Raw genomic sequence first — 60948 nt, 5'->3', positions numbered from 1 at the left:
CATTAGGCATCACTATAAGCACTCCACTTAAATGGCCTGGTCGTGTTATATTGCGTAATGCCACATTTGGCGTTATTTCACACTTTTAGATTGGCTAATCTCAAAACACTAAGCTTTCCCTAACATAACCAGACTTAACCTAACCTAGTGTAACGTTATCTAGCCAACAGAACCGACCATTTAAAATGCTTAAATCTAAATGCTAACCTAAACCAAAAAAATAATTATCACAAAAAGTGCTTAGGTGTCCTTGCAACTTTCAAATATACCAAACTAGTTTCAACTGGCAATGATTGAACGCGAGTAAGCATGTGCTCCATCACATAAAAACTGTACGCTCAGAATCTTTTCAGGACAACACTGCCAGCAGTACTGCTCCAAAACCCCACTCCAGATTTAGATCCTACAAATGCTTGGAAACCGCCTCCTTCAAATAAGCACCAAGCTTTTTCGAGAGATGTCAAACAGATTGAGCTGAAGCTCCACCTCTTGATATTTTCATAACAGCATTATTCAAGCTGAACCAACCACCTTAGAATGTGCAGCCAACCCTCCACTGAAAATAGGAACTTCGATGTATAGACTGTTTACAACTTAGCCATACGATCCATCACACCATCAACAGTGCGACTGCCTTCCATATTGCTCGCCTTTTACTGCCTGCTTGAATGCCAGCATGGCATACTTCTCTGCAATATATTTTTAAGCTCCTATAGTTTGGAATACTTGTACTGGCCAATGACAGAGATGCCAGGACAATGCACAAGTTTGTTTCCACGTACACCTAGAATTCACACTGTCTTGTGCGTTGCACTTTCCTGCTCATGAACACAGTCAAGTTATTTACCTTTTCTCACTTAGCTGTCTTGAGCCCTGCAATCCTAAGCAGACAAGGCTGTTCAAATCTCTTCTAACACCAGGAAGTTTATTTTGTAGAGTCGGCTCCATCAATGCAAAAACTCCGTACTAATAAATCATAAATGATGCTACCACACAGCCAAACAATGCGTGAATGTCTGATTATGCTTACAGGTAGAGCCAGTGGTGTGGTCATTAATAGATTAACGCCAGAAGCATCTCTCAGATACTGAAGTATTTATGGTCCGCATCTTCACCCCGGCGAATCCAATTATTTGCTCGCAAAAATGTTGAGTCTGAGTGCGAATCTGATGTTAACATTCACCAATGGAGTAAAGTGCAATAAAGAATTTATATTATGCGCACAGGTATGTTGCGCACATATGTAGCGCAAGGCTGCATCGCCAAATGGGCTTGGTGCAGCTCTCGCGATTTCAAGAGTGCTGAGCACAAGTGGGATGCAACTTCGAAGTGGCCACATATCACAAGGGCGACACCAAGTCTGTTCGGATGGGGATGCAAATGCAGGCCACATGTGCGTACATCTGTGTTTGTCTAAGCCACCCCGAAAGAATACTGTACATTTTCTCACAAGCCTTCTTTGTAATGTTTCCAGCATTCAGTAGGTACCATATTTTCTATATTCTCATACCCCATTTTTAAGGCAAAAACCTCATGCGGCCCGTTTTGCGAAAATTAGGCACTTGGTGTGCCTATGATGTTAATAAATATCTCCTTGGCTGAGACGGCAACACACCCGCCCACAATTTTCAGATACCCACTCCAGGCGATTGGCCAGAGACAGCTGCCATCAGAGGATCATGGCCGATTCACCGATTCGTTTGGCTGTGACGTCACCACATCACTACCACAGGGGTACATTGTTTCCCGCGTTCCACATTACATTAGTGTGTGACGGACTCTGAAGCGTCTACCCCAGCGGTACCTGGGAAACGCGGACAGCCAATGAAGTATGCCTCGCAATATCTGAGGGAACGAAAGAACGTTGCACGACGAGCAAAGATGACTTTTAAGCCCACAACCACCACCACTAGCACGTTGTAGTGGTAAGTCCAAACCACGCTGAAGTCCAAAATGTGCAAAAGGAAAGGCAGACCAACAATTAAGATGACGAGATGTTGAGGCTAACAGTTACCAGAAACAAGTCTGCTTATAAAACACGCAAGACGTCTCAGTGTCTCTCTAAATTCTTTTTTTTTTTTTTTTCAAAACCCATGATTTTTACAGGGGCCATAAAGATAGAATACAAGTTTGTTGTATTAGGAAGATTTGGGGTTTCATAGTGCCCTCAGTGCTTGTCCGGCAGCAAATGGTGCTTTCTTCACTGAGAAAGCAAACATTTTAGGCCAAAATTTTCATTTCCCCCTAAATACTGTGTTTCGTGATGTCAGTGGAGACATATTCGGGGGAGATGCCCAAAAGGAACATTTGCAGCTTCGGCCAAAATAGTGCATGCTGTACGCACTAATGATTCTATGTTCACATGGTCATTCGTAACTTTCTTTGCATGCCCCACCATTCTCACTGCTATAAAAAAAAATGTGCACTAAGTTCAAACGCAAATAGCTCGCTCTGCAAGCCTATAATCAGTTTATATGTGTTGGGTTTTGCTGGCCCCAGCCAATCGTAACGAGCTGCCATAATAGATCAGTGCGGAAAAGCAGCTATGGTGTCGCATGCCCATTCGTTGTTTCCCTCATTATACAGCCTAGTCGTGTGAAGTTTTCATCAAAAGTGGTGTCAGTGTTATTCTAACGAGGCAATATTTCAAATCAACCAAACTTGCATTTTGTCTCTATGGACCCTTTAAAGTGGAGAAGGGTGCTACATTAAACCACATCCTCGTTAAAATGTCAACTTCTTTGAACATTCTCATCAAGAGGGGGTGCGTAGAATGCCAAAAGTAAACTATACTACTCAAAAGAATGTAAAGGCTTGGCCATTTTTTTTATAAATTCCCAGCAATTTAGTCTCGTTAGATAAGCTGGACTTTCACAATACTCGTTTAGTACCCCTGTGTGCAAGTAGATTTTTGAGATCGTTTCCTTATTCAGACCATTTTTCTATCCACTCCAGGCTTAAAAAATATCAGATCCTGTAGTGCTTTGGGAAACCTGAACTACACTACAACCGTGGATATCTGTGTTCAGGCCAATATTGAACTACAACAGTGTCAACTGCTTCCAGATTCAGCTGTGTTTGAAAGTAGGCAAAGCACAAACATGTCACACCATGCATAGACTACCAATTTTCTCCATTGTTTTTTTTTTGAACTTGGAAATAACCATCCCTCTGGGGATGCTCAAAAATTCGGATTATGGGATGCAATGTGCCAGAGCTACATCTGGGCTACGAGACGCTTTGTAGTGGAGGGCTCCGGATGAATTTTGACCACCTGGGGATCTTTCAACGTGCCCTGAAATCTCGACATGCAGGCGTTTCCGCTTTTTGCCCACCCGAAAAGCAGCCGCAATGCCAGGATCGAACCTGCATCCTTGGGCTCAGCAGTGCAACGCTATTTCAAAGAGTGCAAAATGAAATTAAAAATACTAAAGCTCTTCTGCCACTGCCTAAGATGTATATACCTAAATAAACCAACAAACAAAGGTCAAGTTTCAGTGGTCGTGGCTCATTCATCATGTATAGGTAAAATTGCTTTCTAAAAAAGGATGCAAACATCGCCTGTTTGCGTCCTCCCCTTCAGTGTTCTTCGTCCAGTTTTTGCACTGTTATTCATCATGAGTCAGTACCAATTAGCCCAGCTTACAACATTGAGGTAATATTAGCCTGAATTAGACCAGGGGCATGGCCAGGGGGGGCATTTCAATGTCAGAACACGCTCCGAAATTCATGCATGCATAAAAATGACATTGTTTGGACATCCGGGTATATTATTTGGACATCCGGCGTAATCTCTTTTTATTTTGTTTATTTTCTTGGTGGCATACAACACCCCTGAAATTTATTTCTGGCTCTGCAACTGTACTAGACACAGCTGATGTATGCTCGAAACAAAAAGCTGCCGCATATGACGTACCTTTAGACGTACCGAAAGAACATACTGTAGGAGGCCATGTCAGCTGTACCCAGTAATTTTTAGGCCCGATATATCATTAAAAAAATTGTGAACACCATGTGTGCCATGTCCTTAGACTTTTTTTACATTGAAGCAGGCCACTCCATTCAGGCGCAAGGACACACACGCTGGCCAAATAGTAGTCTGCTCATTCTAGCCCCCAAGCCACACTTACATGTCTTTCTTCGTGCAGCAGCATTCTAAGGCCTAAAGGTGACCTTGTCCAGCTCTCAGTATCAAAGGCAAGCTGTTTGAAGCATCACGCCCCAAATGCAATGAGCTTTTTTTTTGTAATTGTGCGCAAGTTTTACAAATAAATTGTTCTTTGCCATTACGCTGTTCTCAGTTTCAGATACCAAGAATGAAACGTAATAACTCTGTCCATTGAAGATAAATTTGTTGATATCAGGCAACTACTGCAGCCTACTAACATGGCTTACACACAAAGCCAAGAATATAAAGGCGATATTACATGCTTAATGATGGCGCTATACGTGCTCAGCTACTTGAGCTGCATGCATAAACAGTCTATGGCAAATACAACAGAACAAATAACGAGTTACAGTATTTCCGATTGATACAATGGTAAGAAAACGGTTGCAAAAGCTGCACAAATATTTATTTCACGCGGACGTTGGCAACATCCAATGTGCGCAAGGTATATTACACATGTTCATGAATGCCCAGGACACAACTTTCTCCCGAGGGGCCAGCATGCACTGTGCCACCTGAGCGGCACCAGTTAAGGCAAGCTGTAAGGCAAGCTGTGAGAAGTATCCCATGCGGACCCACCAAAGCGACAAGAAGAAAGCTTGGCAATGCCGGGATCGAGGCTGGCAGCTGCTTGGAATGTGCCTTGTAATGCCTGCTACATTGTCTCGAAAAGAGGTGCCACACTTTCAGCGACCCCGGATGGCTTCGCTCAAGGTAGCGAGGGCAGCATGCTGAAAGCGCCCCGCTGCCTGGCTAGAGCAGGGCGACCCCAGCCAGTCATACGTGCCTACCGCGCACCTGGCCTCAATGTGAGGAGGTGCTCCCACAGGATCCCGAAAGTAATAAATACAAACCAAACCTATGGCTAGAAGGGACTGAACAAGCCAGCTTTAAAAAAGTGAGGACAGACGTAGTCTCTGTTATTACAAGGGTGGCACGCACAGCTCTCAGAAAGTTTTACGATGCACAGCCCGCATGCCCTCCTCTTCGTACTCGCGCTTGGAAACCCACATGCGCTTGAAGGTGTCTAGGGAGGCCAGGATGGAGCCCCCGATCCAGGTGGAGTAGAGCCGCTCCTGCGGGGCCGATATCTGCAACCAGGGCCCGCCCCCGGTCAGCCACCCCGTCCACCCCAGCGGCAGCCAAAGGCTTTCCTTACCCGTATCTTGATGCCCTTGGGGGAGATCTTCTTCACCTCGCCCAGCAACCGGTCGCCAAAGCCTGCAGAAGCAAGAGGGGACCGACGTGAGCGGCCGGCTTTCCAGCCGAACCCCGCTTACCCTTGAAGAGTGTAGAGCCCCCAGAGAGGACAATGTTCTGGTAGAGGACCCTGCGCAGATCCATGTCACACTTGTGGATGGCAAAGACCAGCACTTGATGCAGGCCTTCAAATTCCTCGCCAATCAGGTCCGGCCGGAAAAGAACCTCAGGGGCCCGGAAGCGTGCCGGTCCAATCTCCAGGGTGGTTCCGTCGGGTAGCGAGTAATGAGCTTTTTCCGTGTCCATGGTCTCTTCCCGCTGAGGGTTGTTGGCCAAGTAGCAAGCCTTCTCCTTCACCGTCTTGACAATCTCAAACTCGGCAGTGGTGTGGAAGTTAGTGCCCTCCTTCCTTAGCAGGTGACGCAGGTAGCCCGTCACATCCCTGCCTGCCACATCCACTCGCATGATGCTGTGGGGTATGGCAAAACCTTCATAGATGGGCACCGCATGAGTGACCCCGTCACCGGAGTCAAGCACTACACCGGTCGTTCGACCAGTTGCGTACCTGGGGAGAGGGAGGAGGAAAAAAAGCTCAGCGGGTGCTTGCGTGCTCACTGCTCTCCAAGAGAGAGAAAGAGACACTTACAGGCTCAAGACGGCTTGCATAGACACAAACAGGGCTGGAACATTGAAGGTCTCGAAAAAGATCTCTGCTGAACGTTCCCGATTCCGTAATGGGTTTATCGGGGCTTCAGTGAGAAGGACAGGGTGCTGCAGTAATGCACAGTAGATAAGCACACACCACTCCAGAACCTGGGCTGTGCACGTACCTCTTCGGCAAATGTTTGTAGCTGGTCTTTTGAATAGATGTACTGCCATATCCGCTCCATGTCATTCCAGTCTGTGACTATGCCATGTTCCATGGGATAGCGAATGCTCAGGAGGCCTCTGTGTTCCTACAAAAAGGGAACAGCTCGTTGCAGTGACAAGCTCTGCCCTTACAAGAATGCGATCTTGCAAAACAAGGTGCTCATCGTGTGATCTGTTCACACCCTACACAAATGTCCTCACGCCTTAAACCTTCATCATGACTTTTTCTTCCCATGTTCCCGATTGTCACAGCCTAGCATTATCTGTACGCCAACTGTGAAGACAAAACCTGCAGCAGACACCTGATACAAGATCTGTCTCTTGCCTACACCATCACTGCTGGCACCTGTGTACCACAGCAAATGAAGCCACTCAATTCTACACTTAGTACCAACCTTGGGCTTGGGTGAGGATGAGGTGGGGCAAGTGCTCCTGATTAAACCACACCTACTCCCCTGAGACAGACTGGTCACGAACAGGGCAAGTGCCCAGTCTCCGAGCGGGGAAAAGCCCCCTCTCTAGTTTGCCTAGCGCCGCAAATTTCAAACGAGTGCTACACAGTGATCTGGTTACAGTTAAGGCAACCCAAGTTACTGTGCCAAACATTTAGAAAATGTATTTATAGTAAAAAAAAATACTTGTACAAACTGAATTCCCATTGTTCCCAGGGCCTCGAACTGGCATTCTATGCCTCCAAAACCTGGTTAGGGCACGAAGCCATAGGTTCCACACCAGCAGGAAAAAAAAGTGCCACAAACTGCAGCAACAAGTTTTCGTGAAAGCAGTGACCCATTTACTCTTCCCCCTAGCAAAGCAATTCTTCACAATTTAACTTGCACTGAAGCAGCACAATCTTAATGCATGAGAACTCAAAACATGTGGCTGTGCTTACCAGTAGTGATGATAGGACACCGAAAACATTATGACGAGTGTCTTAGGGGGCACAAAGTAGGCCTAATCATGTCATGCATTTGTATCTATTTTTACAGAGCTCATTTTGTAATTGTTAAGTGCGAGTTAAATTTACACTGACATGACATTATTTCACATTCGGTCTTCTGCGAACCCATGAATGGTAGCTATATAGCAGAGCACTTTTGTTTTCTCAATTTTTCCTCCTTAAAGGAACCCTGCAACACTTTTTCCAACTTTTTTTGAAATCCGCTTGCAGAATGTAGTCACCCAACACACCCAGTACTTAGACTAGGAAGTTGCAAAGTACCTCAGCCATAAATTACTGCTCTATGCTCATCAGATAACTTGTAAACTCACTCAAAAGATTTTTCTCTCATTCCCGGTCTTGACGTTCTTCGACGGCTCGAATTACGCCACTAAGGCCATGTAGCGGCTGTTGGCTGGTTTTCCTTCAGTTGCATCAATGAACACTTTTTGATAACAACTTTAAAAATAACGCGTCAAAAACAAAGCAGAAACGGAAGGCGTATCTGGTGCGGCAAGCAAACCACGCAGTGCCACCTTTTGCAGTGGTTCCAAACACGAAGGAAAGAGTGAAAGCGCTTATCGAAAGTGTTGCAGGGTCCCTTTAACCTTTTCTATTTACAAAATGTTCACAAAAAAAAAAGAAAAAAAAAAAAGAAAAGAAAATCCAGCCAATTTCTGCTATTCGAATACAGTAGTCTCTTAAGTTGCCCCTCAACACTGGCAAAAAAATGATCATTCTAGTGTTTTGTATCTGCAACAATGAAACAATGGCAAAAATCATTTTTGAGACAGCTTGCTCCAATGAACAAGGATGTGCTTTATACAACCCTTGTATGTTTCTGCCCACGCAGGTCTTGCTACAGCCAAGTACAGCGTTGGGGGTTCGATGTATTGGTGCAGCCGCTAAATGCAGGCCGCAAATGTGGTGCAAAGGATTACCACTGTGGAAGGCATACCTCGGCTTTTGGTCCCACAAAAATGTCTCCCTCCAGGGCCCCTGCCATGACCCTCTTGTGCTTTGGTCGCCCAATGCTGCAGCAATCAAACCAAGGGCATGGTGAGTGCACGGTGAAAAAATGCCACATTCAAAGCAGCAAGACAAAGTGATCACTTACAAGTTTGGGAAGTGGCATTTTGGAACCTGGTCTCCAGCAAAGCCTGCTTTTATGACACCAGAACCCTAGACACATGGAAGCAATTCAAAACACAAAAAAACCCTGTTAAACAGCGCTGCCACATTACGTAGGCCTACCCAAAAAATTCACAGTTATATGTGCACACTGTAGTCAAAAGACGCCAAAAGCAGGTTTAAAAAAAAAAAAAAAAAAAAAAAAAAAAAAAAAAAAAAACTCCCCTCCCAACAACAAACTGCTGCTTGCTATAGCCTAGGCACAGGCAACTTCAGATTTCACTGCCTCCCCTTCCTGGCCGCATTGAAAGGTTTGCACAAAGGTTGGCGAGTTTCTGTAACAACTATTGATGCACACCGTAGCTGGACCACATTAAGCCTGCTGCAAAAGCTAACAACCTTACAGAATGGTCTAAACGCCAATTATTTGAGGCAAGAAAGACATGCACACCCTTGGCGTCTGAAAAGTTCGCAGTATCACACATAAGCTACAGGTGAAAACCATTCACAAACCACAAAATAAAAAACTGCACCCAAGAGGAGCCAGCAGTGAAGCTTAGAAAATATAGCTTCCATGTCACACATTCATTTGTGCGCACCCAACAGCTTATGGCAGCGATGGCCCAAGTCAAGGCTATTTTGCGAAACCGTAATATGCAGCTGCAAACTGCCCTGTCCAGGCAGGTTCATGCTACCCTTGTTCTTTTGTGTCAATTCATGCTCATGTGCCTGATCATTCACACACGTACTGATAAATTAATATTTCTTATCACTGTTAACCAAAAATAACACGCCAAGGTGAAGCACTCAAAGAAGTTCCACAGAAAAAAAAAAAAACTGACTCATTTGGTATTACGACACCCCTAAGAGAGTTCCTAAACACTCCCTAGGTACTTAACAGTCGACAATTGAATTTTCAGACTGTTCAGTCATTCACACGTTTTTGCTGGAATGGTCTGCCAATTTTTCACTCGGCTTGATTTCTGACATCTTTACTGTCCCCATAGGAACCAAGTCGTGTGTACTAGGTTAAACTTCTTGAACGTGCAGTTTGTTTGTTTGCCAGACCTTGAATATAATCAAACCTAACAAATAGGTGGACATAAAAAATTTTGAAACCAGAGTAGCATCAAAGCACATTGTACGCAAACCACTAGCCATGTTTACATGAATGTGACAAGTGGCGCATCGCATCGCATCAACTTTTTAGCACATCCCACCATGTAGGCGGGGCTAATGCACTAGGAGGCTGCGTCACATTAATGCGCCATACAGGGGTGGATTTAGCTATGCAAGTTGACTTTTGAAGTGCATGTCATTGCAAGCGCATCACATTAGGAATTATGTCGACAACAGCAATAAGGCATGCAAACACAGCTTTGCATTTAAAAACATCTTAATAGGGTGTGAGATGCGAAACAATGCGATTCGAGGAAAAAAAAAAAGACGACAACCAGCTGCGCCAGAAGCACCGGAAGTGCCAGAAATGCTGCTGTGCCTTCGACGTGCAACACCGTACGGTGCCAACATGGCACCAAGGGTAATGCACTACATGTAAACGCTAGCACATCGCATTACCTGCGATGCACTAGGAAATGTGACGTGCTACTGTCGCATTCATGTAAACGCGGCTATTGTAATATCACAGCGGTAATTCGCAAGGCAGACACAAGTGGCGCTGTCTATTTATCCTATATTTTCTTGTGCGTATCAATAAAAGTTCCAGACTACCACTGAATAGCTAAAAAATGCACATTTCCACAAGTTCACTGCAAAACGCAGCTGCAAACGACCATAAAACGAATAAAGATCCACAAGGAGGTACCGGGAAGGAAAATGGCCCGGGTCCAAGTCCACTTGTTTAAGTTTAAAGAGCTCTGCACTCTGCTTTCTTCTACAGCCAAAGTGGGCCATGCAGGCCCATCGAATTTAGCAGTATATGGCTGCACGTCCACACTGAATGTTCACTAGAATTGACCTCAGGGCACACTTTTGCGAGTTAAGGCCCGTTCACACTTGACACGAAAGCGAGCAAATGCGACGGAATTTTTGTCACTTTGTCACCCGGCCATCATTTTTGTCGTTTGGTCCGGACCAAATTTTGTTGCCACGACAGAAATCGCGTCGCTTCGTCACAAGTGTGAATGGGCTCTTAGCCTGATAAGGCCTGTTCATTAAAAATGGGGTGCGCGAGCTCCTGATACTGCAACCCAATTTGGACCAGCTACACTTTGGCATGTGTACTGCATAAAGGTAAGCGTCAAGTTAAGGTTTGAATGAGTACATATCACTGCTTATGGCATTCTTTTATTGCTGTAATAAGGCTGTTTAAAAGCAAATGATCAAGTGAGAACATTTCGATGTACATTTTTCCCTTATTCAGACTGACGTTTAAAGGGGCCATGCAGACAAAACACAAGTTTGGTTCATTTGAAAGATTGCCTCGTTAGAATCAAACTGACAGCACTTTTAACATGCAAATCGCTCAAATCAGCTATATAATTAGGAAAAAAGGGAATGGTCATGCGACCTCACAGCTCATTTCCCACAACAGAACCTATGATGTCACATGCCTAGCTGTGCGATTTGCTGAGGCCGGCAAAAGCAAACGCAAATTAGGCAGGGTTTATTAGCTTTCCGAACAAAATATTTGCGGTTAAATGTAATGCATATTCATTTTACAGCAGTCAGAATGTGGGGTAAACAATGAAAGTTACGAACACCTACATAAACATAGAAGTACCGATGCACACTGCTGTTCTGCACATCTGCACATGCGTTAGTGTGTGGTTACACTTGTCATAGTCAAGCATGTGATTCTGGCCAAAAAAGTTGAACTGCGTTTCCAAAAAGGCTTGAAATAACCGAAGTATTACCATTTGCAGGCCATGTGTGCTCGCTAGCCCTGATAGTCATTACCATACAAATATATTTCCAATGTTGCAGTTTGGGTGAATTGTAAAGCTTCATGAATGAATTCAGCACACAAGGATTGATGGGGACACCAGCGAAAACCCTGTGCTCACTTGTGCGCTCCATTCTTCTATTAATCAATGTCCAGAGGGAACATACTTCTGACCTCTCAAAACTGCTGAAATGCTTTGAAGCTCTAAGCACCTCTGCATGCTTATTTCCCCACTCATTAGTAAAGTGAGGCAGGCCAGACCAAATGTAATGCGTTCATCAAGGCACCTGCAAGTAAAACTGCAGTGCAAGTGTACAATCTGCCTTTCATGCGCAGTGCTACATGATGGCATGTGGTCGAAACGGTTTCGCTAGGCCTTAGAACAGCCCACTTAGGTCGTTTTCTGTTCCCTGTTTGAGTTTGCATATAGAAAACCCAGATTTGGATTGTAATACTGCAATAAAAAAAATGTTGATCAGCGCAGCTTCTGCTCCTGCGTTTTCGCATGTTCGCCAAGCTTTTTTCTAGATTTAACAGCACCCGGAATACTGACAACACCCTACACTTTGCATCACCAGTGCAAATTTACAAGCTCTACAGAGATGTTTTTCTAGCACTCCAGAGAACTTGTTCAGATGACGCGTGTACATAATATAGTCCACTTCAGCACCACATCATTGCATTAACGAGAAAGCGAAACAGGGCTGACAGCGTTTCACTCATCTAAGGCATAATGAAGGAGGTCATAAGGCTCTGCAAACATGTAAAACCTCCTTGATCCCAACCACCGCACCACCGTCTTCCTTGCCACAGCATCTAAACTTAGCCGGCGCCGCACTACAATTCTTGCCGCTTGCTCGCATACACACAGCCTGACATGATCAAGTAAAGTAACCCTTGCGCGAAGTGAACAGTCAAGCGCATTACAACTGTGCACTATACTGGCAGTAACTGTATTAGTTTCTTTGACAAAAAAAAATGCAAATAACGAATACAAACGCCCACGCACTGACTACACACGAAACTACTTGATAGTATATGATAGTTGTCTTCATAGAAGAGATCAGCATTAAATAAGAAATGGAAAACGAAGAAATACTGCGTTACGCAGACAGGCGCCTTTATGTAGAATGACAGCTTGAGCTTTAAGCACCGTCAAAATGAGCGCGGAACTGGGAAAAGAGCCAGCTGCAATGCTGACGATTAGAACGTGTTCCGCCCTGCCCATCTGTCAATACCATCTCTGTCATCAGATCCGCATGCGACCACTGATTCGTTGGCGCTTACGCGGCCAGCCCAATTCGCTCACATGTTTACTGCAACATAGTCAAGCACATACTCGCGAATTTAAACGATTTTTACAGCGTGTGACTCATTCAATACGAACATGGCGGACGGTTTACATGAGAGCTGAATGAACAGTTTTTTTACAAGATCTACTGCTTCGTGTCGGAACAGAAAAGATGCACTTACGTTGTCTATAACTACTGGTTGATTAACTATAACGTCATAAGTTTCCATAATCTATCACAGACGCTCTTGGAAACACCAGATATTCGAGGCGGCTTCGCTCAAACGTCCTACCCACAGTGTACAGCCGCAACACCGTGGTTTTCTCGGTTTTCTCACCGCACTTTACTGAATGTATTATCGCATTGTCAACCTTTAAAAATAAGTGAAAATATTTATCCATCAATAATACAAACGACATTTCAACATTAGTACTTTTATGGTAAAATATTTTTTTTTTACTTCAGATCTGAAAGCTGCGATGCGGCTATGCCTGAACTGCCTGAACTGCAGACGAGAGAACAGGAATTTTCAACATGGAAGCAAAAGCAGGGGTCAGCGCATCCAGCTTCCCTGTGGTCGGCTTTCCTCAAATCCCGCCTGGTCTGGAAGCGCTCTATTCAGCATGTTTGCAAATTTACAGCGACCAGCCAAATCCTCTACAGGTTGCAGCAGTCCTGAAATACTGGTGAGGCTCAAAATCCGAAACCTGTAGTGTGCCAATGGTGCCTTTTGTGCTCCGAAAGAACTTGCTGGTAGGATAATTGTTTACATGGGGGATTTTGCAAACAGGCGAGCGCATGAAGAGACGCGGTTTGCATTTCTGTGACCTGCGGCTTCTGAATGTTTGGCACACTGCACGAAGTATGCTCGTCTTGTGCGCTCGTTCAGCTTTCGCGCACTACCTTCGATACATTTTTCGCTGTCTAAAAGTACGTCCGACGCACTGTCCAAGAAATTTGTGAAAGGTACGTCGGGCGTACTCGCGCTCCTTGTGCAGAACGTACGATGGCGATGTCTTCGGTCAGTTTTCTTGGCGTGAGGCGCGCGTCTGTCAAAACGAATACGGAGCCATCGTTGCTGTGGGATCGTTGAAAAGATTGACAGTTAGTGAATAAATTGTTGAGCGAGTTGGTGGGTGTTCATATTGCAACGTTACAGTGCAAAACGCACGAATGATAGAAGAAGGAAGCACAAGGGCGTTGACTCTTCCCCAGTCCTTCGTCCGTTTTGCGCCGTAACATTTCAACATACGCTAAAGGCAGCGGCTGCGCCTTGTAATTCTGCTGACTTGAGTGCGCTACTTAGGCGCAGGAAGTGCTTTTCCAGTGTGTTAACGCCAATGGTTTAAACGATCCCAACTAACGGTGCGGTTTCCGTGAAGATAACTCCGACGTAAGCGCACGTTTCAAGGATACACCTGATGGATGTACTGAAATTGCTGGTTGACACAAAAATACATCGTTATTCTCAACATGGTCATGCGCATTCCTCAAGCAGTAGTGTGAACCAACATAAAAGCATCGTTCATCCAACAGTGGTACAGCCATCTGCGATGATGCAAGCATGCACCACAGGTGCTGAAATTCTCAGGTGCAGTGGTTTTGTGAATATGACAGAAATGAATAGCGAAAGCAACTGTATAGCTCTGCTGTAGCCCTGCAGTTGGCACCCATTAGTGACAGTGAATGCAGAAATGTTTCTAGCTGCTTCACTGCCTTCAAACATTCCATAGAAGAGATACGATGAGAACACTAGTACACCCGCCCAATTTTTGATCAATTTCACGTAAAAACCGTTTGGCCGATCCGCACCATATGACGGAGCGACATGGCAAACTTGACGAGAGTTGCCGCATGTACAAAGCATAGGCTGTGGGGGCGTCGTCTGCTAGGCTGTTCCAAGAGTAGAGCGCCGCTCCCGATTTTCAGCCTGGCTAGCAGCACTAAGAGGGCAAGTGAAAGTGACTTATAGCAGCAACCTAAGCGTTCCACGACAAAATTTCGAAATGTGCCTTTCTAGCGATTTCTGAAGTGTTGGCGCCACGTGCCTTCAAAGTCGGCAAGCACGCAAAGCAGTGTGATAAGCGAAGGAAAGAATTGGGGCTGTGCTCAGCTCCTAGAAAAGCCTAGCAGATGACGGCAACCACAGCCTGTGCGTGGTGCGCGTGCAGCAACTCTCGCAGCGTTTGCTGTGTCACTGTCATACTATTCAATTGTCACTGCTATTCAACCGAACGGTCGACGCCCACGTGATATTGATAAAAAATTGGGCGGGTGTACATACGCATGCGTGAAAAGTTGCAGCTCTATGGGTGATGTGGTACGTTGACATGGCGAGCCACAATATTTTCTCGATTTCAAGCACTGCTTTTTTACAAACACTTGCAGTGCAGCCATACAGCTATAAAGGAAAGCTCTACAGATTTCTCAAAAATGTTGCAGTTGAAAAAAAAAGATCCTCTTGATCCCGGGCCAGGGTGAACTTTTTTAAACTGCAAAATGTCTGAAAAAGCTGCAGAGCTTTCCTTTTTTCCTTTCATACCTACATTTCAGGTTTTTAAACTGCAAAATTCCTGAGAAAACTGCAGAGCTTTCCTTTTTTCTTTTCATACATACATTTCAGGAGGGTTTCAAATTTTACCTTCACGGAGCTGAAATCTGTTTTATTTTAGATCTGGCCTGTAGCAGCTATTAGGAACTGGGCTTAAAGAGGCCATGGAGACAAGATACAAGTTTGGCTCATCACAGAGACTGCTTCGTCCCCACAACAATGATGCCAATCTTATCACGAACTTCAAACAAATAATGGAGATATTAAATGAAATAGATACAGTAGTGGCAATTCCCCAGCCACTTCCTTGCAATTTTTTCTATGATGTCACTGTTTGTTGCTTTGTGTTGTTTGTGCGATTGGCGGCCGGTGGCCAAAACTGCTGCCAAGAAATGTGGCTGGGCGAATGTAGTGGGGATTCTACTTCCATTTATCAGATCGCTTGAATGTTAACATGCAGTTAACATACGGAGAACTATGTTCTTAGTGCTCACCCATATTACGTTACTGTAGTGTGGGATTCAAAAGTTTTTGATATTTCTGGCATTTTTCCGGTTACGAATTGTCTTTCGTGGCTGAAATCTTGCTGAGTGAGTAGATTAAACAAAGTTGTATTTTGTCTTTGCGGCTCCTTTAAAATGCGTCATTTCCTTGAGTTGCAGCAAGGAGACATTATTTTGAGCACAGACTTGGCAACATAGCACTGTTGTTTTACTGTTTTGATGACTGGCAACGGGGACCTCGACCAGGGTCCTTGTTGTCAGTGAACCGTGCAGAAAAAAACTTCCTCACCCTGTCCTTTGGTAACATAAGGAGTGGTGGGGGACATACATTGAAGCTGGAATCCGTCAAGGTCGACATCATTATGGACAGAATACAAAACTCCCTCCTCCTTAGTCTGACAGCATTGGCAGAGAGGTTGTGACCCTTCTTGTCAAGAGGGGAGGAGGAATGATGTGAGTGAGGAGAAGGGTGACCATTTGCCCACAAGTCTTGTTATTCGGCGGTCAAACAAAGGCCAGCTTTGCTGGACCATGATATAATCGGAGGTCAGTGTGGGCATTTTTTTCTTGTGATCGAACACATAGCATTAAAAAAATACAAACCATAGGCGTGAACATGGGTTTGCAGAGGGAAAACATATTCCTGAGAATGCAAAATAGTTTTGAGCTTGATTCACTGAACTCAACAGGCCTTTCACTTTCAAAGGTGTGGTCACTCGCATCATGCTGTCATATCTATAGTGGCAAACTCCACTCGCTGACCTAAAGCCAGATTTTATTATCAACAGCAGGTTGTCTGTGTTTCGCTAGTCGTTTAAGATCGGTGCACTCCACTGCAAAGCCGCATCTTGGTGCAGTGAGAAACCCTGGATTTGCTGGCCACCGTGTTTTGCTGGGAGATACCGTATTTTCTTGTGTATAACCCACGCCAAAAATATGAAAATTTCAGGAGTGAGGTAAAGGTGCAGATTATATGGGAGGTACTTCCTACAGTGCAGCTTCACCGCAACATGCGTTGTGCCGTGAGGCCTCCAAGCAGCAATAGCTGCTTAACCACTCCTATCCCTCTGGTAGTACTCATTTTTCACACACAGCTCTACAATATAACAAACTGAGCAAAAATATTGGGCAGTGCAGCTAGTTTTCTGCAAAGGAAAAGCGTCATTCAAGAGTAAAAAGTGCGAGTGCCAGTATTCAAAAACTCCGTAAACTTGCATACTATGATGATGATACGTACGAGTTGAATGTTGTTTGAAATGAGACTATGGCTTTCGCTGTCACACTGGTCTATTTTTGGGTGCTTAATTGAATGTAGTGAACTGTTTCTAACATTTACCGTTTTTGCTGTATAATGATGGTATTCTGCATTCACACAAGAATGGTCGGTGGTGACGCCTCGATGATTCATTGAATATGCTATTCAAAGTACTGTAAAAATTTTAGTTCACCACAATTCAAAGTACACGTCAAACGTCTGTACACCGATTATAGATGGCTGAAGGTTTCTCTGACTTAACGCCGACTGGTTGCGTTTGTAGGCCCGATGTTGCGCTTTTTTGTAATTGGATCGTCAAGGCATGGAAGGCAATTCCAGGTGAGACGGTTCGCAAGAGCTTTAAGGAATGCTGCACCTGCCGCGGTGGCTCAGTAGCTGAGGCGTTGTGCTGCTGAGCACAAAGTCGCGGGTTCGATTCCCGGCCACGGTGGCCGCATTTCTGGTGGAGGCGAAAAGCAGAAACGCCCGTGTGTGCGAGATTTCGGTGCACGTGAAAGATGCCCAAGTGATCAAAATTAACCCGGAGCCCTCCACTACGGCGCGCCTCATCGCCTGCGTTGCGTCGGCGCGTTAAACCCTACAACCAATCAAAATGAAATCAATTTAAGAAATGCTGCGTTACAAACAGCATAGACAGGACTGAACATGATATTGTGTGACAGTGACGCTGTGGCTTAAGTGATAGCTCTAGAGAGAGCAGCGACAATGAATGATTGTGGCTTAGGCCATGCAGAGAATGTATTCAATATGCAAAATATAGGTAAGTTTTTTTGCGTACACAAATGTGCCATGCTGCTTTAATAGGTTTGATCCACCCTTTCCTGTATAAAATGTACGGGCAATATGCGGGGATATTATTTTTTTTTTATTCGTGTTTTGAAAGTGGGGGTACACGTTACATGCAGGGGAGGGTTATACGCGTGGAAATACGGTACAAATCTGATTGCTATTCTGTATCGACTTGCGGAACTCGTGTAAACAATTTGTACAGTTATACTGAGTGGGCCTTAAGACATTGTGGATCTTCAACAAAGAAGCTTTTGAATGGCACGCACGTCGACTGGAATGGTTACACGTCTGTCTTTTATACAGAAAGCAGGGAAGAAGAAAAAAAAATTAGCCCAGCTTCGAACGCTGATGTTAATAACAGCGAAGCTGCCTGGCGTTTCCTAATTGTAAGGCTAAGCTTCATCGAACTTCTCAAAGACAGCACATCTGATCCCCGTTCGCGCCAATTCAGTTTTGCCGTGTTCCACTGCCTGCGCCATGTATTGGAACCTTTTGTTACTTTTGAACTTGGAACACTACCACGGCGGGGTGCCATGAGCACTTTTTGCATTTTCACAGCGTATCTTTCTTGCTTTCTATCGCAAAAATCAAGCAGCCATGTATTTTTAATTAAAATTTTAGAAAAATGCAGATATCACTTATGTATTGTGTTTTGCTTCAAATATGCTTAAAGGCCCCATGCAACACGCTAAAGGTAGTGCAAATAAACCTGTGCGGCGTTTAAATTACATCGCCTGGAATACCTGGAGTGAAGCAGGTGAGGTCGCAAATCTCTGTGAAAGATGTGGAAAAAACCAGCCGCACTCTTCAAATTCTTCATTATGCACCACTTTAATAACGTAATTACAGCGGCGGCTGTCCTATTGGTTGTTGCTGGTCAACGTCACGGTTTATTTCTCGCATTTCCGGTGACAATCCGTCGTCGTCGGCGCTGTGCACCAACCTGTTCTATGCCTGAACTTTACGTAGTTTTGGCATCTTTTTGTGTTTCGAGTGCATGCACACAGGGTGAGTGACAAACGTAATAATTCACTCTCAACCAGATCATTCGGCAACAAGAGTTTATTGCTTCAAAAACACCTTACCAGCCTGTGCGCGTGCTTGCGAGTGGGAACCAATGTCTGCTTTGGAGGGGGGGGGTCACTAAACTGTAAATAGACTACTCCATATTGCGGTGAAAAAGACAAAACTCCCTGGCCTGTGATATATTGAAGACCACCAAAAAGAACGTCACAAATCACCCCCTTCTGCGGGAGAGCGCGCGCAGCCTTCACCACGTAATCCAGGGTCGAGTTGAGAGGGAATGATTATGCGAGATTTTTAGGCTCGCGTAGCTCCGGTGGCACTGAAGAGAATTTTATAGTTCTTGTGGAACGAGATTGCTGGGATAATGTTAGACATGCCAAAATGCATTCCAAATGGTCTGTGGTAGTTTTCCTTTTGCTCTGCAATGTTGACAAATCGAAACATTGCCACCAGATTTAGTAGTGTAGAAAAGCTTTGCCTATAGAAACGTCTTGTTCAAGCATTATTTTTTTTTCTTGCTGCGTGTGTGCTTGGCACTTGCTGGGTAAAAGTGCCTGTCCAGATTGAGGCGACATCACTACAGCTTCGGTGTTGAATCATTTGTTCTAAGATCTGTGTGCACATTGTTTCATGTTTTGTTGTTTGGTGCGTACACGCTGACTGTTGATCTGCTTCACAGGCTGGGGGGGCCAGACCCACTGGACTACATCAGCATGTACTCCAACCAAGGGGATGAAAGTAAAGAGATTCCGCCACACTGGCACTACGTCAGCTTTGGCCTCTCGGATCTTCACGGAGATGGCAGGGTGCACGAGTAAGGGCACTTCTTACCTTTGTGGAGTGGCTGCCTGGATGGGCATGCAGTCAGGGGAACCTTGCAGGGTCTCCAACGGGGACACACCGAGCGGCTTCGGTTTCGAGCTGACGTTTCGGCTGCGCAAAGAGCCCGACGAGACGGGCCCACCAACCTGGCCGGCGGCCGTCATGCAGGGGTTGGCCAAATATGTCTTCCAGTCGGGGAACGTGCTGTGCGATGGTGACCACGTCTCGTGGCACTGCCCCCTGGACAACAGCGAGTCGCGGATCGAGCACATGCTCATGATGGAGGACCCGCAGCTCGGCACGGTGGCCACTCCCTTTGGACCTGTCAGCTTTGTTCAAGTGAGTCCCTTTGGCCACTGCTGGCGATGCCGTCAAACCAACGCTGCCCATTTGTGCGCAGATCATTGGCGTGTGTGCAGAAGAGCTCAAGGCAGCGCAGCAGTGGAACGGCCGGAGCTTTGTGGCGCTGATGCAGCGTGTACCAGGGGCTGGCGGGCCGTGGCTGGTGACCAACATGCGCCGAGGAGAGACGGTGTTTGAGCTGGACCCAAGTATCCAGGTGCTCACTCCCTTTTGCCCGGGGCAGCCACTGAGAGTCCCCATTTGCAGGATGCAGTAGATCAGGGAATCGAAAGCGAAGGCTCGGACCTGAGTGGTGTCAGTGCCAAGCTCTGCTGGTCAGAGGAGTTCCCGCCTGTCGTGGAAAGTGCCAAGGAGCCTGGGAGCAATGCCCCCGTCGACACGCCCAGCATATCACAGTACGAGTCCGAGGAAATCAAGCGGACACTTAAGAAAGGGCTGCTGGGCAGCCAGCCGAGCAGTGAAGCAGAGTGAGTAGTAAATCATGCTAGTCCCACTACAGCCATTGTGGTTAGGCGGGACCTACCTTTATTTGAACAGGCTTTCTTTGGGCCAATCTCATTGCCAAGAGCACAATTCCTGTGCAGGGACAGCGGCCTGGAAACTCGAGAGCTGGCTCAAACAAGAGTCTTGGAGGCAGTTCATTTGCAGCTGAACCTGGAGGCGGGCTTGTTGTTTCCTTTGGTGCTCAGGTAGCTACAAAGCTGTGCCAAGATGTGCACATACGTACTATTTGTGATGCTATTCTTTGTTTGCAGAGGAAGGTTAAAACATGGCCGCCATTTCACATTCAAAAGTTCAGTGGATTGTACAGCAGTAACGCTTGTTGTCCCCAGTGTGATTGGGGCATTTGCTAACGCCGAGCAGCCATATGCAGTACAAGGCTCTTGGTTGCAGGTAAACAAATTTTGATCTCCTCTTTTCTTTGTGGTGGTCTTGATATTAACTGCTTGTGCATTGTAGATCCTCCTCACAGAAGACCTTATCTCGGAGATGACGGTGTGCATGGAAGAGTTGTGCACAGCTGAAGGTGTAAGTGCTGCATGCAACTCATCCGCGCACCACACTTTGATGGGCACGTTTCCCAGCTCGCAACCTGACACACCTGTGCTTGCTCTTCCAGTTGACTCTGCCAAAGACATACACATGGCCGCAACGGAAGATGTCCATTACACTTTTGCCGGAAGAACTGTGACGAACACAGCGCAATATTTATAATGTGCATCATCATTGGGTACACTGTCAGCTCGATATGTTGTACTCCCAGCGAGTGCCTTCTGAAACAAGTGCCTGTACATTTTTTTGCTGGAGGTGAAATCTCACTGAATATGGTGCTGCCCTGTCAGTTTTGTTGTGATGTGCGTGTGAACTCACCTTCCAGTGCTTATTGATGTGCAGGGGGAAACTGTACGGCTGGAGCAGAACCCGGAGGACCACAACACGTTGCTTTGTGTTGTGGTTCTTGTTTTGTGCCTTATCTTGGTCCCCTGAAGCAGCCCACTCACTCCCCTGCTCAAAATGCAACATCGTGCCTGAACTGTCACACTAACCTTGCTGTTTGTGGTGTTATTCCTGTAGATACTCCTTATGGGCCTTTTGAACTGCTGATTAGAGAAATCTCAGCCACGTGATCTGTGCAGTTGTAAGCACAGAAGTACTGGGCACTGTTTTATGCAGATGGGTCCTGCCTAGAAATCTTTTGCAGGAGAAGTGTATAGTACATAAAATACTCCAGCTCCGCACTGGTGAACGTTGGCACTGCCACACACAGAAAGGGCAGGTAAACTTTTGTTGTCACCAAGTCATGCGCATTTTGCTGACATCGTCTTGCTTACGGGTGTAGTCCATTGTGGCTTTGCTGTGGCAGGCTTTACCCTCGCTGCACTTGGGGGTCAGGCCTTGTGCCACACAGCAGCAGTGCAAGGACTCATGCTTTTGTTTTCTGTAAAGCCACTGTGACTTTATTAAATAAAATGTGAGACAAAGAGGCACATGTCTGAAGGGTGCAGTTTGTACAGATGCGCAGGCCATGACTGGTACTAAACGAGCCGAGAGCGAGTAAGGCAGCACTTAAGTGCCAGGCTCGGCCTTGCCCTTATGTGGAAATGCTCCCAGTTGACCTGCAAGGGTATGCGAAGTGACCTTGAGTGGAGGGGGGCCTTACAACCTTCTCCGCCTGGAGACTGTGGAGGCCCTACCTCGTTTGAACCCGATGCACACTTTGAGGCCCCGATGACGCTTGGGCAAAGGCTCGCTTGGATCATCGTAGTCCTCCATCTCCTCCTCTTCTTCCTCCTCCTCTTCATCCCTGCATCCATCAGCCACCCAATGAAACTTTTCTCTTCTAAGCAGTAGTGGTGCCCTCTGCATGGCAAAGCTGCTCGACTTGAGCTATTGTGGAAAATTCAGCTTCCACAACAGGCATTTGAATTCTACAAGATCAACGTAAACTGGCATAACAAAAAAGAACTGCAGAAAAAAAGGCTGTACTCTTGCAGCTTGGCAAAGCCTGTAGCACCCGGTGCTGTGCTGTTGAGCAGCGATTACTTAAGTAATGCACTAAAAGCATAAAATGAGCAGCAAACAAAAAGGGCAGCATACAGAAACGCACCAGGCAGTTAAACCAGGATATTTAACATTGCAACAGATCAGGCACAAATACGCACATGCACAAGAAGGTTGCATAAAGACACCGTTACAATGTCCATTCAAATTAACAGCAACGGCTATAATCCACATGTCGTGCAGCACAAATGAATAATCCATGGGTCGTGCGCTCGTGTAAAAAAAAAAAAAAAAGTATAATGGAATCAAACAGTGTTAAGTAATCCACATTTTGGGTTCAAGCAGCAGATAAGTACAGGCGAGCCGAAAAGAGTAGACAAATGCAACTGATAGTATCTGGAATTTCGCTAGTGTTTATGAACGTGAATTTTCAGGATCTCTTGTTCTGGTCAACACCAACTATAAGGTTTTTTTCTTGAAATTTTTTTTAAGGGACACTGAAGGCAGAATACAAGTTGCTCTTAGACCGATAGATTAGCCCCCTGAGAACTTGACTATACCACTCTTATGCGTACAATATTTAAGGGGGGACGTGGCAAGTAAAACTGGTTTTGTTATTTTGGACTAGATTTATTCAAATTAAGAGATTTTGTGTAGTTAACTAACCTAATAACAAAGCTTAAATCAGGTTAATATCTTCTATACTTTTTTAGTTACCAGACTAATTACCTTCAAAAAGCTGCTCCAAGATTAATTAACAAATTAGGCAAGAACTCAACAAGACTTTTATCTCGGCAGGACCAGGAAGGTCTATTCTGTGCAAGGAAGCTATTTGATTTATTTCCTTTAGGTATCCAAAAAGAAAGAGAGAAGTTTCACTTTCTTTCTGACATGAAACTATTTCTGATTTCGAAAGGTGAAACTTGTCTTGTTCTTTCTTTATGCCTAAAGGATATAATGCAATAATCTAATAGCTTCCTTGCACAGAATAGACATTTCTGATCCCACTGACGTAAAAATCTTGTTGACTTCTTGTTGACTTCTTGCGTAATTATTACGCTGATTGCAAGTTTCAGGTAATTAGTCTTCTAAGTCAAAAAGTATAGACGGTATCTTTAAACTGATTTCAGTTTTGTTGTTAGAATGGTTAGCTACATAAATGCTCCAATTTGATTCAATTTGGTCCATAAATAAAAAAAGTCGTTTTACTTGCCACGTCCCCCCTTAAAATAAGGTGGAAAATACCAAAACCGTGAAGACTGGTGCCACTGGCTGTACCACATAACTTGCACTGGAAGTGGTCAAAATTGTGACATATTTTAACAATACGCCTTCACAAGTTTATAAAAACTTCAAAACTTGACTGGAAGTTTAGTTAATGTTAGTTTGAATGTCAAAGAACGAAAAGAAAGCTAGGAACAACATGATGTGAACCCAGCTGATAGGTCACGCAGCAACCCCAAACGCCAAGAAGCTTGTTTTGGTTTCGGTGCAATACCTGGACCCACTTTTATTATGACCCTCTGTGTGCTTTTGCTGCGTTAAAAAAAAAAAAAAAAAAAAAAAAAAAAAAGGAACACTCATTTTGGCTAAAGTCGGTATTCTTAAGTGTGCGCAATGTCTTCTCTGGGTGGCGCCACTCATCCAGGCTGTCGGTAGTAACACTATGCAAAATGACGTGCGGGGGTACAGGTGAGCGATTGGTCTGGCGCCAACCTTTGCGTGGCCTAAAAAGGACAATATGCTTTTCTTCAACAACGTGTTGACACTGATCAACGGTCCCATGAAGAAACCTTTTGCTTGGAGGTGGGGAGCAGCAAAGGACGTGGGAGCTCAAAAAGCACAACCAATTTGACTGAAATTGACGAAACAGCTTGTTACATGGTCACTTCTATACCGCTATACATCATCGCTGCCTCACTTGCTTCGTCATCGAATTGCTGAGGGAAAGGAAGAAGGGAAATGCGTTGTTTGATTAGCGATTTCTCAGCAATTAAGGCGTCTTTTGGCAACAAATAAATGCTAAAATGGCTATGGGAAGGTCAGACTTTCATTTGAAACCAACTTGCTAGTCATTTTCAGTGTCCCTTTAAGGAGGTTGGCTGTTCAGGAATTTTGAAACTTATGCTTGGTGATATGCAAGAAAAATTATTATTATACAGGGTGTTATGACAATAAATGGGCGTCTTAAAATTTAGCCTAGGCAAACCACTTTTCTGTTCGCACTCAAACTTCACACGAAGGTTGCATTTTGTGATCTACTTCAACACCAAGAACAGCGACGGCACTTACCTACTCACATAGAAATAGAAAAATGTCCTCGGGGCACTTAGATTTGTTTACTTATTTGTGCACTTAAGTTTGTTCGCTTATGAACTCTGGATCCATGACATATGACTGCATGCTATTATTTACCCTGATGTCAGGCTACACAGCATATGTGCACTTGGAAAAGAGCCAGGGCGCATATGCGTGCCAGAAAAATTTGCCAGCAACACCTAGTGCCTACTGGTGAGGCTGGCTGTGGATTTAAAATTTTTTTTTTGTCACTTCAAACAAAATCTAATTTCACACAAGTCATGTCAGCAGTGCAAGAAAATAATTGCAAAGAAGAAGGCAGTTCGGTAAGTCATTAATATATATAATTAAAAATAGAAGCGGTCCAACGATAGAGCACTGTGGGTACCCCGATATCAGTAAGGACTGGTTCCAAATAAACATCAGAAAATAACTTGGCAATAGCTTCAGACGCGGCCACCATTAATGCTTAGTGCATTTGGTTAAGTAAAAAGAATTGTGTATTTTACCATGTCAAATGCATTCGCTGAATAAATACAGAACCTGCATAAATTTCTTTAGTTTTTTTTTTTAATCTTGTGCAATATACCCGCTAATTCCAACCACCTGGGAATCTCTAGATGTTGCCACACGGACTTTTCGTTTTTTGCCTCCATCAGAAAGGCCGCCGTGACCGGGATTGAACCCACATCCCTGGGCTCAGCAGCACACCTTAGCCACTTAGCTAGCGTGAAGGGCAAAATTTGTGTGAGGGAACTGTTTGCTGCGCTGCCACTGCTGCCAGTGAAGCAGACCTGCATTGCCAACTACATATTATATCAATATTCAATGGAGCCAGCGATGCTTTGGGGTCGCTTCCGTCGATGGCACAGCACTGAGCAGAAGGCGGGGCAGGGCACCTGGGAAGGAGTAGCCGCAAGCGCGGCTGCCGACGAAGGGGCAGCGCAGATCCGGCTATCATCAAAGAAACAGCAGCCAAGAAAGGACACTGCAATGAAGGAATGCATGTGAGCAAACTGCTTGGTGCACTGCTGCCAGCGAAGTGGTCCTGCGTTGCCGGCTTGCGGTAGTATGCCAATGTTGGACGGAGCCAGTGAGGCCCTGTGGTGGCCATCGTGCAGCACTGCAAATCCAGGCCAGGCACCACGTGCTGAAAACAGGGGCTGTCGACAAAGGGCTGGCACAGATCTGGCTATCATCACACAAATGGCAGCCAGGACAGGAGTGTGAGCAAGCTGCTTGTTGCGCTGCTGCCAGTGAAGGGCTACAGCTATAAGGCCTTTGAAGGGCTACAGCAAACTACAGTGGCTCTGAAAATCAACCTTGTCTTGGCTCAGCAGCATGGACTAAATTTTGCTGCTGGGCACTACATCTGGAGTATGACCTTAGAGGTTATATCAACGCCCCACCCCGGTGGCGTTACTACGTCTACATGGAGGGCTAGCCTGGGAATGAAGGGGAGATGGCAGGTTTGTCTTTTTTCCCATATAAAATTAGCTCCGAGTGCTCTAATGGCCATAAAAACATTAATTCCAAAGAGCGTGGTTCACTGGGCTAGTTTGTTGTGAAGGGGATAAAAAGTGCATGAAAACAAGGATAAAGTAAGAGGGATATGAACAGAACAAGTTCTTTCTTTGTTTTGGTTTTACATGTTCCTTTGTTCTCTTTACATAGACCATGAAGACAAAATTCAAGTTTGGTTAATTCAAAACACTGCCTCGTTAGAACGCAAAGTTCACTAAAATAAGCTATATAATGAAAAACACAGAAAACAGGCATGTAACTCACCAGCTACTTTCCCACACTAGAGTTATAATGCACTGTCGCCCACTTGTGGAATTTGGGTGGGGTCGACAAAATTAACCTCGACTAAACAGATATTTCAAGTTTGCAAAACAAGCTATTTGCACTTGGAAATTTCAGTGCACATTCTTTTTATAGCAGTAAAAATTGTGAAGTGATTGTGAAGTGAAAAAGAGAAGTTGATTGATTGTGGGGTTTAACGCGCCGACGCAACGCAGGCGATGAGGCGCGCCGTAGTGGAGGGCTCCGGATTAATTTTGACCACCTGGGGATCTTTAACGTGCGCTGAAATCTCGTACACACGGGCATTTTTGCTTTTCGCCTCCATCAGAAAAGCGGCCGCCGCGGCCGGGAATCGAACCCGCGACCTCGTGCTCAGCAGCGCAACGCCTTAGCCACTGAGCCACCGCGGCGGGTGAAAAAGAGAAGTTACGGACAACCTCGGAAATATGTATGTTGCTGCACCAATACGTAACCAATGCCGGCCGACACTGCGAAACCCCGCGGTGCAGACAATTCTGACAAGACACCAGCCAACTGGCACAAGCGACAGTACCGCTAACACAAACCCATGTGTCAAGTCATACCCACTGTTTCACAAAATGATTCTATTGAACCATAACAAAATATGACACGCACAGGTCTGGTTCAGAATCCATGGATCAGAAGTAAACTGAGCAATCGAGAAACTTGCTGAGTGGCATCGCTGCACTATCTAGGAAGGCCGACGGTAACCAAACATGTTTTGGCATGGCCTCCCAGCAGCTTTCGGTTCCTGCAGGATTGCATCATTAGGACACTACACGAAATCTCTATACTAGTTCTCTCTTTAGGTACCTGCCTCTAATACATCATTGCGGACGCCGTGAAGCATGCAATGCAGTGAGGGAATTTAAATGTTGGCTTAAATTTAGAGAATACAGTGATTACAGTGATTTCTCAGTGAATACAGTGTTTGCTAGTAGACAAATGCTGAGGGTACCATAAAACGCCAAATTTTTTAACAAAACAAAGTTGAATGTTGTCTCCATGGCCCTTTTCACCTCTGACAATGTAAAATACTTTTCGTAAAAATACCAAGGGGAGTTTAATATATCGGCAGACAAAATAGCAAAAGCTAGAGATACTGCAACCTAAATAAGGCTTGAACGAGCCATCGTGGGCAAAGCTAATTGCAAGTTCAATGCAAATCTCTACACCTCCCACCACTCCCATGCCAGCTGATAGACTTTCGCACACGATTCTGTCACTTTGAAGTGCCAGCATAACTGGCCCCACCCCCTGCCTTTCCCTTTTTGCATGTAGAGTTCTCCCGGTATGCACCCCTTCAGGCTCTTGTGAATTTGTCAATGCATACTGACGGTGACGTGCTAGGGATGAGACTAAGGTGAGCTGAAAAAATGACAAGCACTTACAGTGTAGCAGGCAAAGGACGGCTGCGCCGAGTTCCTGATTTGATGACTGGCCGGGGTTTGTACAGGTCCGACGACTCGTAGCGCTTGGATGACGTGGACTCTGACCTGCAAGTGAAGCACGCTATAGACACAAGCACACAGAAAACCGGGCGTCAATGTAGTCACCTGGAGCGGGACTCGCTGCCACTCGGTCTGCGCGACGGCCGCCGTGATCGCTCAGGGATGGATGCATCCGACAGCTGTTCGGTGTCGGATGGTGTGGGAGTCCCAAAATCTTGGAAGGAATCCTCCCGCGCAGGCGCTTTGCGGTGCTCTGTCCGGCCCGGGAGTGGCTCTTCGTGGTGTTTCTCTTTCCCATAGTTGGCCAGCTCGCTGAAGTCTATTGTTCCAGCCGGGCGCTTGCCCTTTGTGAAGATGGAGGAGAACTCTTCAGACACATATTTCGGGTTGATCTTGCGTGTGCGCCTCAGCCCCATCTTTGGCTCGGGTCCTTCTTCCGAGGTGATTGTTGTGGAAGGGCTGGCAGTTTTCACCACCACCTCATCACAAACGGACTTGCTTTGGTTAGCTTCCGGGCAAATCGGCTGCGATTCCTCAACTTCAGCAGGCACATGCTCCACAACCTGCACACGAAATGTGCACAGTAAGCTCACTTCCGCCTTGTTCCCAGAGGTGAAAAAAATGCCAGAACAATACCCATACCTCTTCCAGATAGACAGTTGACGCTACAACTCCATCCGATGCATTTGGCTCAGCCTCGGACTTGCTCATGCGGTCGTCGTCCTCATTACTGCTGCTGGTGATTTTCTTGACTGGAGAAAAATAAAAAAAAAAAGGCTTGAAATAACGTTAGGCTTCAAATACACAAGCATGGTGTACCCGATTAAAAAAAGATTCAGGGAAGCTTGCACTCATGCCCAAGACTTGAATGGTGAAGCTGTTGCAGGTGAACATTGACATACACAAAGTTGAGTTTTAGTATCGTTGTGGTGTCGTGGTTGATGTCGGCGGCATGGCATTTCAATGACCTTATATTGAGCAAGGCCAGAGAACTCGTCCTTTTGGTCGACGTTTCGTACGCCACTCTGCAAGTGCAACCTACTGTCTCCAGCAGATGCTTGGCACACCAAGCCTCTCGAAGCGCGGCCTCTTCCCCGGCCTAGCGAACTATCTGCGGCCGGGCCATCTGGAGTCAATGATCACCTACAGCAGCTTCAACATTCACGTCGCGGCTCTTCTACGGTACAGAACACATGCGCATGACGACACGAGGACGAACAAACTGACGTCTTTCTCATTCCCAGCAAGTGTTGCCACGATACAGCGAATGCTGGAGTTTTTTCGAGGCTAATGTTGGCCAATCTCCCTAAGTGGGTACACTTGGCTTGAACATTCGCTCGAGGCATGCAGCGAATGCTGGAGTGTTTTTTTTTTTTTTGCCAATATTCGTTAATCTCTCGAAGTGGGCATGCTTAGCTTGACAAACATGCGCTCAGGACACACGTGCACGAGCACTCTGCCTTTTCTTGGTATTCTTAACTGCGGACACCATACACAAATGATTTGCTCAACAGCTTCGCTATTAAAAAAAAAACTCTTTATCACTTACTATCCTTCAGTGGTATCATTTTTTTCTCTGTCGAGGTTTGATGAGCAGCCTCATCGCCCGAGGACACACTGATGCGGTCATCATAGGACGACAGGTCACTGGTGTGCACAGAGCTGACAGTGACATCAGACCAGGCACCCTCCGAGTCGTGGCCGTCCGATCCCCGGCGCTTTTGCCGCCGCTTCTCTGCTGAACGTCTTTCCACCTCAGTCTGCAAAGTTGAAAGAATGAAAGAAAAAGCATGCTCACCTGTGCGTTCCTGCACTCATTTCATGTGCGTTCATGCAGAAGTTGAACCCACCTTTTGGCCGGCTGCCTTGCGCTGCAAGGGGCTCTGTTGCTTAAGCTCACCAGATGGCCCGGCAACAACGGAGCCACTTACTTCATCACCATTCACCAACTGCACTCCATCACTCAGGTCAGGTACTTCGTTCTGCTGGAGTTCAGCCTTTTCAGGGATGCTGCTCACCAGCTGCAAGTCGGCTTTGGAGTTGCCACGCATCTCGTCAGTTACATATGAAAAACGCAAGATCTCGGCTTCTTTTTCTTCTACAAGCGGCACCGCACTACGAGAGCACTCACTGTCCACCTCTGGTGGAGTTTCACGCGAAACCTTATCAGCCACATCTTCAGCGAGCTTAGCCTCGTCTTGGTGAGCATTGCTTGAGGAAGTTGCCTGGGAAGCTTCTCGAGAACTGTCATCCGCCGTGTGCAAAGAACCATCTTGAGAACTGCCTTGGAAGCCTTGTTGTGAGCCATCATGAGAATTTGTGTGCATTTCCGGAAATTCTGCACCAGAGGTTTCTGGCAACTTCAGGTGCGATGATGTGTCATCACTCATTAGAAATGAATCTTGAGAAATGGATATCACAGTCTTGTGAGGTGCACTGGCTTTGGAAGTTGCACCATCCTTGCTATCAGACGAGTTCCGCCTTGAGGAACTATGCTTCCTCTCCTTCTCCTGACTTCTATCTCTTTTGGAGTGCTCGCTGTGCTTGTCACTAGACTTACTTGACTTGTGATGCCCAGAAGAATCCCTGGTTGAGGACCTGTCCTTGTCCTTCCGGCTATCACTGTGCGACCTGTGACCATCAGAACGGTGCTCCCTGGGTTTCTCTTCTCGAGAGTGCTTGTCACCGTGCCGTTTCTTGTCATCATGACGGCTGCTACTGTGATGGCTGCGATGCTTGTCATCCGAGCGTCTGCGGTCACTGTGACCATCACCCTCTTTTGGCCTGCTGGAGTGATGTGAGGAACCTTTGCTCCTCTCATCTTTTGTTGAATCCGACCTGCTCTTTGAAGCTTCATCCCTTGAAGAGCTTTTTTCTCGAGGCGTGCTCCGTTTGTCTTTTTCCTTGGATGAGTGTTTAGCATCCTTCGCCGAATCTGCATCCGATTTATGCTTATGCGTTTTTGATCGGCTCGCATCTGAGCTCGACTTTTTCGCTGCAGGGTCTTTAGAATGCGATTCAGGCTTACTTGAATGTGAGCTGTGTTCCTTGCTTTTGCCAGAGTCTGGCTTTCGCTCCTTTTTATCTTTGTTCGTAGGCTTGACTTCTTTCTTTGCAACCTCGGCTGTATTTCCGACATCCTTCTTCTCCACAGGTCGTGTTCCACTTTTCAGAAAATCCGGTTTCCCTTTATCCAATGATGCTTGAGGCTTGGGCGTAACATCCGCAGCAGAAGGCCCCTTCTTTGTGATGCTGCTCCAATTGGCCGCTTCTAACTTTGGCTTGGGAGACGGCGGCTCCACAGTGATCTCGGCTGGGCCCAGCTCAATGGAACTGGATGAGCTGCGACGACGGCTGCCAATTTTCTTGGGTGCCAGTGCTGGGTGAGCAGCCTCCTCAGTGCGTTCGTTGCTCTCGGTCACAATCATGAGCTGAGGCTCACAGGAGGAGTCGGTCAATTCTTCCAGAGAGAGTGTTTCTGCGTATTCTTCGGGCGAGAAGCTGCTGCCAGGTACATCCTGCGTTGTTTCATCTAAATAGGAAGAACAATGATGCACCCTTTTTACAGCTATGCTCAGTCACTAACTACATTATACACTTTCAGTGGCACTGCTTCTAGCTGTCACAACATAGTGCAGACAGAAGCTACATAGCTGATTTCATATTTCACTCTTTCTCACCACTAAAGCAGAGTTACAACGTTGTTAAATGGCAGCCCTATGAACTGCTAGCTCCCTGCTGCACACATTACTCATCCTGGTCTGGAGACAAAGTAGAGCGATCAATTTTTTGTTTCTTTCAAGCTCTCAGCAACCGAAGTGACATGCTCACGAAGTTGGTACGCATAGGCAAAGATGAAAGAAAGGGGGGAGGGGGCTGATGGCTTACAAAAGAGGGTGAAGGGCAGCAGTCTTTCATTCCCTTTCTCCCGAGATCACACTTTGAGTTGGTATAGCACTAAGACTACACTAACCAGCTCAGTCATAATAACCACAAACACATTTCCTTGAACCAGTGGGCATTGCACAACCCACCTTTGTGTATTCAGGCCAAGGTGTTTCGACTCCACGTATCATATATCTTTGCCACCATGTGCTAAATGTCAACACGCACATAAAGGTAATACATACCTCCCTCATTTTGCAATAACTTTGCTTGGTTTCATTCAGCAGCTTACTGTCAGATCAAAACATAGGCATAGACTTGTATGCCTTTGACAAAGACCAAAGGTATGCAGGCCTTTGCAGAGTGCTAGGAGATGTGCAGGTAGTGAAGCCAGCATTCATAAATGGGGATAACAGAAATGGCCTGAATTTATGCAAGAAAAATTAGACAAGACAGAAATGCAGAGAAAAAAATGAGCTAGTATATGCAGGACCTGAGCTCATGTTTGGCAGATGTTTAAACCTTGCAAGTTTGGGCTCCACTGGAAGTTTCTTTTTTTATTTTCCTGCTCATGTAAAATAAAACTGTCTCCCCTTCTTTGCTATCACATAAGTTTTCCCTTGTGTTTTCTTTCTCGCCTTTTCAGAGGAGGGGCCAACATGATTGCATCAGTATGATTGATTGATTATGAGTTAAGGACAGAAAGTTGGGCTACTTGGTTTGATCATACTAGGTACATTGTACTACCGCAAGGACGGAACACAAGAAAAGGAAAACCACAGGATGACCACTATGCTTAACGAGCCAACGCCCCACAGGCGATGAGGCACGCCATAGTGCAGGGCTCCAGATTAATTTTGACCATCTTGGGATCTTTGACGTGCGCCAAAATCTCGAACATAGGGCCATTTTCACTTTTCACCTCCCTCAAAACAGTAAATTAATTCGACTGCCTTTGAACAGTCCAGTGGCTTTGAGAATACATTTTGTTTAGCAAAAGCATGGAGAAAGATTTTGTTCACGGTTGCTGGCTTCCTGTGTCTACTAAATAAGTGCCTCATTTCAAGTCAATTAAGAATACAATCTAGTTCCGCTCGTCACTGAACCGTCTTTCAGTAGCAAACTGGCAAAGCCACCACTATTAACAGACACTGCCGAGATTTAGCGAATTGCCACAACCAGTGAAACACTACCGCACAAAGTGCCTGTGGTCTCCTCTTCATACTGTGGCCTTCACAAGCCTCGCCTAATTTGACATCAGTCACATTAGGCCTGCTAAGCACTGATGCAGTCTAACTGCTGAACATCGAATTTGTCAATTTAGCTGCACGGACACACAAAAGTTCCCCTCAATTCAGATGCAGTTCATGGCACAGGATTTCTGTGGTATCACTGTAGTGCGCAAGGGTGGTGCCATGCAACACATCTGCAGCGCCCTGCCATGTGTTTACAGTCGAGCGAAGCACAGGCATTGTCGCCTGCTAATCATCCTCACCTGTCGCCTCATACGACTCAAAGCTGACGACGATCTCTGTTGCGTTGAGCTCATCAGTGATAGGGTAAGTTCGGTTAGCGTACCTCAACGTATTTTCACACAGTCACTGCAGCCAGAGTTCTACATATTGAAGAACTCTGACAGCAATTGCCAGTAGTCATCTGCCCACTTGCAAGACCCTAACTGCACTGCATGTACACAGCACCAACTTGCCAAACCACTTCTGTAGCAGGTGCAGTGGTCCTCTGCATTGTGGCAGCACCATCAGCAGCCAAGGGACATGGTGCAGGGCACCATTCGTGCAGCCCTGAATCGTGCGCTCTGCACTCTGGTGCAGCGCACTGAGCGAATCGCATCTGAACTGCATGGACCTAGGGGCTGCTTCTTATGCCAGTCAACAGTGCTGCACGGATAGAGGCACAACGGCTTCAATTTCCAGTCCATCAAATGCAGTTCAGGGTGTGGCAGCTAAGGTGACTCGTACTAAAAAATGACCATTACCTACAGCAATGGCCAGTCACCCACAAAACTGCAAAGCCTTCTGAGGCTCAGCAAGTAGCTGCACCCACTATCGATGCTTTCTGCAGACAACCTTCTCCTCTGCTACAGGTTTTTTTAAACCTTGCACCTGAGCTAAATGCGCGTTTAAACTTTCAGTAACAGGTATCAACTAAAAGAATAAGCCCAACCAGCAACAAAATAAGCCAGAGCATGTGGGCGGTTGCAAAATGCGTCAGTACGCTGTCTTGCATCGCATGTGTGGTGGTGTACTTCATGCTTGCTGCTGTGTTTTTTTCCCCTCGCTTGCAGTGAAAAGCTGATTACATGCAGTGCTTAGTGCTAGGGGTCACTTTCTTCTTTCACCACATTGGGTAGTGCCACTCTCACTAGCCTTTTTTGGGGTTTGCTTTTTTTTTGTAGCTGTTTAGTATTTCAATGGGTGTCTTCAAACGAACGCTAGAACCATTACGTGTGATCACAATTCCCCAGAGAAATCTGCTTTAGCGAGCATAAAAATTGTGTGTTTTGCATGGTACGTGGAAAGTAACACCACCACGCACCAGCAGTGGTAAGCAATAGTGCAGTAAACAAATTTGGCTGACGATTACGATACTCCCCAATGTGAAATTTGTGCACAGGTCGAACTGCAGTCTTGATGGCGCATACCTGCTGCATCTCACAAAGTGATCGCCGCATCAGTGAACGCACGAAGGCACGTGATATACCCAGGCATTGTCTCGTAGCACGTTGCCACGGAAGACCACGTCTCCCTCCTTTCACCATACTTTCATCCTCCGCTTTATTGCTTGTTCTATCTTCAATGCCCTCTTCGTTGTCTCGGTTATCTCGTAGCGCATCGCCTCCAGAAAGAACGTCTCGTGCCATCTCGGCATACCACCCTCCCCCTCAGGCATTCGCCATACTTTCCTCCTCTGCCTCCTTGCTCGTTCTATCTCGTTTGGCCTCAGTGTCTCCCTTAATTGCTCGGTTACAACGAGGGACAACGGCACTGTGAAACCACAGGAGCAGGCGCTTAAGTGCTGCACACTCAATGAGACAAAACAGCAGGAGTGTTGTAAGCTGGGCTAGTTGGTACTGCTCCGTGATGGCTAACAGTGCAAAAACTGGACAAAGACATAAAGGGAGATTTGTGTCCTTCCCTTTCGCGTCTTCGTCCCGTTTTTGCGCCGTTAGCCGTCATGGAATAGACAAAAATTTCGTGGCATTGTGTTATCTGCCTAATCCAGGAGCAGTACACACTTCACCATTGCCATGCCCTGCCAAACTGTGCGACGTGGTGAACACTGAAACCGATCCTCAGCACCAACCACTGTGCGTAATCAGTTTGCCCGCTGCAGGCGAGGAAAAAAACATGGGAGCGAGCATGGAAGTATGTGCACTGCAATGTCTCGACACCAGACGTAAAATGTCAGATGGCACGCCAGTTGCAGCCTTGGGTGCACAGGCTTATTTTGGCACCAGTTCTACTCGTTCACTGCTCCTCGAAGTTATGATCAACACCGGAGCTACTACTTGCTACTATCCTATTTTGCTGGCCAAACTGAATCATGCTTAGTGTACCCTACAAGGCAAAGGTAAGCAAGCACACAAATGGACCTTGCAGTGGTCAAGACAGCTTACACTGTCGCGAACACACAAGATTGATTTGATCTGAAAAGTTACTAGCACCTAGAAAACAGTTTGCATCGTAGCAGTACCCAACTAAAAGCAGCTTCCTTCAGAGCCCATCACTGCACGTTCACATGTGTGCTGGCAGAACCTGCCCTTTCCAAGCATGTAAACGGGTCCTGTGTTCATGTTGATGGTGTCTGCCGAACCCGACCTGCCCCCCAGGGATGCCAAATTTCCCTGTCACCACCCCCATGACAGCAATGCTTGGCTATGCTGGACATGGAAAGTATGCCTGTGCACTGGACTCCCTGCATCGGCCAAAAAGCCCTGGGCCGCTAGCATGAGCTGGAACATTAGGCCACACTACTGGTGCCCGAGTACCGTGCTCCGTTTAAAATATAGTGAAAAAAAAAAAGTGCCAGTGCAGTAGCAGAAAGTGCTTTATTTGTAGAGTGCTTTTGAAATACACCAATTAAAGTGCTCCAAGACCAACAAATTTAATTGCAGATTTTATTCCATTTGTCTCAAACAATACTCTGGTTGCACCTTAAGAAGTGAAAACACAGTTTTTTTTTATATAGAACTCTTAATATACTTTTTCACATGTTGCATGATTGCACCAATAATCGTCTAGAAAGCAGCTTATACCTAGAAAAGACAAGATAACATTTGAAGGTAGGCTTATACTAAAAAGACACTTTTGAAAAAAGCATTTTTCAAGCAAAATTTAGATTTCGTAGCTATTTTAAACACACACACAGGTGTCCAAAATGATGGTTAAAATCACAGAGGCTTACATGTTTTTTTTTACATACTATTGCACTTCCCCCTTGAAATACAGCTCTAGCTAAATGAAAATCAGGTAAAAAATGACGAACAAAATCATAAACAACATTATCTTTAGCTCCAATCATTCTCCAGACGAGCACTTGCCAAGGCACTGGACAAAAAAAGCATTAGAGATCAGTTCACTTGCAAGTCTTTCCACCAGCAATTGAGCATTTCTGTCAATGAACTCAGCTAGTGATAAATTTGAGCCGATAATACATTAACCAAAAAGCGGGGACGCATAAATTTCTCCCAATAATCCTTCAGACGAGTGCTTGTCAAGGCACTGGGCAAAATATCAGAAGTCAGTGCACTTGCAAGTCTTTCCACCAGCAATAGAGCATTTCTGTCAATCTAAAATATTCACCAAAAAGTGTGGTCATATGAATTGGCCTGCCATAATCATGGTGCAGTGTTGCCTGACGTTAGGAGATCACCAAGGACAACATCTAACAATGCATACAGTGAGATATCAAATGTAGTCCCGTGTAGAGGGTGTAGAGAAGCCAAGGTTTCTGGCACGTTTGCAGTGTGCGGAATGTTTTGTTTCCTACAGTGACAGTGAGGAGATCCAGCTGCTAGCACAACACACGCCCTCTTTAGCCCGCCACCCAAGGGCGCACGAGCACAACTGGCATTAGGTACACACATTATATCACCATCTGCAGGTATCACATCAAGGACTGAAACCTTAGGCAGGCATCACCGAGTAAACAGTTACACAAAGGGGGGTTGCCTGCCACCCCTTGGCAGTGCTTTTCCCAGGGGGGACAGGAGGTCCGCATGCACGCACACTACACACCGGGAACAGCGTTCCACACCTGGCAGGATACCTTGCCGGCATTTTCTCTCGATGGGTTTCGCTATGGCTAGATGGGAGTTTGAATTGCTTAGCTAACAGCCTAAATCACCGCTGATATAAGCTAGCGGTGATGCCCCAAACTTCCAGAAACAGGAGTACAAAGTTACAATCTGCATTATTGGTCTCACACATAAAGTGCATCTCGGCAAACCCTCCCATACTTTTTGGTGCTGTTTAACAGCGACAGGTGGCAATAGTCAATAGATTTTCTGTGCGTGCCAGTTGCTGATAGCACGGCATCGCCAATAATGCGTGCCGGCCCCTGCAATGTTTTCGCACAGCAAGCTCATGCTTGCAGAGGTACAGCCGTTAAAGGCCAACTGCACCAAAATTTTATCTTGGTGGCTAACTTTTTTTTCTTGGTATATTTCGTGCTGTGCCCCGGCACTCCTCAATTACAGCCTGATAGTGAAATATCACAGGGGCAACACAACAGACCTCCGAAAAGTATTTGCAACTGGTTCCCAGAAGGCAACGCAACAGCTCACAATGAATTGACACGCATGGGCCTTGCAGGGTTTCCAGAAGCCAATGCTAACGGCATTGCAGCAGACAAGCACTGTGCTTAGTAGACAGCTCACAAGAGGCAAACAGAATTATGGCAACAGGTTGCCATATTTCTGCAGCAGGTTTTTTTCAGTTCCACATTTCGAAAGCAGAATTCAGCTAATGGGTTTTGGAGAGCACAGAGCAGCTGAAAATGGCTTCAGTTCTCATTCCACTCGCACAAATAACACCCCGTTTGGCCATTATGACGAATATGCAGCCACAGAAAGTTTCACCAAGCTAGCTGCACAAGAGGTGCTCCCCACGGGAAAACAACATTTACCTTGTTTTTGCTGATTTTTGCAATGTCTGTACATACGGCTGCAGGAAAGATATGCAACTCTCATACAAACACACCTAGTCTAAAGCAAATGCCATCATGTTCGACCACTAAATATCTACAGGTGTGCAAATTTTCATTGAGTTGCACGTTAGAAAATCCTCTAATCACAATGCAAAGACAGTGTACGTTTTGCACTGGACAACTGCGCAACGGTGAATGCTGTAGTTTAGCTCTAAACTCAATACAGAGTAGCGGCGCAGGGGAAGCACATGCTACAAAACTAGTGCCAGCCATACCACACAGACTCATTTCATATAAAATGAGACAAATATGGAACCACTCTTCCTGTGATTGAGTCACTATATGCTTTGCATCCCTTGAGCAACTCTCGGAGGGATCATATATATATATATATATATTTTTTTTCATCCCAGAATGTGACATATGCCTGGCTACATGAAAGGTTTGTCGGTACATGCGCACATCACGATATTACCAGGACCCTTCATTGCGGGGCGTACACATTTAGCCTCTAAGCCAACACCAACACCTAGCGCAAAAACTGTTAAAAGAAGTCGTAGGGTGTGGAGAAGGTTCTCGTATGGCAAAAGGTGTGAGTAGGGGCTTGGAAACAGCAATGCGTGGCTTCACACTGTAGTCGCATAGAGACACTTGGCTGCCACTATGCTGCACATACCTACATCATGAAATCTGGCAGAGCTGAGTGGCAGTAGGAGGGTTGGAGGGCGCTTTCTCTTCACTATGGTCGTGGAAGCAGGTTTCACGTATACGGAGAGGCGCACGTCTAGTTTGGGAATGTTTTCAATGTTTCTTTTTCTTTTTTTGCAATTTGCAAAACTTGTACACTATTCTTTAATTGTGGGGCTAGTGCCAGTTTCCCCTTGCAATAAATAATGTACAGAACTGCAGATCCTTGTTGGGTTAGGCTAGTTAGTGGTAGAAGAAGTCTAAGAACTGGAAACCGACGGCACATAACTCAGAAATGAGCGTCCTGCAGGTGCGGTCACAGTAGGTTAGACACAGAAGGAAAGCATTGGCAAGATACCTGTGTTGCAACGAGTAAACCACTGACTGCCGGCTGGGTATCCTGGCGATTTGAATAAGTGCCGACAAATAACCCCCCCCCCCCCCCTCCCCCCTTTAGGATTCCAAACGGGTTGAAGAGCTCGGGGCACTCAGCCGCAGCACCTTGGCACTGCACCGTCTGTGCCGCTGAGCGGAGTGCCCCAGCTTTGCAATACTCATCGCCAGACGCCGTACATAACACGCGCACGGCGTCTGACGAAGATGGCCAGGACGAGCGTCCGCGGTTGCCAGGACGGTAGGTTACATAGTGATCATGCATTGTTAGCAATAGGGCGGTTAGTAGTCGAAAGCATCGTCAAATACCTATACTGAATTCAGACTTCGATGGTGGTGGTAAGAATGGCGTTCGACGCGCTTGCTTGCTGGCCGCATCAGCAGCGGCGTCTGTGGCCGGGGCGAACTGATGGGGCGCCGCGTCCTTCGTGGAGCTCAACCCAAGGTACTGACGAACGCCGTTTTCCACTTCGGGCGTAAACACCTGGTATATTTTGGGATTTACAATTTGATCAACCAGATGATCCAGGCCCGCAGACAGCATGCCGGACCTGGGAAAAGAGCGCGTCGGTAAGCACACGCACAACAGGACAGTGAGGTTCGCACAACTCACTCGTTGATTTCTCGGCGCATTCTATCCCGCACATGGTTCTTGTTCATGTCCGGAGTCCACGTTTGTGTTGCGAGGAACTTTGTGATGTAGCCTTCCACTCTTTGCTTCAGATTGAGGTAAGCAGGCTGAAATAGGCACACAAGAAGACAGCACTGCGGTGGCGTCTTTCACATCAACAAGCGTTCCCTGTTCGAAGAATGGCTGGCATCACTCACCTTGGTGTCCACATCGCCGAGACAGTCCCGCCGCAACTGATCAAATAGACCTCGAGACTTTAGGTGACTTACAATGCTTGCTGTTAGTTTGGGGTCACCTGGAGGTAACTCTTTGACGTTCGAATTCGAAGCCATTTAAGCAGCGCACCTCTCAACTGCTTCTGCGGCAAAGTCAGGCCGCGTCGGAACGTCAATTTTGCACATTCCACTCACGCTACCAATCTGTAGACTAGATGGTGGTGCTAGTACACTGTAGTGCTGGAAAATTAGTGAAACGGCAGTGAAAATGCACTCGGAACTGGGACGAAAGGAAGCCTACGCAAACGCACTGCGCTGACTGCGCTTGCCAATGCAACAACGTTGATAAAGCCGTTTGTACAAGCGGCGCGTAACCGTACTTTCGTACCTTACAAATAATTATGTTTACGTAAAAATAAACCCCGTAAAACTTCTTTATTTAAATTTATACTTTTAATTTGAACGCTTGTAGCTAATTTTTAGCTTTTTCCGGCTTACTCTTTGTACGCATTAGGTACGCGCATGCGGCTCTCCCCAGTGACGCCAAATGTTGTGGACAAACATTTTAGAAAAATTTTTGTTGAAACGAGCGGGAAGCCGCAAGCAGGCTTGTTCCATTTTTGTTGAAACGAGCGGGAAGCCGCAAGCAGGCTTGTTGGAACTGTTCTGTGGTTGTAGCCTGCAACTTGTGGCCTCGCACGTCGCCTCCTAGGTCATACAAGAGGCGATGCCTAGGGAATTCCAGGTAAAGAGCTGATTGCCGGCGTCTAGCAGCAGACGATGCGAGAAACGTCTGGAACAGACGTTTCAGACCCCACGTTCCCCTTTTTTATACCGGAACCATACCAAAGGCGATATAGACTGCACTAGTTATCAGCGTAAAATAACGTTTAATATATGCTTTGGCGGCGATCGTGGTGAGGGACTTTCGGCGTCGAACCTTGCCCCCCAAAACACGGAAGCATCGGCAATAGATTTCACAGGAACGGTCTAATTAGTGTCGCATAATGGCCGCCGCGAGAGCAGTCTGTCTTGATTTTACCTAACCGGCCAAACCGCTTCCGCTCACTGACTAGCCAGAGTCACTGTTAATTGCTGACAGTGACGCCCCAGACTACACCAAGACATCCTGAGGATATCCTCAGGATGACAATTCAAGTACATTATGACGTCCTGAGGACGATCTCAAGTGATCCTCAAAATATATTAAAAAGGTCCTGATGTCCGGCCTCAGGACATCCTCAGCACATCCTCAGGAGAGCATCTTTTTACCTTCCTAGTTCATTTTTAGGACATCGGTAACAGTATGAATAAACACACAAATAGAGATAAAACAAAGTATCCTTGTTATGAAATTTATTTGCACTCATAGGAACCAGCCTTTTTCCTCTTCCTGCCATTGTGATACCCTTCAGAAATGACTCAGCATGTATGTACCTAGAGCCACTAGTGGCTCTATATGTACCAGCCCCCTTTTAATCTCACTCTGAAGCATAGTCTTCGGGAATGGATTCTGGAAAAAATTTGAAACGGCAGAAATGTCCAATCAGGTAAAACTGCAAAGGTCAACTAAAATGCATTTCTACCTGCTACGAAAAAGTAATTGTGTCATTATATGACAACCCTGTTCCTGAAAACATTATATAGTGACGAATCAGCAAAATAAAACATTAAGAAACAAATGCAGAAAAGTAAAAAATATGGTCTGTTTGCAGTGATATTCAGTGATCGAACAGAAGAGCATGTTTCGCGGCTAACTTTGCAGATATAGCATTTATTTGTAACCATCCACATCAAACTGCACCATGTACTTCAGCAGTTGTTTTTTGTGCAGGGTTTGTCAGCCTGCTGGTAATACTGACAGGCAACAAACAATATAAATTTCAGGTATACAGTTTTTGACTCGTAGAGCCATTTTTAAGTATGCCTGCATGTATTCAAACTCTCCATAAAATACTTATTCATAGCCAGGACTGCATTTCTATTAAACAAGACAGACCTGGATGGCTGTACACCAGGGTGAAAATATTTGCCATATTATGATCCTCACAAGATCTACATTACCAAAACATGACCGCATACTATATGGAGTGGTACAACTCTAAATAGTGTCTTATCCAGGTGCAGTACGCGGCCCAAATATGCACCCGTGACAAACTGCCTGCAGATCCTGCCTTTCACAGATACCATAAATACCAAACAATGGGCCAGAAAACCAAATATTGGACCGGCTTGCACGTACCCCTGGTTAGCTTTACAAAAACATGAAGTGCTGCTTTCAGTTGCTGAGGGTCATTCTTTCTTTTCTGTTTTTTTTAGGTTTAAGAGCATTGTAAAACCAGTAATTCACAAAGAAGTTAGTGCATTCTGTGTGTCTATTTGCTTCTCCTTGTCTTAGCCCTTCTATTCTTTGCCATGTTCTACCAAACCAGCACTCCATGTAATTCACGTTACCTTCATCTCGAGCACTTGCTGTTTTTGCCTCAAGTTTCTTCAACTTTTCGCCAGAGTGGCGCAGCCACGTCTTAATGACAGTCTCGATCTCGGCTTGTTTCGCATCGGCAAAATTTTGCTTCACAGCCTTTGAAAAATTGTTACCAAGGCAATAAGATTTACTTCTCTTGTATTGCGAGATGAAGCAGAGGTCATTTACCAGGCTTGCAATAGAAGGCATTAAATTTGTCTGCATTTGAGCCAAAACTAGATACACACTATACGGGGTCACAATAAGGCAATGAAAATAAATCAATGTGGCTTACTGATGATTAAGCTTGCGACATTTAGGACAGAAAACTTCTTCTTCCCCTTCTGTCCCAGCCAGCTGTACCGCACAGCAACTGTTTGGCTCATAATGGCCTCCAGGATGCGCCTGGTAGCTGGTGCGCACCTGAAAAAAAAAATGCCACGTTATTTATTTCTTCCCCTAGCAGCAAGTGTAAAGTAGTATATCCATTTGTGCCGAGCCCAGCATCAAACTTTTCAAAGTCTTCAAGGTTCTGAAATGGCTGTTCCAGCACTTCTTCATCCCTGTCTCTGGCATGGCTTTGATGGTCACTGTTTAGCTTGCGTATGATGGCATCCAACTGCCTGCCGTGTTGCTCACACCTCATTTCTATGGTATGTATCGCCCTCATCAGCTGTTCAAACTCTGTAAAATGTTGCCAAATCACAAAAATAATTGGTTTTAGCCAATTCTGGGCTAAAAAAACTAGGTGTCAACTTATGTTGACACCTAGGTTTAACACAGAAATGACATCAAGGGCTATCAACTGAAACAGCTGAGAAAATGTATGTTGACAGGAGAGGCAGGCACCGGAAAACGTTCTTACCAGAAGGCTTAAAGCTTCTGGCTGGAGGTGCGTTGCCTGATGGAGTTGCCAGCCCACCAGACCTTGCCCTGTGTTCTAACGTTTACAAAAAATGTAAACAGAAAGATAAAGCAATATTTTCAAATTCTTACCAGGTGAATTGCTCCAATCTTGACGGTTCTCATGGGGAATGTATGCCGACTGAAATGTTGATGTTCGGTCTGCTCTATTTTGAAAACAGAGTTAACTCAGGCCAAAATGTCTAAGAGAATGTCTGAAAACTCAAACTCACATTCTTCTCGGTTGTCATGCAAAAGCTGTGCAGGTCTTTGCAATTTAAAGAACTGCTGCAACTTTCTGTGTACCCTGTGAAAAAATAAAAGAATGCCACTCCTTCCCACAATTCCTTTTTTTATATTAGCTTACATGAGTTGCAGGAGTCTGGGTGAGGACTGTAACTGTGCACCCCGCATCCCGTCCCGTGGTTGGCTGCAGAAAGTGGTGCCTCGCCCTGGGAATGAAAAGCGAAATGTTGGCTCCACACTCTTCAAGTTCTCAGCCAAAGTAATCAAGACACTTACAAGTGCCAGTTGTACATAATGTGGAGCTGTTGATCTGTGGGGATTAGGGTACGTCCTCGTCATTCCCATCAGCAATAAAAGCAAATTCTTGTGCACACGCTTGGGTATATAAACAAGTATGGGCCCACTAGCCCAGAAGTGTGCCCTAAAGAAACCAAGAAGACAAAACTCAACTGTGCATTATTTGAAAAATTGGGCAGCTCATAGCTTATTAAAATTTTGCTCAACAATGAGCAAGCATTGCTGCCATTGTTGTATTAGTGTTTGTACGGCAGGATTGTATACTACCTCCCACACAGTGATGTACCAATAGTGGCCAGTCAGTGCATTTGGTGCTCCTAGTGTATACCTTCAAATTATGTTACCTTCTTGCATGTACTACGTACTATCCGACCTTATCACTGCAAAAGAAAGCTGTTTTGAATTTTAAGCACGACAGGTTAAATTTGCAAGCCCATCCAACTTGTGCGTATTTTTTACTGTCAACAGCCAATCGCGCAAATTAGCATTATTAGGTCACAAGTCAAGTGTGGGAAAGTAGCAGCCAATCTTTTGAAAGGACCAAAGTTGGGTGTTCATCTTCATCCCAGGCGAAAAAAACAACTGGAGGACCATTTGGGCTTGCTGAAAACACAATTGGTTCAAATGGAACCATTTGCATTTTCAAATGGTTCCATTTGGCCCAATCGTGTTTTCGACAGGTCCAATTGGGCCTCCAATTGTTTTTTTCTCCTGGGTTTAAAGGTTTAAGTATACTACAATAAAGCCTTACACCAATCCGGTCCAATAAAACAAAAATATTTGCCTATGACTGAGAGAGAGAGAGAGAGAATGCTCTTTAATGTGAACTGGTGAGGTCAGCCCTGCTAGGGACGAGGCTTGCTACACCAGATGGGGGTGATTACGTTGATGAGTGGTGAATATCAGACATTAGGGCTACAGCAGGAAGAAGACAAATATGAAACGGTAACAACAAAAAAAAGGGCAAGAAAGGCAAGAGAATGCTGCCAGCAGAGTCCGGACATAAAAATACAATTGAAAAAGAAATCGTTAATGAAAACGCTGAAACAAAATGAAAAGTAAACGACGAGAAAAAAATGAGTAACACCACCAACCTAAGAAAAATAAATAGATGAACGCCACAGTGCGAAAGAGTAGATATCGTGACACACTTGCTCTGTCTGTGATCTAGAGAGATTTGTCCAGTTCAGTCTCTCGCAGGTACTGGAGCAGAAGTTTTGTACCTAAGGTATACTGTCTGTAAGATTTTGTTAAACCCTTCCTCAATGCCCAAATTACCAGGGCAATCCAGGTAATTCCCTGCAGATGCTGACTCGCTGGTTGGTCTGCGTTCATTCGTGTGCCCTGCAATGCAAAACAAAAGGTAAAAATTAGGACAGACTGCTCCCATCCAGTACAGCAATCCTAGCTGGTGTCGTTTCGCAACTGCAAATGATCAGTCTGTCTTGATTTTTTCCTAACCGGCCAAACCGCTTCCGCTCACTGACTAGCCAGCGTCACTATCAGTAATTAACAGTGACTCTGGCTAGTCAGTGAGCGGAAGCGATTTGGCCGGTTAGGTAAAATAAAGACAGACTGTTCTCGCGGCGGCCATTATGCGACACTAATTAGACCATTGCCTCTTTCACATGCCAAGCCGCCGCAGCCCCGTTGCCCGGCCCCGTCACCTAATCTCGCTGGTCACGCCGGTGGCTATCAGCAGGCTGCCCTGCACGTATCGAAAGCCACGCGCTCGCGCGTTGTTGTTAACAGTTTTGACCTCTGTACTGTCTGTACACCACTTAACGGAAAAAAAAAAAAAAACACCGGATGAAACATTGCCCTTTCAAAAGAGTTTCCAGATCTGGTCATTCCAAAATGCACATTTATCGACGATAGATGATCTAAACAAGTTTGTGTTTACCTATTGTAACGATGCAAGCGCCATCTCTGCCTTGAAAGAAGAAATGTAAGAACCAATTAAAAGTGCACTTTTCCCCCATGAGTTGTCAAAAATTTGATTTTTTAGGCTCCTAAGGGGGCATAATAAATGTCGTTGTTCTGCTCCAAATCAAGATTCTTCTCCAAAATCGAGATTTCACTGCTCCAAAAACTGCTCCCAAATCTGATTCAGCTGTCTCACCGGTCTCACCCCTGACTACACATATTTTCTTAGGCGTCTCTCATTTAAAATTTAGATGAGTAAATAGCGTAAACACGGTGCAATATTATTGCGTTTCTTGCATGCATACGTACATAGTATGCATATGGATAAAGGTTACAAAGATAAAGCTTCTAGGGGTCCCCATCGACACCCGACTGTCCTGCTGTATCAGGCCTCTAGTGCTGCACGTCTCGCGAGCATACAGAGCTAGGCGCGCAGCATTTGCGATCCCCAGGAGGTCCTCCTGCCCAGACCGCCCTTACTGCTACTACCGAACATTGGAGCTGCTTCGGGCCATCGGTTGGCAGCCCCTTGCGCAGAGGTACGCTGCAGCATCACTCTGGCTGCTTCTGGCAGTTGTTGGCCCTCTCGGTGCCCCCCACCCACTGGCAGGGTATATTCGTCGCACCAGGACCAACAACAACAAAGTGCGCTCAAAAGTCAACCTGCCACTGATGTGGATGAAGTGATAAGCCTCTGCCGCCAAGCAGTGCGCCACCTGAGAACGGTTTACTGAACACCTGAATCCACGCCTCTCTCTCTCTCTACATCCTTTTCATTCCCCTCCCCCTCCCTCCTCTTCTTGCACTGTAAGGTCGGTGTGCTGGGCCCTTCGGTGTGGGCCTTTGGCCTTTCCAGCACACACCAGCCCTCCTGGGTTGGAATAAAGTGTTGTTATTGTTATGGACACACTGACATTTCTGCTGTATCTTTTTATTTTGTTTTTTTCTTGTACACGCGTGGCAGAACTTTCTTATGTGATTATTCTTCGTTTAATCTGCTCGTACCCCGCCCCTCATTAATGACCCTGGGGCCATAAGGGTGCGTATCTTGAATAAATAAATATAGAACACCAAATACATATGGAACAACTCCATCTACAAATTAATGTTCCTGTAGCAGCTAAAAAATGTACAAAATAAATAATAAATTGGCACATTTCCACAAAAATCGCTAAGACAAATAAAAACACAGACAGCTCCAGCCTTCCTCAAAATTTTGTATACCGCAGTCTCTCTAATTACCAGGCACTAAAACTGTAAGCTTCTTGCATACAATTTTGTTTGCACATAAATTGCAGGAAGCCAAGCTTTTGTCTCGCAGAAGCTGTCATGCAACAACGACTTACTTGCTCGTCTCTCTTTTTCTGATTCTGCCCCTCTTCAATCAAGTCGCATCCTACAGTCGCCATGAGGTTGGTCGACCTGGGCCAAAAAAAAAAGTCTTGTATAGTGTTTTTTCGTAACGCTATTTTAAAGTTATTGCTCTCACTCCTGTCACACCTAAGGCTGTTTTGGCTGGAGAGCACTCCTATGTGGGCAGCAAGTTGTCCTAAGTGGCAAAGATTCAGCAAAGCATAACCCTTTTCTGATGTAAGGGTGATCCTCTGCCAGGTTAGTGAGTGCAAGGACTAAGTTCAGTTAGGTGTCCCCAACATTTCAAAGAAGTGCTGAGCAAAAAAATATTTTGAAGAATGACTTAGAAATACTGATGGCCAGAAATGGGCAGCCACAATGTTACGGTCTCTCTTCACTCCAAACTAGTCAGCTTATAACAAGTAAAAAATACCTTAACATGACTATAGGCTGTACTTAAAGGAGTACTGGCACGAAATCTCAACGTTGAGATAGCTATGCAAAAAGTTTGCTGGCATAATTGACGCGTGGAGCGCCTCGCCATGCCCTTTGCCCCAAACTGCTGACATTGGGGCTCCAGTGACTCAGCCAACACACTGGCTGCTGATGGCGCACGCTGCACTGCCTTGTGTATCATGTCACAGTTTTGGGACTGATATCATGCGGCCCAGGCACGTGCGACCACGGCCAGCCTGGGCCTGTTTGCTCACTTTAGTGAGCGCGTCCAGACTGACCATGATGCAACGAGAACAGTGTCTCATGGTGGCCGCCTTGGTGTTCGTTTTGTTGAAGCCGAAACTGACACGAATAAACAAGGGTTAAAATAATTATTTACCCAGCGGTTGACCATCTAATGTTCCATTTTATGATTTCTGGGCTGGTAGGCACCCATAACAATGAGAAAACTGTAACACGAAAATTTCATACCACTACTTTTTTTTAATATTTACAGTCACATGAACTGCATGCTAATGGTCCTTTCTGCCAGTTGTTGCCCCCATCTGCCCACCATTCCTCAGCTGAGCATGAAAGAGTGGTACAATAAAATATAAAGTTTAGTTTTGACAAATTTACAAGCTGAGTGATTCAAATTGAACTTTTTGCGAACTCCTCGATGGCTTGGCTCATGCCCAATGCTTAAAAGCCAACTGCACTCAAAATTTCGACTGCTTGACAACCTTATTTTTGTACAGTCTGCCTAAAAGAAGACTCCAGGATACAAAATATGACAGCTCAAATACGCATATCTATGACGTAATTGAACAGCTGTCAAAAATCGGCGCTTTTGAAACCAAAATTGAGAAGAGCGCAGCCATTACAAGTGACATTGCAGCTGGCCTGCCGGCAACCGAGCGGCTTTTCCTTGCATTTTTCCCCTTTTAAAACTACAGCTGCTGCTGCCCTAATCTGTGCTGTTCTGTGTTTGCGCCATCTTCGCTGTTAGCGGCATCATTTTGACTTGACCTTTAATTGGATTCTGCACACACGGCATCATTTTGAATTTAACCCAATCTATGACTTACCATGACTATCTCATGATTATACCAACGAAGCAATTCTTAATTTGTCCCAAGGGATTCCGCTCATCGAGACATTTAATTTGATACCCCACACGCCCTAGCGGCATCATTTTGAATTTTAACCCAATCTAGGACTCATCATCACTACCTCGTGATTAAAACTGGGAAGCATTTTTTTATTTGCCCCACGTCATTCCCTTCATCGAGTCCTTTAATTTGATACCCCACACAGCCTAACAGCATCAATCTGAATTTTCACCCACTCACCATGGCTATATATTCTCGTGATTCGGTCATTATTCAAGCCAAACGGGCGTCACCGGGACCTTTCGTTTGACACCTCATTTGCACGCCTGCAACAATTTCAGCGTCCGCAGTGAGTTCGCGAAGGCTAACTATTCCGAATTAGATGAGCAGTGTGACTAATTTGTCCCACGTGTTCGTTTGTCTTGAGGTATCGTTTGTACCGACTGATTTTTCCTGAGACCGATAATTTGACACTCACCCGAGCGATATCACTTAGGCAACTCCAGCTACAACTAACCATGACTATTAGGGATGGGATCATTAGCTGGGCTAAACGCGTTCCCTTGGGACCTGTCATGTGATGCCTCATTTAGGGGCGTGCTATCATTCAAAACTGCCCAATTTCTGCGCGTGTGCAAAAAACGCACCGCTAACAATAGGTGAGGTTATCAATAGGCAGTCCAGAACTTGAATTTTACGCCACTAGGACAACAATCTGACGCTACGGTCCTTCCACAAACTCCAGGTTTGGGCATCTAACCTGTAGTACGTAGGCTCGTAGGGTCCGTACGGTTGCTCAGACCATTGCCCCCTGTATTTTTTGGACAGACGGGGGAGGAAGGAAGAGACAAGAGGGGGACTGGTGATTACTAGAGCCACTAAATAAGCTATGCTTGGTGTTCTTTAGTTATTTCCTTTTCAAGAAAAAGAAAAGTTTGCTCATGCTGACTGTTGCTTCATTTACTGCAGGTCTTCCAAGTTACGGTGGCCAAGTTTCTCAACAGTTTGTCGAACATCGTTTTCCCAAATAAATGCCCATTTCATTGAGCCACCTACGTCTGTTTCATCAAAATTTTAATGCTTTCACTGTCATCTTCATTTTGTTCAACTGGCCATTGCACCGACCCATTCTGCAGAAAGTTCACCATTCAATGTTGCCTCTTCCGTGCATTGCATGCAAAACCAGGGTTTCGTTGACGTGTTGTTAGCGGTTGTTTTTCCTTCATTATGGTTGATTTAAATCAATCTTGTTTTATCAGGAATATCTTGCGTGTTTTTTGATAGCTCTCAAGCATCAATATTTTATTTTTATTACCAAATCTGCCGCTATAATAGCAACCTCTATACTAATAGCCCTTTTGCCAAATATATGCCCTGCCCCGCCGTTCATTCTCATGTGATCCGGGGCCCCGTCTTCCCCATTTTTTGCTAGTCGTGTGGTTTGAACGGGATTCCCACTTTAGACTATGTGCCGCATTGTTTGCTTCTTGGAGAAATATTGGGCTAAGTAGTGTGAGAATGCCAGGGCTATACGAATTTATTGGTGGTTCCTGACGGTAAAAACGAGGCCACGAACGATATGTTCTTTAAAAGTACACCAGGCCATTGCTGTGTGACTAAAGCTAGCCTCTTCGTAAAATACGTCCACAGCCTTATCATCGTAAGTGGATGTAGGTGCATTGACCTGTACCACATGCAACGTGTGCTTCTTATTGAGCGTAATAACAAGAAAGGCTACACACTCATTAATACTGTGAAATTCTACCACATTCCCTGCTATAGCCCTATGAACCAGAAACCGTACACCTAAGTGATGTGTTTCAGAATGGCCGCGATAGCAGAAAATATCACCAGTAGGAAGCACCACAAATCCCTCCCCAACCCTTCTTACCTGGCTTAACCCTACTATATCCCATCGAATATCGTATAACTCATGTAAAAGAACCGATAAACTAGCTTCGTTCGAAAGAGTTCGAGCATTAAATGTACAAATGTATAGTTTCCATTAGCGGCCTTCCCGGACCCAGAGATTCTTAGCACCTTCTGCTGTATTGCTTGCCTTCCCGCCGCCTTGGGTAGGGGCAATGCAGCTGCTGGGGACTGAAGGCCGATAGTGTGGTTGTGAAATCATTAGGAGAGTCATTATGGGTGACATCAATGCAAAAATAGGGGCACAACTGATAGGAGAGCATGCGGTAGGGTAATTTGGGCTAGGTTCTAGAAACAACGGCGGCGGAGACATGCTGGTTTCCTTTGCCGAGATGAATAATCTGCGCAATATGAATACATTCTTCCGAAAAAGACAGAACAGAAAATGGACTTGGAAAGGTCCGAATGGTGAAACTGAAAACGAAATTGACTTCATTTTAACTGGCACTCCCCGCATGATTCACAATGTACAAATGATAGGCCGGATTAAAACAAGTGATCACAGAATGGTCAGACGTCTTATCAGTCTGGATTTAAGAATGGAAAGATTACAGATGCTAAAATGGCAGATGCCTAACCTGCCCTCTGTGGGACGGAAAGTGGACGAATTCCGATTGTTACTTGAAAACAAATTCTTTGTGTTGTCTAATGACAACAATGATGCGGAATCCCTCAATTATCCTTTCACACATAAGGTCAGTGTGTCAACACTAGCCATAGGAGAAAAACAGCCCGCACTCGAACCCAAGTTATCAAAGAAAACTAAGGATTTATTGATCAGCGCCAGAAAATGTTAGCCCGCACTCCGCGAGACCAAATAGAAATGGCAGAGCTCTCCTCTTCAAATTGATCAACAAAAGCAAGACTGCCGACATCTGTGCTTCAATGTTGCAAAAATCGAAGCAACATTGAAACATGGAGAAAGTTTGAAAGCGACTGGAAGGAAGCTCAGTATTGACAAAAATAGAATGTATGCACTCCGCGACGTCAGTGGTCACATAACAAACAATATTGATGACACATTAAAAATAGCCGAGGAATTCTACAGAAACCTGTTCGCTACTTGCCCTGCCTCAGACACACTTTTTTCCGTTATTGGTCACATGTGGATCAGCTAGGTTTCGCCGGTTACAACACATCAGGTAGTGACGGCACTCCAAACAATGCAGAAAGGCAAAGCATCAGGAGACGATGGCATTATGTCCGATATATTGTGCATTGGAGGCCACGTTGTGCTAACGAAGCTTGCATCCATATTCTTGCAGTAGTTGAGCTCCTTAAGGGTACCAAAGGAGTGGAAAAATGCAAATTTAATTTTCCTACTCTAGAAAGGTGATGCCAAAGAGCTTAAAAAAATTACAGCATTTTTCCGTTGCCTACAAATTATTTACCAAGGTAACTCTTAACCGCATCAGTGTCGCTTTGGACTTTCAAAAGCCACGAGAACAGGCCGGTTTCAGGAAGCTAGGGCTTCTCCACATTAGATCATATTCACGCTACCAACCAGGTAATCGAAAAGTGCTCAGACTATAATGCACCGCTGTATATATGGCATTCATAGATTATGCATTTGGCTCAGTGCCCACTTCAGCACTAATAAATGCATCACGTGATTACGGCATCGACGAGACATACATTGCACTATTCTAAGTTATATACAATGGATGTACGGGAACTATATGGCTCCATCGCAGAACTTGTAAATTTCTTATACAAAAGGGGGTCCGACAAGGGGACACAATATCGCCACAATTATTTACAGCCTGAGGGTGTGTTCAGAAAGCTCAGGTGGAGCAAAACCAAAGTACGCATCAATGGGAATTTCTCAGACATCTAAGGTTTGCAGACGACATTGTCTTGTTCAGTCAGAGCGGCCAAGATTTTCAGCGCATGCTTAACCAATTGTGGTCGGCAAGTACGATTGCAGGCTTAAAGATAAACACGAAAAAATCCAAGGTAATGTCGAATCAGCACGCCAAGGTACATCACTTCCAGGTAGGCAATGAAGTCTTGGAAACAGTCACTGAATACGTATATCTCGGGCAAGTCATAGCTGCTGATCCAAATCATGAACAGGAAATTACCCGCAGAATAAGAATGGGGTGGGCTGCATTTGGTAATTAATCCGACATGCTGGCTGGTAAGCGTCCTCTGTCACTCAAAAAGCTTGTATATAATCAATCCGTTCTTACATTAATGACTTATGGGGCAGAAGCTTGGGGTCTCACCAAACAACTTGAAAAGAAACTTAGATTGACACAACAGGCCATGGAATGTCGAATGCTGGGGGTCACGCTGAGGGGCAGGAAAACAGCCGCATGGATTCGGGAAGAGACCAGGGTGGAGGACATTCTAGTTCAAATCAGGCGAAGGAAATGGGCATCGGCTGGTCACGTAATGCGAATGAGGGACAACAGGTGGACCATCCGTTTGACAGAGTGGCTGCCAATAGACCGCAAATGCAATGGGGGTCGACCGAGAACTCGTTGGCGAGATGAGCTACGAAAATTTGGGGGAAAAACATGGACTCAGCTAGCGCTCGATGGGCGTGGCTGGAAATCTTTGGGAGAGGCTTTTGTCCTGTAGTGGACACAACCAGGCTTATGATGATTGTGATGAAAGCTAGCCTTTTAGGAGAGCTCTATTCAACCAGCACAATTGAGGTATGTCTGGAACCACCTTTGTTTGCCTCTCCAGAGTCAAAAGGTGCGTTCACAGTGGTAGGATAAGCCCTCGTAATCCTCCGGAACAGAAAGCAGAGTTAAAGAAGACAAGCCTGATATTTCGCCTTTGAACACTTTCTCGAAGCACAATTCTGCCTCAGAGCGGAGGCAACAGATGAGCCAAAAAATAACTAAAAATGAAAGCGTGAAGTTCAGATTGCACAATATGCTTAGTGAGCCCGTGTAATGCTATCTTATTCGTGAGCGCTCACGCGCGATAAAAACAAGTGCACGCGGCTTGCTTGCCGCAGTCAAATGCAGTAGTGCCCAGTCAGAGGATAAGATATCGGGCGCAGCTCCTGCCACAAGCGAGGGGGGCTCCAGATGCCGTAGCCACTATATGCAAGTACACAGCTCAGTAGATATGCCTTGTTGTACAGCAATATGTTCGAGACTGCAATCACCCCCCCCCCCCGCACCCCAATAAGGCGCTCTTCAAGTGCAAGTAAAAAACAGATATCCACTGGTTCATTTGTTATTCAAATAGACACGCCGCTATTGCGTGTCATTCCTTTTTTTGAACATTCCATTACGCGGCCAACGTTGCGGATACTATACGGGCTATTAAATGCAGAGCATTTCAGTAACTCACGATGTCACCCGCGTTGACGTCCGTAGTCCGCGCCGCACCCCTCCCTACTATATATAAAAAAAATACTATCCGGCGCCCGGTTTCGATCCCTCGACCCTCAGGGCGGAACGCAATGTACATGGTGCTCTACCCACTGCGCCACAAAGCCGACACAGAATGGGTCGCTACGAACGCGCCTTATATCGCTGACTCATTCAAATTACTGCTGACGAGCGCTCTCTCGTCAGCAGTTGCCACAAGTGCAACAACATTAACGTAACGCAAACTACTTAACGTCGTGCGCCCCCGGAAATGCTCTGCATTTGATCGTGACCCTCGCGAGGGGGATGTTTCACTGCGTCTTCTCTCGGTCGCGGGACCCGTGGCGCCATCTGGCGGAGGCGCGGCACAACTCGTAGCACTTTCTTTGAAAAAGCGCCTCGAAAGCGCGGCAAATATGAAACAGGGATGACGCGCTTTTTCTTCTCCTTATCTTTCTTTTTTTTATTCTGGCAGATGCTGGTCCTGAAATTTTGCGAGCCGCATTAGGTTACTAACTTTCGTCATTTTTGTAATTCGCTTGTGTAACATCTCTCTCTCCCCCCCCCCCCCCCCCCAACTCCTTCCTCTACGTTGCATCGAGCTGTCCGGTGTCAAATGTGCAAACATCACGGGGCGTATCGCATCGAAGCAGTAACCAAATGCTGGTGGTCCCGCATTGGTACGCACCGTATCTTCTTTCAGGTCGTTAAGAGGCGTGGTCACGTGTCACACGTTTACCACTGACTGTGTTGTTTCGTCGAATTTACAGGAACTTCTGAGTTTTCGCTAGCCATGTTTACGTTAAGACGGAAATCGACGCATGTTCTGCCTGATCGCAACGGGACATGATTCCGAAACTATGTAAAAGACCAGTTTCGATATACTAACGCATCCTGCAAAGTCAAATACCTACGTTTTTTTCTCTTGCCCTTCCATGGTGTCTTGGGGAAGATTTCGCCTCAACGAATTTGTATGCTTCAACGAAATTTTTCAAACATCCTGAAAATTTCATTGCAGCAGAATTAGACTATTTTCCCTCCTTGTAGGCAATGGTTAAAGAACAGGGGAGAGGGAAGAGGGGTGCTGAGACCTAAATTAAACTTTCTGGCCTGAAAAAGGGTGGGAGCTCCAAAAACTCACAAACACAGTTCATAGCTTCGTTTTGAGAAGTGTCTGGGCTAGCTGTTGGCGATTGTTAGCAGTTGAACATATATATCGAAGGAAGAGAATTGTGACCAGAACCGCATTTATTTCCCCGACTACGTTCACCAGCAGTGCTTGAATGTGCCTGCGACAAGAAGGAGGTACAAACTGCCACTCATGGAAGGTGGAAAATTCATTTATTTACAGAAATCTCACACGCCAGGTGGGCTGGACGACAACTTTAGATAGTGGTGAAAAGCCCACAAACATGACTCCTTGAACAACAGACATAAAGCAATGAACGTGTTTTACGAAAGGAAAATGACAATATGACAATATGACAATGCACACGGCAATGCAGTTTAAAACAATGTTCCGGAAACACAAAGTCTGCAATTCTCATGTGATAAATTTGGGATCACAGATGTTGATATCACAAACATAATTGCACTGGGCAAGGCACACACCAAATTCAAAAAACTGTTGCATGGAAGGTAGTGCGCAAAGTTGTGTGCAGAGTGCCTATGCTGGCACCAGCCCCTCCCTATTGGCAGGAAAGCCACATGCCCAGTCGGGTGACTTTGTCCTCCCATCTTTTCTCCCTTTAGTTTGTGTACTTGTGCTACTACGCAAGGCTTGGCCGATCACCCCCGTCGTTCCCCAGCTTTTGTCCAAGAAAGGTGTCGCAGCCCCTCAGCTGAACAGAAAAGTGACTTTGGCACACATTACAGATCCTAAGGTGGTCAAAATTAATGCACTGTGGGTGCTCCCACAGTGTTACAACCCCCACCACCAATGCCGCCTACATTTTACAGGTGCACAGTTCCGAGGACCTAGAAGTCCTCGATGCTGTGCACTTGGGAGATGTACACAGCTGCATATTCGACCTCGGACAGTCCTTCCTGCTTGCGAAGGCGACAGGTGGGGTGGCTGGGGCCAGGCAGTGCAGTGGACGACTGTCGGTGCGCAGGTGCTGGAACAGGCGCCGTGGCATGTGGTAAGGCTGCCTGCGGGGCCCTTGTCCCCGTGAGCAGAACTGGTGGATGCCGGTGGGCTCGGAGGAAGCCCCCAGCTCAGCTTCCGGGAACACCACATAGGACTGGGATGAAAAGCCCCGCTGTGGCAGGACTGCACCAAGCAGCATGCCCTGCGCGCCAGTGTACCAGATAATAGGGCCCAGCGTCTCCAGCACCTCTACCCCGTTCCGCGTGCCACGACCAGCCACCCCGGACGTCTGAAACAAAAACAGATGCGGCGCGCTGAGACAAGTTCAGGATGGCTCTAACACGACAGCACGGCAGGCATTCAGAGAGAAGGGAACACAGCAGTAGAGGTCAGGAGACCATTTTACGAAGGAAGGGCAAAGGCTGATCAGTGCGCATGCTACCTGCATCCTGCCCACCCGCAAAGGCACCAATCACCAGAAGCACAGATCGCTACCACCTAAGAGGACCAATGCACAGGCAGGGGAAAAAAACTCAGTGAAGGCTCAAATGACACACTGCATCTTGCAAACACTCGACCTAACCCCTTTACAAACCTGGTTTTTGGAAAACTGTTAGGGACACTGAAGTGAACTGGTCACTTGTTGGTAGCCGCACTGATCAGATTTACAATTAGTTGGCAACACAGCACAATATTAGTTTCGGTTTAATGGGCGGCAGAAGAGAGAACACCACGAGATGTTTACGACCACCACCACATTAACTACAAATATGACATCGCGCTGGCTTACGGTGCATTAAATGTGGCCACCTCAATGAAAATTTTGTTTTCACTTATGTCATGGTATATCTCCCCAGGATATACAGAATAAACACACTAATTATCCACAAGTTTTTATTATCCAAAGAATTTTGCGCCAAGTTTGCCAGCGAGTCACCATAGCCGGTATCTCCCCAAACATACCGTCAGGGGTGGGACAGCTGAAAGACATGGGAGCAGTTTCCGGAGCAGTAGAACCTTAATTAGGAGCAGTTAGAGACATTTATTACGTCATACTAGGAGCTTACAAAATAAAATTTGAAGTCAGTTTGGAGTACAAACACAAACAGCCCCTGAAGAAAGATTTTTTAACAGAATATCACAAGATAAAATTGAACTACCTTCTTATAAGCTTTTTAAATTTTATTGAGGCAGTATGCATATACAGAGAAGACAGCCATAAAAATATCAAATTAAAAAACACTTCGATTGAAAGGTGTCTTTATTATCATTTGAACCCTGAAATTTTTTTCTAATCTCAGACTGCATTGTACACACAAGTGTAGAGCCACGGCGAAAGTTGAACAAAGTGAGGTGACAGTCATTGCATCCAACGGGCTCTCCCATATCAATCGCTGAGGAGAATGTTCACCACGATTGTACTTTGTGTAACGTTGCTGTGTTTCGCCACCTCATTTTTGGCATTCAATTTCAGTTTAGATACATTAATTATTATTACTCATGTGCAATAGTAACCAGTCCTGCTATCGATCGCTGCCCGAACACTGCTGCATGATGATGATGATATTTGTATTTTAAAGGCGCAAGGTCAGCTAAGGGCAAAGAGCGCCAAACAAAAGTGATTTAATGACAGCGACGTGAAAGTAAAAGTAGAGAATTTCAGTAAAAATAAACAAAGTAAAATACAAGCTAATGAAGATGACTGGTGTAAAGGGCCAGGTTGTCATGATGCATAAGAGATGAGATGTAAAAAATTGACATCGGTGAGGAACTTAAAAACATGCTTGGTGGAAAACATGGGCTCGTCTCCTAAAAAGTACGATGGGTGAAACGGGACGTGTTGTCTGTATAGTTGTGGGAAGTGTTTGCGTCGTGTTGTGTCATGTGCCTTGCACTGGATGAGTACGTGGATTACGGATAGGCCCTCTCCACACCCGCTGCACATGGGTCTTGGAGATCCAGTGAGCAGGTGCGAGTGTGTTGCATGTGTGTGGCCCATCCGCAATCTTGCCAAGGTCACTTCGGTGTGTCTGTTGTGTGAGTCAGTTGTGTATCGTCCCAAGTGTGGCTTTATTACATGTAGTTTGTTGTCTGCCTGTTCACTCCAGTGTGTTTGCCATGTTTTACGTAGGTGTTGTCTGATGAGTGGCTTGAGGTCAGTGTAGGGTACTGTTGCTATGTCTAGAGTGTTTCTGAGTGCAGCAGCAGCGGCCATTTCATCAGCCAACTCATTGCCAGCGATCCCAGCGTGGCCTGGAACCCAGCAGACGGTCACATTAAGACCTGATGCATACGCTGACATCAAAGATTTAAAAACGAGATTGACAACGTAATCTTTGCAAGACCTTTGTGATGATAATGTGCGCACGACGCTAAGTGAATCTGTGAAAATGATGGACTTAGCAATGTTATGTTCGATAATGTGACTTAAAACAAGAAATATACCATATGCTTCCGCCGTAAAGATGCTGGAATTCACATTCATTGTTTTGCAAGCATTGAAGTTGGGTCAGTGTGCAGCACAACACACCGCAGTGGATGTTTTGGATGCATCACTAAAAAATTCTGCCGCCCCATATTTCGCCTGGAGATACATGAAATGTTGCAAAATGGCAGTTGTGGGCACAGTGTTTTTCTTAAATTGCATAAACGGAGTCACACAATACAGGACGAAGATGCCATGGGGCTATAGAATCAATGAGAGATGTTTGGAAAGTGTCTAAAAATGAGACAGAAAGTTCAGAAGCCTCTTCCCTCGCCCTGAGTGAGAAAGGCGCAGAAATAGATGGACGATTTAAAAACAGTTGGGATGTAGATGTATTGTTCATTATAGATTTAATGGGATGGTGAGACATAGATGAAACTTTAAAAGCATATAGTAAATCGACATACTCGCGCTGGTACCCTATAGGCACCATTTGTCACACTCGACATACAAACTTCTCCTTTCGGCCTTCGCGGCCTTGTTCATCGAATGATCTTTGTACCTCCGAGGAACGAACGACTCACGGCCGTCCCACGCTGGTTCCGCACACCATGAACTATTATTCAACAAGTCCTTTGCGGGAATCGTTTGACCGGAATCCGAAGCACCGCCTCCTTTCCGCACGAATCTTTAGCGTTTCCGATTTTCATTACGTCGTTATCGAACCAGAGTTTATCGCACACTTCGAAATTGGCGGTGAAATGGCGATCGACGAAATCGCGTTTGAAATCAAGTAAATCGCACTACATGTTATGGTGTAGCGGCTTTGTGTTGTTTTTGCGCCCATTCGCGCTACTGTGCCTGTCGATGCTCCTTGAATCGCCACTATTATTCCTCGAGCTAACGACATGTATCCGTCCCAATGTGAGGTAAAAGTGCAGTTGCAGATAACGGTGCTAGCGCAATTATCAGCCGATAGTTCAAAATCGGGACATCGGCGGTGTTCGGGGCCACGGAAAGTTTTCGCGGAGGGAGCTCTCAGGGCTTTCGAAGGCGTCGAAGCCGGCGTGATTTTAGGGATGGGCGATCTTTGGGGTGTTTCAGTAAATTGAATATTTCACCCCTAAACGGGGGGGGGGGGCAATGTTTCAGTGGAGGGCGTTCTCTCGGAACTTTACGGTATAATTATTTGGAGGGATATAGGAGGGTGTCGACTGGGGCATCAACGGATTATGTGGTTGAGGTCAACTCTTTCAGGAGTGAAATTGCCGGTTAGTATACCTCAACGCCATGGAAGCAGTAGGAAGAGTGGGTCAGGGAACAAACGCGTGTTTAAGGACATATTAGTACAAATTAAGAAGAAGAAATGGGCGTGGGCAGGGCATGTAATGCAAAGGCAGGATAACCATTGGTCATTAAGGGTAATGGAGTGGATCCCTAGAGAAGGCAAGCGTGGCAGGGGGCGACAGAAAGTTAGATGGGCAGAGGAGATCAAGAAGTTTGCGGGGATAAATTGGTCGCAGTTAGCATAGGACCGGGATAATTGGAGATCCATGGGAGAGGACTTTGCCCTGCAGTGGGCGTAGATATGATGATTATGAAGATGATTAATATTATGATGAAGATGATACCACAACGCCATGGAAGCAGTCGGCAGCTCGACAAGCGTAACCAATCACAGGCGACTGCCGTGGGAATTTTGAGGACGTTATACTCCCAGCTGGCGTGAAATTAATATCCACTACCAAAATGTTCGACGGAGGCGCGCCACCACCAGGATTAGCAGGAGCGGCAGCGACGAATGATGATGGATGATGATGATGGTAATAATATTATTAATGTTAATGCTAATATTAACGTTAGCATTATAACTGTGCGCACCGCGGGACTTCCTTAGTTCCCCTTTAAGGAGACAACATCGTCACCGTTCTACGAGTTATTATAAACTTCGTACACGTCACCTGTACATGATCATCATCAGCACCTCGCGTACCGGTGACTCGCTGTCATCTGCTGATTCGCCGACTGCAGGGTTCGGCAGCAATCCCGTGAAAAGGGATCGACGACCAGTGCAGCGGACGTCTTGCACGTGGTGGAGGGCCACCGATCGAAGTCGTGGCCACCTGAGCCAAACGCCCAGGCCAACCGCCTGGGCCAACCGTTTAGGCCAACCGCCTACCGCTACGATGTGAAACAGATGTTGTCCTTCTTCGATCAAAACGTGCCCATGCCCGAATCGCTTCGTCAATCCAAGCACCTGGCCGTTGAGAGCACCCAGCCGCCAGTCGCAACTGTGACGATGACCGAAGGTGAGCGGCGTTCCTGGTTTCGATCCGTGAACAGCGACGGCGTGCGCAAGTGCACATCAGCTGCAGGCTGGACGCGGGTTCTGCTCGGTGTTGTGAATGCGTCGACTAGGGTCGGCACGAAGACCACGCTTGCAAGAACGGAGGCGACAAAGATTTACTTCTCGGAACAGCGCCCCACGCGCCCAGCGAGCGTCGTAACAGCGTCGGTGGCCGGCGTGACCAGCGATGCAGC

The 60948-nt window shown here is 45.8% G+C and overlaps 3 protein-coding genes across 3 annotated transcripts; 1 reads left to right on the top strand and 2 right to left on the bottom strand.

Annotated features, from left to right (window-relative positions):
- Positions 1-4548: 4548 nt before the first annotated feature.
- Positions 4549-12845, bottom strand: Arp1 (Actin-related protein 1). The gene is made up of 8 exons (XM_077687781.1): positions 12688-12845; positions 8296-8360; positions 8137-8212; positions 6199-6324; positions 6015-6139; positions 5449-5933; positions 5328-5389; positions 4549-5259 (listed from the first exon to the last, which is right to left on the bottom strand). Exons 1-8 carry the CDS (start codon positions 12733-12735, stop codon positions 5116-5118), a joined length of 1131 nt encoding a protein of 376 aa, XP_077543907.1. The 5' UTR covers positions 12736-12845; the 3' UTR covers positions 4549-5115.
- A 154-nt stretch (positions 12846-12999) lies between these two features.
- Positions 13000-21748, top strand: Su(fu) (suppressor of fused domain protein). The gene is made up of 9 exons (XM_077687779.1): positions 13000-13192; positions 19331-19465; positions 19533-19812; positions 19874-20032; positions 20083-20303; positions 20421-20525; positions 20592-20730; positions 20797-20865; positions 20957-21748. The coding sequence occupies exons 1-9, from the start codon at positions 13041-13043 to the stop codon at positions 21026-21028; spliced, it is 1332 nt and encodes a 443-aa protein (XP_077543905.1). The 5' UTR covers positions 13000-13040; the 3' UTR covers positions 21029-21748.
- A 66-nt stretch (positions 21749-21814) lies between these two features.
- LOC144156013 (uncharacterized) lies at positions 21815-40243 on the bottom strand. Its single transcript, XM_077687774.1, has 10 exons — positions 39876-40243; positions 39661-39785; positions 39357-39598; positions 29765-31446; positions 29464-29674; positions 28557-28666; positions 28020-28477; positions 27855-27959; positions 22032-22141; positions 21815-21953 (listed from the first exon to the last, which is right to left on the bottom strand). Exons 1-10 carry the CDS (start codon positions 40008-40010, stop codon positions 21904-21906), a joined length of 3228 nt encoding a protein of 1075 aa, XP_077543900.1. The 5' UTR covers positions 40011-40243; the 3' UTR covers positions 21815-21903.
- Between the last annotated feature and the right edge of the window lie 20705 nt (positions 40244-60948).

Source organism: Haemaphysalis longicornis, unplaced genomic scaffold, assembly GCF_048455015.1.
Source record: "Haemaphysalis longicornis isolate Haplotype H1 unplaced genomic scaffold, Haemaphysalis longicornis Haplotype H1 scaffold_1, whole genome shotgun sequence".
Taxonomy (NCBI): domain Eukaryota; kingdom Metazoa; phylum Arthropoda; class Arachnida; order Ixodida; family Ixodidae; genus Haemaphysalis; species Haemaphysalis longicornis.
Note: the sequence above shows the minus strand (reverse complement) of the source record. Positions and strands in the feature narration are given on the sequence as shown.

What these genes read in the sequence shown, in the direction of transcription:
- LOC144156013 (XM_077687774.1), bottom strand. Translation starts at nt 40,010, where the DNA reads ATGGCTTCGAATTCGAACGTCAAAGAGTTACCTCCAGGTGACCCCAAA. An exon ending in CAACTGTCTATCTGGAAGAG is followed by an intron (nt 28,478 to 28,556) that starts GTATGGGTATTG and finishes TTTCGTGTGCAG; the next exon opens with GTTGTGGAGCATGTGCCTGC. An exon ending in GGCAGCGAGTCCCGCTCCAG is followed by an intron (nt 27,960 to 28,019) that starts GTGACTACATTG and finishes CTTCACTTGCAG; the next exon opens with GTCAGAGTCCACGTCATCCA.
- Arp1 (XM_077687781.1), bottom strand. Translation starts at nt 12,735, where the DNA reads ATGGAAACTTATGACGTTATAGTTAATCAACCAGTAGTTATAGACAAC. An exon ending in AAATGCCACTTCCCAAACTT is followed by an intron (nt 8,213 to 8,295) that starts GTAAGTGATCAC and finishes TGATTGCTGCAG; the next exon opens with CATTGGGCGACCAAAGCACA. An exon ending in GGGCTCTACACTCTTCAAGG is followed by an intron (nt 5,390 to 5,448) that starts GTAAGCGGGGTT and finishes TTGCTTCTGCAG; the next exon opens with GCTTTGGCGACCGGTTGCTG.